At 40.5% G+C, this 71,623-nt stretch overlaps 4 protein-coding genes across 4 annotated transcripts; all 4 read left to right on the top strand.

The window, feature by feature from the left end:
- The first annotated feature begins 2,266 nt into the window (after positions 1 to 2,266).
- Positions 2,267 to 3,489, top strand: LOC114701717 (platelet basic protein-like). Its single transcript, XM_028881875.2, has 3 exons — positions 2,267 to 2,486; positions 2,823 to 2,952; positions 3,091 to 3,489. The coding sequence occupies exons 1-3, from the start codon at positions 2,366 to 2,368 to the stop codon at positions 3,179 to 3,181; spliced, it is 342 nt and encodes a 113-aa protein (XP_028737708.1). The 5' UTR covers positions 2,267 to 2,365; the 3' UTR covers positions 3,182 to 3,489.
- Positions 3,490 to 6,429: 2,940 nt separating this feature from the next.
- Positions 6,430 to 7,433, top strand: LOC114701718 (platelet factor 4-like). The gene is made up of 3 exons (XM_028881876.2): positions 6,430 to 6,709; positions 6,956 to 7,088; positions 7,211 to 7,433. Exons 1-3 carry the CDS (start codon positions 6,613 to 6,615, stop codon positions 7,296 to 7,298), a joined length of 318 nt encoding a protein of 105 aa, XP_028737709.1. The 5' UTR covers positions 6,430 to 6,612; the 3' UTR covers positions 7,299 to 7,433.
- A 13,078-nt stretch (positions 7,434 to 20,511) lies between these two features.
- Positions 20,512 to 22,662, top strand: LOC114701719 (C-X-C motif chemokine 3-like). The gene is made up of 4 exons (XM_028881877.2): positions 20,512 to 20,812; positions 20,899 to 21,022; positions 21,141 to 21,224; positions 21,956 to 22,662. The coding sequence occupies exons 1-4, from the start codon at positions 20,728 to 20,730 to the stop codon at positions 21,969 to 21,971; spliced, it is 309 nt and encodes a 102-aa protein (XP_028737710.1). The 5' UTR covers positions 20,512 to 20,727; the 3' UTR covers positions 21,972 to 22,662.
- A 6,597-nt stretch (positions 22,663 to 29,259) lies between these two features.
- Positions 29,260 to 36,504, top strand: LOC119088661 (C-X-C motif chemokine 15-like). Its single transcript, XM_037209146.1, has 4 exons — positions 29,260 to 29,553; positions 30,166 to 30,295; positions 33,040 to 33,123; positions 34,574 to 36,504. Exons 1-4 carry the CDS (start codon positions 29,496 to 29,498, stop codon positions 34,674 to 34,676), a joined length of 375 nt encoding a protein of 124 aa, XP_037065041.1. The 5' UTR covers positions 29,260 to 29,495; the 3' UTR covers positions 34,677 to 36,504.
- The last annotated feature ends 35,119 nt before the right edge of the window (positions 36,505 to 71,623 follow it).

A 71,623-nucleotide genomic window follows, 5' to 3' on the forward strand; every position in this document is an offset into this window, starting at 1 on the left:
GCGATTGCTTTTTTCTGTGATACTTAGAAGAGCTATCTGAGAGAGAGAACTTCCAAATGCTCTGTGTCGAGTGGAGCTAATATGTGTCTTAATTTTAATGAACAAATGATCTTCCAGTATTCGTAAAAAAAATAGATAACAGATAGGTTTTATTTTGGGTCACAGAAACTGGCTTGTTTCCTGAGTGATTGCTTTTATATGGTGGTTTAAGGGGAAAATAGATAAAATAACTTGCCACACATTTTAGAAAATGGGAGGGGTGATGAAAGGCTAATAAAAAAAAGGCTATTAAGTTATTTGAAAGCTAAGGGCCTCTGATATCTATTCATTTTCTAGTATTTATAAAAATTATAATGTTATATAACTAGGTGCTTCTAACTGAATGGATGTTATAAAATATTCTTTGCAAATTTTCACAGTGAATCACCATTATTTTCCATACTTTATTTTTACCATTGGAACAGAACAAATGATAGGCATAGCAATTCACAGTAATAGTCCTAGTGGTGAACACACAGCATTATTTAAAGTCCCAGTGCTTTGGGAAATATTTTAGGTCTTTTTTTTTTTTTTTTGAGATAGAAAAAGTGAAACAAATAAGTCAATCAAGAACTTTTTAATGTCAGGCATGTAATAGATGTTTAGTATTTCTTAAATATACAGAAGCTACCAGATAGAAGTTTTATCTCAAAACTGACTAATAAGGCTGGTAAGAGTTACCCAACAATTGACTTGTTGGTATTTCCTCCTGAACCTTGCTGGACAATGTCTTTTTTTGTGACAAGATACATTTATTGATTGCCTTAAAGCAGGTCATCATATTGTATGCCTGCAATCTTAGCATTTGGGAGGCTGAAGAAGGCTCATGAGTTCAAGGCTACCCTAGGCTATATAGCAGTATTCATTCTCAACCTTCCTAATGCTGAGACCTTTTAATGCAGCTCCTCATGTTATGGTAACCCCCACCCATAAAATTATTTCATAACTGTGATTTTGCTGCTGTTGTGAATTGTAATATAAATATCTGATATGCAGGATATCTGATACGTAACCCCCGTGAAAGGGTCATTTGACCCCCTAAAGGGCTGAGACTACAGTTTGAGAATCACTGCTGTATAGTGAGTTGGAGGCCAGGTTGGTCTAAATTGAGCAACTGTCCCTTACACCTAAGAAGATACTTCCCACAGTTTCCCTCAAAGAATTATAGAAATCTTACCAACTGAATGTGGAAAGAAGTTTGCCTAGTGCTAAATATGGATAAAAAGTCTACAATGAAGCCAATAAATATTGTCAGCCATACACAGGGTTGTTTGTGGTGGCCAGAAAAAAATGAAAGATTATGAATAATGTTAAAAATCCTTTATATTTCACTAAGAGTTTTGGAAGATGAGTAAATTATATAATGACCTATATAGAACCATTCATTCCTTTTGTGTGGAAAGATCCTTCTGTGCATATGTGTTTAATGTGTGTCTCCATAAACATAAACATATAAATGCAGATAGACTAGAAATACCAAATCTCTACTTGGCAATGGTAGCTACTGATGGCCACCATTGAAAAGCAGTTGTATGGAGTAACTATGAAGAGGAAAGAACATATTTAATTTTCATATATCTATAGTGTATTAATAATTCTTTAAAAATAAAAGAGACAACAGTTATCTTGGTATACACACACACTTATATAGTAGAAACAAGTAGTTTATTATATAAAGGATAATGTGTTTAGGATCATTTGATGAAATTGCAAAAGAGAATCTACTTAAGTGATAGGAAGAAGCACACAAAGTCATACCCAAAACAACCTTGGATAGTAAGTGACTCATATTTCCACCCCACATGCCAGACAAATTCTGACCCCTACCAAGAACCCGCGCAGGAACTTTCTTTGTCGTTTGGTAAGAGAAGGGCAGCTCCTTCTCAAGGAGCTGTGACTGAAAGTTGGTGTCTCTCAAGCCCCAAAACTGCATTGTAGGAAGGGTGTGTCTCATGACTCACCGCTCACACGGAGAAAATGCTTACCGTATGTTGGCTTAGGTCTTACCTCTAAGTCGGGGGCTTACACATCTGGAAGAGTCAGATGTTGAGAGTGGCACAAGGAATGTGAATGAAATGATGCACAGCTTGCGGCTAATTCTGCAGGATGTTTGACCTGTGTGGTCAATGTGGGTTGGGCACAACTTGACCATCCTTTTATGGTCGCATCACCACATACACTCACTTCCCCTTCCCCACCTCTTCAGTGGTATAAAAGGAGGTGTGGAGGCCTGTAAAGCCACGTAGCAGCAGGGTTCTAGGCAGCAGCTCATCCTTGCATTGAGTCTCCTGGCTCTGGAAACAGCTCTAGCTCAGTCTTCTCCACCATGGGCTTCAGACTCAGACATCCATCGTCCTGCACCAGGGCCAGCCCTCTTCCTAACCCACAGGTGTTGCCGCTTCTGGCTCTGCTCCTGACTGCACTGGTTCCCACTACAGCTGGACGACGTAAGAGAAACTTAGGGAAAGATGAAGGTGGAAAACTGCTTCCCTTCAGCTTGTGTCCAGGCGGCTTGTGGTGTGTGTGGGGGGGGGAGGTTGGAGGTGGGCATAAAGTGGCCATATTGGCACTTCTTGGTTTGGAGGGTGTAATGACTGAGAATTCTGAGATATACTTAAGGGCATTTCAAATGTGGAAGACAGTCTGTAAGCCTTGTTATTAAAAGTTTACGGATCATATTCACAATGTCTGTGTGACAGAGAGACAGTTACCTCCAATTCCCAAGTAAGGGAAGGAAGAAAAATAATTTATAGTCACTAATTAAGTCTTGTACTCTAATGTAGCTGGTGATGTGGACCCATATATTGAATTGCGCTGTAGATGTCCAAACATAATCTCTGGAGTCCCACTCAACAGTATTTCCCTTGTGAATGTGTTCAGGCCGGGAGTCCACTGTGCCAACGTGGAAGTGATGTAAGTCCCTAGTTCTTCGTTATTACTGTTATTAGGGAACCCTTCATTTTTACCTACACTCTCTCCTCTGTCCTCATGGATCTCTTCAGACAGAAAGGCTGAGTTACACACAGATAATAATCCTTTTCTCTGTTGCAGAGCCACACTGAAAAATGGGGATAAAAAATGCCTGGACCCAAATGCCCCTGCCATCAAGAAAATAGTCATGAAGATACTGGAAGGTTATTGACCAGCCATCTGTTGACTTTTTGCTGAACCATTTTACTGTGCAAGAAAGGCGGGGTTTTTAAATATGGATGTTCTACGATCATTTTCTATTTTAAAATCTGGATACACTTTCATTTTGTCTCAGAAATCATGTTGTATTCTGCGAAGGGGTGTTAAAGGATAGTTCAAAGAAGATGAAAATGAGCTAAGAGTTGTAACATGCAATTTATGGTTTATTTCTGCAATTCTTGTCTAAACATTGTGCAGTGTTTTGCATTTCTTTAGTTGAAATTTTCTTTCTAAACGCATTATGTCAAGTTTTTTTCTGAATTTTTTGAATTATTTCTTTTAGTTTTGAGTTTATAGTTACATCATTTCCCCTTCCCTTTCCTCCCTCCAAACCCTTCCATATTCCCTTCCTTGCTCTTTTTCATGTCCATGGCCTCTGTTTGCATTAATTGCTGTTACACACACACACACACACACATTGACAAATTTCACATTGGTCAATGATAATAGGAACTTCCTGGAGCCAAGCAGTAGATACATGTTCATTAGAGTTTTTCCATTTTCTAAGCCCTAGAATGCCTTGTTTCCAAGCAGCCTCAGCAATGTTTTCTATGTTTGTTTTAACCTTCAATTGAACATAATAAAGTCATAGAATGTAAGTTCTCTAAGCAGTGGTCATTTACTTCATAATGAATATGTTTAACACCAGTAGTACCAAAAGCATGTGATGAAAAGAAGATTAACACACCCTGTTTTTAAAAACTTCACTATTGTCTGAAACATGGAAATATGTTAGATAGGTCTTATCTGCTGTTAAATGTTTTACTGTATTCTCTCTCTCTCTCTTACACTGAATTTGGGGCATCATGTATGGTAGGCAAGTGTTCTGCTACTGGGAAACTTTCCCAGGCCTCTATTTAAAAGAAAATGTTTTCTATTTCACAATAGTTTCAGGCAAAGCCACTAAGTTGGTGATCTGTGCCATTTTTAATGTCTTACACTACAGGCTGGAGAGATGGCTCAGCCATTAAAGGGTAGGCTCACAACCAAAAATATAATGTCTTACACTAGCAAGAATTTATTGCTTTAAAAATGCTAGGCATATTAAGTGCTCTGTGCATATTAACTAAATAATCTTACTAGGTCCCTGTAGTCTGGTGACAAGTCCATCCTCTAGAACCAGAATAATTCCACTCAGTAGCTATTTCATTTTGGTCAGGTTGCTGATTTGCTCTGTGACTTAGTTTCTTTGTCTCTAAAATGGGAATGATTTCTTGCCTGTCTAAGAGAGCTGATGTGAGAATGAAAAGAAATGAACTCAAATGCTTTAAATACTGTGTGTCACATGATAACCCACTTACAAATGTTGGCAATTGACTATTAGCAGGACTGCTAGCATTCCCATGTTGCAGGGAGAGAGGGAACCTGAAGTGGAAGAAATCAGGAGACTTGCCTTGGGTCAGAAATGTAGGTCAGTGCTAGAGCACTTACCCAGGATGTGAGAGGCCCTGGGTTCAATTCCCAACGGGGTCCAAAGAAAACTGCTGTAGCACATAAAATGATCAGAAAGCATAGTTGAGACCCTGCTCTTTAACCACAGGAGTATGACGCTTTCATTGATGGGTCCTTCCCTAAGGAGCCTGCATTACATATCACACCATGTTATTGGCACACAAGATACTACTTGATATAGAACTCTCTTACTCTATATTGATCATGGAGAAAGAAAGTTTCATCTACTCCAATCTGTACATGGACTTCGGGGAACACGTATATACTGATTGTTATATATACTGAGCATGTATTTCACTTGAACTCTGAATGATTGGGGGGCTCCCTTTCCTGTTTCTTCACCAGTAGAGGCTGAGTGCCTTAGGATATTTTGCCTCTAAAATAAGCAGTTACTCAGTAATAATTACAGAATTGTCCATAAACATGTAATAAAGCAGTAAATGGAGACAATTTTCATTAGCTTTGCTCCAATAATTAAAAACAGTTGTGACATCTTGTGCCTATCCTAGGCAATCTCCCACTGAGGGTTAGCAAGACTGGTTCTTATTTTTAAATTAACATTTCTTTCATTTATTTTACACACTGATCACAGTTTCTCCCCACTCCTCTCCTCCAGTTCCCTCCCTCCACGTCCCATCTACCCACCTCCCCATCCACTGCTTTTCCGTCTCCATTCAGACGGGTTCTTAACATGGCCATGTTTATACTACGCTTACTCTTCTTGAGATGAAAGTATCTCTTGTTGTTGTCTACCTATACTGGACTGTTTTCTTTAAATGCAGAGAAAGGTTGCCTTGACTGGCATTATTGCTGGGATTCATTTACTCTGCAAACGCTGAAATCTGGGGCTAAGCTGCACAGAAGTATTTCCTTGTTGTCCATATTCAGACCCTCTTCTCCTCTCCTTTTGTTGCTTACCCAGCAGAGACCTTGAGTTTCAGTTCCCTAAATACATAGAAATTATGGCATGTTTTGCAGTAGCCATTGGAGTCAGTGCTGAGTGGTCATTGTAGTCAATGCTGAGTGTTCAGAAACGTATGTTCCAGGGAATTATGCCTGACAGTATCACTATGCAGGAGAGGCAGATAAATGGCCACACAATTATAACCGTATGTGGTGTAAAGTAATACAGAGATCTCCAACTGTCCCAGGAACTTCTTTTATCCGTCTTCTCCGGAGTAGAGCTGAATAGAGAAATACCTAGACTCAAAGATGTTATCAAAGCAATGCATTCAAATATAACTGGTGATTTTTCCAAAAAGAGCAATGAGGACACCAGACCTTGCTTCCTGCAGTACATTTTATGCTTCCACATGAGAATGAAATTCGGTAGTCATTGACCAGACACTAACTTTAACCTTTCTAGGGTCAGAAATAAACACATTTCAAACCACACATCTCTAACCACACAGTGATCAAACTCACTGTAATCAAGAGAAAGAGTGACTGGCAAGAAAGGCAGGAGAAACCAGGCAGTTTGGGGTAATGCGACTGACTGGCAGTTGAGAAGGCAACAAATTGGTTCTGAAGGTGAATGTTCTGTAAACTATACAGAGATAGCAGAAAGCTCTCTGTCACAGCATACCCTGTGCAAAATTAAAGTCCTACTCTTTCTGACTCTGTAATTGTTCATATAAAGTTCACATTGGAGAGATGGCTCCTGCTACCAGCTCCTAGTCAAGACAGCTGACCTCAGCTTTTCTTTTCACGCTGTTTTGTTCTAATCTTGGCTGGCCAGAGCCCAATTACTGCTCCCCCAAGGGTCATTGCTTCCGCAGGGCAGTTCCTCATCCTGTATCCCAGGTTTCCGGGCTGGGCTGGCAGAGGAGATAAAACGTGCCTGGAAAGTACCAGGAACCACTGGCCTGTGCTTAGAGCCCCAGGCCCCAATTACTCTGTGCTAGTCCTTGGATCCAGTGCCAGCTTCTTGATATGAGCGTCGCTGTGGTGTTTCGAGGCCCCCGGCCTAACCCTGGGCTGCTGCTTCTGGGCCTGTTGTTTCTGCCAGCCGTGATTGCCTTCACCAGCGGTGAGAGAGGGTGAAGGGATTCCACCCGCAGGGAGATGGTTCAGGAGCCTCAGGGGTGGGGAGGTGAACTCTAATGACGCCAGTCATACTGCATTGGCTTGCCAACTGCCCTTTACCACCCACCTGCCTTCTGAATGAGAGGTGGTGCTATAGATATGAGAGAGGAAAAGGTACAGAGGTCCAGAGGTATCACTGGCCGATGATACCTCCTCGACTCCCCATTCCCTTCTCTCCTTTTGCCCTCAGCTAGTCCTGAAGAAGATGCTAGAGATCTTAACTGTGTGTGTGCGAAGACCATCTCCTCTGGGATCCACCTTAAGCATATCACTACCCTGGAGGTGATCAAGGCAGGACGCCACTGTGAAGTTCCCCAGCTCATGTGAGTCCTGCCCACGTCCCCCCAGGCCCGTCCTCTCCTCCTTCTCTGCCCAGTCCTTTCCATCTCTTCCCTTCTTCCAAGCAAGGCCCTGAAGAGTGCATTCCTTCCCTTTCCCCTGGCAGAGCCACTCTGAAGAATGGGAGGAAAATTTGCCTGGACCGACAAGCACCCATTTTAAAGAAAGTAATGAAGAAACTCCTGGAGAGTTAGGTGCTAGCTGCCTAAATCTGCAATGTGTTATATGGGATACTGGAGTTTTGTCTACTTTCAATCTAACTGCAGTCTTCCAATGTTTATATTATCCTTTGAGACTTAAATAAATGCATTGAACCAAGTTGTCATAAAGTCGAACCATTTCTTTGTGCTGGAGGCAAAAACAGTGCTGGTAGATGACATGTGAGAAAACATCTCCAGAACTTTAAGTAAAAATATTTTGAAGGAAGGTTTGGTCTAAGAACTGAATTTGCTTGGCATTTTGGGTTTTATGCCAGATGATGAATATTTGCATATTTACTCCATTACATTTTGGTGTCGCTCTAATTATATTTTAGTTTTCTGTTATAATCAGCTTTGTCAATAAATAACTAGTGGGACTTAAGCATTACTAAGTTGCTTTTAAAAAGAAGTACATAAATCAAACTTTGACTCTTTCCTTAAGATTTATACTCTATTTTATCATTAAAATAACAAAAATAAATTGAGACTGAATATAATGCTAATGTGTTGATACTTCCAAGAAATTATATGAAACTATATTTCTATTTAAGAATGTTTCTATTTCAAAAAAATGAAATATTAAAAACAGCTCCTATTCTCACATTATTACCTGTGAGGGTTCTTCATCTGGCAAACTTACAGTTCTACTGTGACCTGGTAACATGCCATCACTGTTGCTGTAAGAATGTAGATGTCTTAGGTAGACTTTTTGCAGTATTCTTGGGCTCAGAAGAACCTTATTTGTAATTCAATTTTCTTTAATATCCCACAACATCAGAGATACTAATATGATATGCTAAGCAGTCATGGGAACCCAGGAGTTGCACCAGGTGTGTTTTTCTTGTTGTTCTTTGTCTTTCACATCATGCATCTTTATCCCATTATTTCACTGTTTCTTCATATCTGCCCCCTGCCCTTGCAACCCCTCCCCATGAAATCAAATATAATTTAAGAGAAAAGGAGGAGGAGAAGGAGAAGGAGGAGAAGAAGAAGAAAAGAGAAGTCAGTCTCATCACAGAAGCTGTACACGACTCAGTGAGTCACACAGTAAAACCTTTTATCCATATATCTTTACTTGCAAGTGTTCATTGCAAAGAGTCATTGGTCTGGTTTGAGGCCTGAGGCCTCTGGTTTCTGCTACACCATCTATACGGGGCCCTCACTGGGACTCCTATTGGTTGTCCTATTGTTGCCCTGTGTCACGGAGATTCTGCAGCTTTGAGTCTGCAGGACAGGTCCCTTCACATGCGCAAGCAGATCACAGATGGGGTGGATGTTGGGGTGAGTCAATTCATAACCAGGCCCTGGTTCTGGGCCTGGGTAGTTACAGGGTTGGTTAGCCAGCCAGCTTTCCCTTGTCTTCACCACCAGGGTGAGCTCTCCTGCACTGCCCTGGCTAGTTCACCCCTTACAGCAATGAGCAAGGGGTTGGGTCAGTTCTCTGGCGTTCACATCCTCAGGGTCAGTTCTTCCACACTTATACCTTCAGGGTCAGCTCTACTGTGTTGCCCAGGTGCTGCAGCTGATGGGGGCAGGGACAGTTCTTCTGCTCTTTTGACCTCAGGGCCAGCTCTCTCCTACCTGTCTCAGGCATTAATGGGGGGGGGAGGGCATCTCTTCCCCACCCATGCTGCCACATGACAGATGAATAATGGGACAGCTCTCCCATGCTCACAACTTTGGGGCTGGTTCATCTACACCTCTGCCAGCAGAGTTGGCTCTCTTGTGCTGCCCAGGCGAGGTACAGGGCCTGCTCTCCTGAATGTTGCAGTGGGTGGAGGACAGGAGCAGATCTTCTGCTCATATGCACGTACCAGGTGGCTTCATACACCTCAGAAGACCATTACCACACACTGGGGTGTGGAAGACACTGTGATATTTGTATATTAGTTAGGCATTGTGTATTCCCTTTTGCTTCTGGTCTCTTATAAAGACCTTTGTACATTCTTAGAACTCTATTGGTTATTCTAGAATAAACATTTTAGCTCAATAGATATCAGCTGTGAAGCTTTTGTGTCATGTGAAATAACATTCATAGAGTTTGGAAATCTTGGGGGTGAGAGTGTTGTTCAAGTGACCTTAATGGGCAGGAAGGCAGACTCTCATTGACCCAAGAAGAAGCTATAGATACTTGCTCATGAGTGAATACAACTTGAACCTTACATGACAGTGTATAGCAGTAGGCTCAAACTCCCAAGAGAAAATAGAGCATGTGCAAATGAGTCTTTTAAGGGAGAGGATAACTCTAGAGTGTTGAATAAATGAAAACAGTTATAATTTGTATAAGCTTCCAAGGTGTACAAGTGTCCGAGTGGGAAGTTAGGAAACAGTGATCACCACATTTAGTTCTTGGTGATCTTCACCTTCAATGACACTTTCAAGCACTATTTCCCAATTTATCATCCCCAAACACAATACAAGCATGGCACTTATCTGCACAAAATGTTAAAAGTCCTTAGCATGGCACCTAAGGCTTTGCCACAGTCACTTTTCCCTTGTGTGGGAGCCCACAGAGGCTTCCTAGTGAGAACTTACTCAGGGTCAGAGAATCTGAGTTTGCTTTCCCCAGCAGGGCTGCACAAGGAGATGATTTGGCCGTGGGCATATTTACCAGGTGTTTGGAAGGGTCTACACTTGACTGGACAGTGTGCTTTGATCTTGTAAAGGGGAGGTCTGTTGCCTCTCCCCTTGACATGTTATAAAAATCCCTTTTCAATAAAGGACAAGGCTGTTGGGTATTGACCCAGGCCCTCCAGAAGCTATCCTGTATTTCTGTCTTTCTTCTCTGTGGCTAGGTCTCTCTTTCTATCTATCATTTCTTAATTCCTCTCTCCTCTACCTAAGAACCCTTCAAAATGTGGGAACTGGACTCCTGCACCCTTGTGCCTTAATGTCCCCATATATGAAATGGGCAATTGAGTGGTATATGTAAAACACTTGCTGTGGTTCTTACACATAGTCTGTGCTTGAAAATGAATGAGGCCCAATTTTATTGGTATCAATATTCTTCTCAAAGTACCATTCCAGTTAGTTGAGAGTAGTAAGGTGTTTGCTAGGGTAGGTTTATTTATTTATTTATTTGTTTATTTTGGGTTTTGGTTTGTTTGTTTGTTTTTTTGAGACAGGGTTTCTCTGTGTAGCTTTGGAGCCTGTCCTGGAACTCATCTGTAGACCAGGCTGGCCACTGAACTCACGGAGATCCATCTGCCTCTGCCTCCCGAGTGCTGGGATTAAAGGCATGCACCAGCAACACCTGGCATGCTAGGGCAGGTTTGAGTGGGGAAAAAAAAAGAAGGTTTCAGTCACAGTAAGAGTTCTTCAGATCAAGTGAACTTTAAGAGAGAAGTCACTGGAAATGAGATGTGGGTGAAATGTCTGTTTTTGTTCATTTTCTCTTTTGCTTCCTGCCCCTTGCACCCTCAGTAGACAGGACTCAATGTGTCAAAGGGCCCAAACCAGTTTTTCAGAGTCAACTAGGGTTGGGTTGCTGGGGCCTCCTAAACCCTCACTTCAGAATCACCCTGGCCTAAGGATCTTGGGAACACTTTCAAGCAGTCCCTTTTACCAGCAAGGGCACTGGAAGAGGACTTTGTCACCTGGAAAATCCCAAGATACGCAGCCCATCCTGCTTTTTGGACATTTATGGAGCGGTAGAGCTAGATTGCACCTGAACTCCCATCTCCCTCCTTGTAACCCAGGTGGCAGTTGGAGGCAATCGGCCGAAAATGTCCACAAGCTCAGCCTTCACTGCACAGTCATGGCCCCTATCGGCCAAACAAAACCACACAAGTATGTGTTGCTCTCTACAGATCTTCATTTTCTATAATCTTTACTCTTCTTCCCCTCTTTTAAGGTTTCTGTGGTTAAAAACAACTTCCTTTGTAATGAATGATGCGTTGAGGGGTTAGTTGATTTTAAAGATAGGCATCTGTAGTATTCTTGTGTTCATTATAGATAATAGAAATTAGACAAGAGAGGGAAACATTTTAAACCTGCAATTTCAACATAAAGCCTGGTGCAGATAATTCCTTGGCCTGGGGGTGGGGGTGTCTAACATGATAGACACTGGTGGTGCTTTTCCCTCTTGGTAACGACCGACACACTCAAGTAACAAAGCCACAATGTTTTTCTACCATTTTATAAAATACACCGGAGGTGCCCGGTGATCATGAGTCTAAATTGTCTTTTCTAGTAAAAAAAAAAAAAGAAAGAAATAGAAGAAAGAAAAACATTAATTTTTAATGTAATAAGTTCAGGTCATCTTATGCTTCCATAACAAAATACCACAGAATCATAATTTATAATAACTGAAATGTTATTTGGCTTCTGATTCTGGAGGTTTTGGGATCCAAGACTGAGGGGCTGTATTTGTTGAGGATCTTCTTGCTGCCTCCTAGCCTCCTGGAAGGAAAAAGAAGGAGATGGGTGATGAGGGGGTCAAAGATGACAGTGAGGACAAGGAGAGGGAGAGGGGGAGGGGAGGGGAAGAAGGAAGGGAGGGAAACACTTTGACCTATCCCTCTCAAGGAACCCCCCACAGCTACCACCACCCTTTTGTGATGACAGCATTGATCCACTTGGGGGGCTCAGGCCCCACAGTGTACTCAGCTCTTAAAGCCCTGGTCTCTCAGCACGGTTGTGCAGGGGATGAAGTTTCCAGCCTGTGGACTAGGGTGGGGGAGACACGTTCAGACAACACTGAAATAATCTTCCTCCCCAAGGCAATACCACTCGGGGACCAGTCTATCAATATATGTGTGGTTATCCAGCATTTGTAGTCAAAGGAATACAGCACAGTCATCAGGCAGGGTCAGGGCCATCAGCGCCTTAGCAGCTGTGATGGAGAACCAGCATTCTTTCCCCGGGAATTCTAAAGAAACCTAAGGGTTGTTAAGAAAGGAGAGATGAGGCTGTGCATGTATTCCTTTACCCTCAGAATAGCTATTAACCAGCATTGTGATCCATTTCCACCTCGCATTAGTCCATGGGCATCTGGTCTCTTCCCCCTCTTTATTTTTGATACAGACGAATGCCTGACAGAGTATCAGTAAGTAAATATTCACCAAATAATAGCTACCAAGAGAGGAACCCTGGTGGTGGTGACTCAGTAAGGGCGAAACTGAGGGTCGAAGGCAAAGCACGTAGCACACAGAAAGTCAACCGAACACGATGACACTCCTGTTTACAATTGTTGACCTCGTTTTGTACAGAGAATGGACCGAGTTACCCGTGACATTGACCGCACCCTTCCCCCTGGCACCACCAGTGGCTTGTTCGGTGCTTCGGTTCATGCCACATTTGTTACTAAGGCATCTGCCAAGCACGCTCCCATTTGGCCCTCCGCATGCCAGTGCTATAACGTGAACTCAGCAAACGTTCTTGGAAGGCAGACATTTCCAACACATCTGAAAAAACAAAAACAAAGACAAAAAACAACAACAAAAACAACAACAACAACAAAACAAAAACAAAAACAAAACAAAAAAACAGAGCCAAGCTGTGGTTTCTCGCCTTCTAGGGTAGTTTCCACCACACGTAACTGTATCTATCTAAATCTTCTTCAGAAACCTCTATCCAAGAGCCAATTCAGTTGCAAATCAGCATGGTTCCGGGGCTCTGAAATCAGTATCAGTTATAGACCAAGTTTCAGAAATAGCCCGGAGGAGGATATGCCGCCACTGGAGTCCCTCCCTCTGTTTCTTCCTTTTTCGCTTTACCTTATTAAATATGCATTCATTAAGAGCCTGCCCGAGCCTCACGTTCCCTCTCTAGAGCCTAGAAGCAAGAAAGAAACAACAGGTATTTCTGACCAGAAGTTGGAAGATAAGGAACATCAAAAAATCCTGTAAAAATGTACTTAAAATCCAGTTTTTATTATGATCCATATGTTTTCTCTTTGGAAGTTAGACCTTCAAGCTATGCATGCAATTTTCATTTGAGGTTTAGCTATTCAACTTTCAAGCTCCTAGATTTTATTTATATGACATCACAGTCACAATAGTGTTGTTTTTAATTCCAAGAGAAATCTCTTATGTAATATTTTTCCAAGAGAAATTTTCTCATTTCTGTTGTAACTTTGGCAATCCTCTATTTCTTCTGTTTCTGCTATAAGATTACAATCTCATCTATGCAGTGACCACCAGTTCCAAGTTAGGAGACAAATGTAAAGACTGTTGTTTATATTGGTTTTCAGGCTGAGCAAAAGGCTAGCAGTGTTCAGTAGTCAGCTCTTGCAGAGCACATGCCTTAAGAAACATGTTTAAACATGAGAGTGGATTTGTTTATCATATTAGGCTACAGCATTTCTGTGTTTAAAATGTTTCCATTTTGATCTATGGAGATTTCATTGAGTCAAGTGGCCTGTTAATGAGAAGATGATGATGATGTAAACACTGCCTCTTTTTGGTTTTACTTCATTTAAAAAAACAAGTGACTTAGATTAACTTTTTCCTGAGAGTCAAGTCTATCTAATCTACAAGTGCTGGCCGATTCACTACATACTTCATTCTTCTGGCAACTCCTGTGAATGAACCAGACTCTGACTCTCCACTGAGAACTCGAATTTACGTCACTGTTGAGTTGGATTTGAAGACCATTACAGCAATTTTTTTTTTGTTTCCCTTGAGTTACAAGAAATACACAAAAGATTCAGACAGCATGATTAATGCCCAAAGCAAACTGTTTAATCCTATGAAGCACGATGAAGTGTCCCAACTAAGGCAGCAAATATTTTTGATTTTCATATTTGAATAAGTATGTACTCAAGGAAAATCCAATTTCCTCTCTTGAAGCGAGCTAGTAGAGCATGCATATGTCCTTAACTTCATTTGGGTACTGTTCTAAATTGATTTAGGAGCTTACAATTTTAAATTTATAAACTTTGCAAAACAGTACAGTGTCTGTTGTCCCACTGTGGATGTTATGCATTACTATGGGCTACTGGTCAAATTAAAGAAATCAACGTGGACACACAATTTTTAACTGAACTCTAGACTTTGCCAGTTATGTGATTAGTGTCTTCTTTCTCTTATCAGAAGCCAAGCTAAGGTATCATATTGCAGTTATTTATTACATCTCCAGCATTTCTCAGTTTTTCCAATTTTTTCATAATTTTGGCAGTTTTAAAGAACACTACTCAGATTTTTAATATTATTCTGATTGGATCTTGGGAGAGAGAGAGACAGAGAGACAGAGAGGAGATTAGATTTTACTACGAGCTTTTAGAATACCAAAGCTTGCCCTTCTCAGAAGTCATACCAGTGACTGTGGGGCACCTTCCTGATGGTGGCAAACTTCTCTAGCTGGTGAAGGCATGCATTTCCAAGCTTCTCTCTGGGAAAATTGCTACTCTTACAGACTTGGACAACTTGAGAAAACATAGCAAGCTGTGTCATTGCTGTAGGAAAACAGTTTGCAGTTACTGAAGCACAACTATGAACTGTACAACTATGAACAACCATTTGCTTGTTGCGTTTCCTTTTAGAATAAGTTTGTACCACTCTACAGAGTCTTTAAATCACTCTTCTACCGAAATTATTAATTACATATCTCACAGTTTTTTGTTTTTGTCTTTGATTTCCAGGCTCAATGACACATGTTGGGGAAGTAACTTCACCTCTTGGCTTTAGTTTCTTATTTAAACTTCCATAAAATAACAATAATATTTGCTTTACAAGTGTTGTTTCAAAGATTGACTATGCCAATATTTGTAAAGTTTTTAGAAGAGCATGAAACACATCCTGTGTGCCTTGGGATGGGTATAGGGGTTTACTAAGATGCTCTTGTGTGTGTGTGTGTGTGTGTGTATGTGTGTGTGTGTGTCTGTGTCTGTGTCTGTGTGTGAGTGTGTGTAGCAACCCAGTAAAAGAGACAGCATGCTTCATGTTTACCTAGGATCTGTTACAAGCTGTTACAAGCATTATGTTTATCAAAGGGTGGAAAAATTCCAGACCTGTTCATGTTTATTCCATACACAAAAGTTACAAGATCACATCCTTTGAATGACAATTGTCCTGTTGGCAAGATATGCTAGTGCAAAGGTGGCACAAAACTTGTGGGAGTGACCAACCAACATCTGATTTGACTTATGGGCTACTCTAGGTGATGGAGCCCAAACCCAACATTGCTTGGGTGACCAAGAAACTGGGAGACTAGATAGCTCAGGGACACAGAGTAAAATCATTTATTATTGTTCTTTAAAAAAAAAGTAACAATAAGTTATCTCTTATAAGGACATTTTTCTATATTCACAGACCAGTGCCTTGCTCAGGTGTCATCAGAGAAACTTCCTCTTTTCTGCAGCAGATGGGAACAAATACAGAGACCCACAGCCAGACATTGTGCAGAGAGGGACCTTGGAACACACAGCCCTGAACAGGCTGTCTCCAACACATCCTTCACCTTAGGGCTAAGGGAACCCTGAAGAAGAGCAGGCAGAAAGAGTGGAAGGGAGAGGGGAAGGCCCTCTCAATCAACATGATCAAAGCTCATATGAACTCACAGAGACCGAGGCAGCATGCACAGGGCCTGCACCGATGTGTACCAGATCATTTGGGCCAATAGTATGCTTTAGAGTTTTTATGGGATTCCTGAGTGTGTGAGCGAGTGGATTTCTGCTTCTTGTGAATTCTTTGGGGCTCTTTTCCTTCTGTTTATTTTTTTTAATTCCAATGTGTTAGGTTTTGTTTTACCTTTATTATACTATATTATATGATTATTCTTTAGAAGCCTGTTTGCTTTCTAATGAGATACAGAGAGAAAGTGGGTCCTGGTGTGGGGGAAAGTGGGGGAGGAGTATACAAAGGGAAAACTGTAATCAGAATGTAGTATATGAGGGGAAAATCTATTTTTAACAATAGGAAATAATTGTAAATTAAATCAGATAGAAAGAAAAAGACAAGCTCTTTCACTTAAAGTGGTTGTATTTAAACTTGATGATTGGAACTATTAGAGCTGCCTTGTGAAAACTGCCATCCAGCCTATGGTGTCAATGGCTTTCTGGGAAGTGGAACAGAAAGACGAAAGATCAGTTCTTCATCACTGAACAGCAGCTCCTATTCCTGTGGACTCCTGTTTGTGAGGCAACAAATGTGCTATTGTTGTAGCTATTGTCCTTGTTATTTGAGACATCATCTCTCTGTGTATCCCAGGCCAGCCTAGAACTCATGATGGAGCTCAGGCTGACCTTTAGCCATGTGTTCCCCCTCAGCGTCCAGAGTACTGGGATTACAGGCACCGCCACACCAGCCCTTTACTCTCCTTTAAGACATTTCAAGTATAGATGTCTTTCCTATGCTCCGGAAACTTTTCTAATCAGTGCACCATGGGTCTAGACTACTAAACAAATACTAACTAGAATTTCTATACATATATATAATTATATGTTTGATATGTATTATAATCACACATATTATATATGTGAAATATACATAGTATATGTACATTTTATATTTCACATATATTATATATGTGACATTTAAAAAGGCAACATAGATATTTAGAGGTGATATCGATTAGATATAGATATAGAAAGAAGAGATGGATAGTATAATGGAAAAACTAAAAAGAAACAATAAAAATAACTCAAAATGTAAGGAGCAACGAGTCTAAAGAACTTGAATCAAGTATGACATTACGTACACAATCTTAAACAAGGTACTTGACCTCCTTAAGTCTTAGTTTTCTTATCTAAAAATGAAACAGAATGACCCCAGAATTTTTTAAGGACTAATAATAATGCATTAAGTAAGTTAAATAATAAAAGAATAACCAATAGTTATATAAATGTATTAAATAAAATATTAATGTAAATTAGATAGAAATGTGAGAGTAAAAGTTAAGAGAGATTAGAAAAAAATCCTGCCTTTCTGACTTTATAAAAAATAAACCATACTGCAACTACAATTAGAAAATAATGTGCCATACTTTTCCAGTTTCAAAGAACTATTTCCATAGTTTTGGCAAATTTCCCATTGAACCTCAGAAAACAGTGGTAATAGGGAGGGAGCCAAGGACAAACATATGCTCTTATTCATCAGTCAGTCATCGATCTTACAACCCTCAGATGTTTTCTCACTTCCCTTTCTGGGATACAAATTTTCATCCTCCTTTAACCTTTCTAGTTATTCTTGAGGGGTCTATTGAAAGACATCTGGGGCAGGGATTGTTTAGGGAGGAGGGAATGGTATGGGTAAGACAGAGAGGAGAGAGGGTTGGGGGAGAGGCTAATCTGAATGCATTGATACACAGATTTTATCACCAAACAACCAAGTTGGTTAATAAAAAGATTGTTAATTTTGTACATCCTTCCCAATAAGTAAGATAGCTATTTATTTACACTTTCTTTTTATAGACAAACTGAATGTAGAATGATGAAATAATTCAATGATTTATCTCTCTCATCACACACACACACACACACACACACACACACACACACACACACACAATCCATCTACATGCACCTTCCAGTAAAGTATACATGGCCATTTCTTTCAGAAATCCCTAAGCCCAATTTATTTTACTTTTTAAGTAAACCTTTGACTGATTATTTTAATTTAGAACTTTTCAACATTTTTAAGTATGGTGGTCGCATGCCTGTAATACCAGCATTTGAAAGAGTGATTCAGGAAGTCTATCACAAGTTCAAGATCATCCTAGACTACATAGAAAGTGCCAACCAAGTTGCAAATAGAGTTCCTGCTTCAATCAATAAATCGATCAACCAAACCATCCATCCATCCATCCACCAATCAATCAACTATATTTTTTTAAGTCTGCCATACTCATCATGGCTAGAGAACCTTCATGTTTCTACCTCCATTAGCACTTGGCGCTGTTTTGGTATCCTTTCTTTGAAGGACTGGAGTGATAGGGGAGGGTGTGAAAGGAAAATGGTGAAGACTACAGGGGTAAACATACTCTCCTTAGTGTGCTGCACCACACCACTCTGCAGCACACCTTCCCAGTCCTGACCAAACTTTGTCTGGTGGTGTTTTCACTCTGAGTACTGGTTATAATCAGGAATTTCTAATACTGGTATTGTGGCCTTGATATGAAAGTTCTGCATTAGGGTCTGCCCTGACGTCTTAAAGGCTCACTGTTGCTCCATCCTTAGGATGCTCTGTGCAGTTACTGAGAATTAGGGGCAGTGAATAAACAGTGTGAAGAAAACTTGGTAATATAGCTTTCTGTTAGATTTTGTTCTTCTTTCACGGAAGGAATTACAACATGTTGGGTCTGTGTTTAGGCAATATTGGACAAACTTGTGTCCTTCTGTTTACTTAACAAACATCTGTGAAGCATCATGCTGACTCTTTACAAATGTAGACTCACACCTCAGTCTCTCATCCACACTGGGGTAGGCATGGAGAGGCCTGACAAATTGCAAATGATGTGAGGTGACCTAGTCCAGGCAGAGTTCCATGCTCCATGGTGGGCTGAGGGCTCTGGTTTGTCCTGATTGTTCTGGGCTGTGTGGAACACTGTCCTGGAGAGGCAAGCCTCTAACACAGGGAATTAATTTCTCATTTCCCCACTCCTGTTATGTCTCTGTGAGAGAGGTTTAAGCCAATGTGACTCTTAAAACCTCTGTACCCTGAGACTGAATCTAAGTTTTCTAAAACTTATGGCCAAAAGTGATGCAGGCATTAAGTTGAAAGATCATGAAATAGACATGTCAATATTTTTAGAGAAAGATGGGCCAAACACCCAAGATTTGAAGACTTCAAGAGACTTGAAACAAATGAAACAGGATTTTAGGTGTGATTTGTTTTCTATGTTACCTACACCAGGTTTTTCTGCTCCAAGGACAAAGGCACTACATACTGAGTACCTGCTAGGTGCTGTATGCTGAGTACCTACTGGGTGCTGCATGCTGAGTACCTGTTAGGTGCCACATTCTGAGTACCCACTCCCCACTGTCCATGAGTTCTGCTTTCCAAAGAGACAGAGCCCACCCCACTTGCCCCTGAGCTTGGGCAGTGGTCCTGAACACTTCAAAGACCAACTCTGAAGCCCTTGTATTAGGAAAAGCAGATCTCCAGGCACTTTCAATTTCAGAAGTTCTAAGACTGCAGAGGGAAGGAGGAAGCTATGCAGATACACACAGAAAAAGAGGTCTTGTTACAGCCACACACCCCGCCCCTGAAATGAACACGGATTCAACTGTGGATGCTGATCTGTTTCCACCAAGTTGAAAAGATGCTGTAAATGTATTTGAAAAGATGAAACAGTGGAGCAAGGCAAGTGTCCTCTGAGGTTTGCAATGCTGGCTGAATTTTTGATAGAACCAATTTCAGCTGTATATGAAGTATGCAAAATTAAAAAAATATGGAAAGGCAAGATACCACAGGATCTTGTGTCTCCATGCAAGCTGCAGTTAATTCACAATAGGCAAGATACCGCAACAGCTAGGTGCCTATCAACAAATGAGTAGATAAGGAAAACGTGGTGTGTGTACCTAGTGGGGTTTTAGTCTGACCTAAAGAATGAAATGATCATTTACTGGAAAGTGTATGGAACTGGAGAACACGCCAAGGGAAGGCAGCCAGTTTCAGAAAGACAAATATTGCGTGTTTTCTCCCATATGAGGACCTAGATTTCTGTATATATGCATATAAGACATAAAGAGGGGAAATAAGGGACCAGCTGGGAGCAAGGGTGGGGGGTAGTAATAGAGGAGGGCAGTGAGGGTGGTGAATATGAGGGAATACGAGTGTGTGTGTGTGTGTGTGTGTGTGTGTGTGTGTGTGTGGCTGTGTGTGTGTGTGTAAATGTCAAGATAAAACAAATCACTGGGTGTCCAACTAATATTTTGCCTTTGGAACCTCACCTAAAAAATAATTAAGGACAGAGACAGGAAGCATGTATACATAAGACGACCAGGTAGAAACCTCAGTTCTCCCAGCTCTTCCTGAACAGCAAATCCTTCAGCCCCAAACCCTCACAAAGCTGTTTTTCTCTTTTGGCCTCTCGCCACCCAGTGGCGGATTTATTTCTACCTTCAACCTCAGCTCTAAATTCTCTCTTGCTCCGATGCTTTGGAGTCCGTGTGCACAAAGGTCGCATCACAGGTGGTCCCTCCATTTCCGGGAACACTCGCTGTCGTTTGCAGGGTTTAGGGAGGGCTTGAGGCAGGACTCGAACATCCCAGGCTCCCCAGTGGGCAAGCAGGGCTGAAGGGAGAGGCTAGTAGCACGCGCGTGTCCCCAACACACTCATCCCTCGAGCATAGGGGTGTGGCTCTGTCTTTTTTTCTGACACCCAGACCTGAAGCTCCAGGAATTTCCCCAGCCCGGGGTTCGGGCTTTTCCAGCCACCATGAATAAAAGGGGCTCACAGGGGCCTCGAGCCCCATTCGCACCACAGAGTCTCCAGCCAACTCCTGCGCTCCAGACTCCAACCACACTCCTTTCTCAGCGCCATGGCCCCAGCCACCCGTCCACTCCTCTGCGCCGCCGCTCTGATGCTGCTGCTGCTGCTGCTGGCCACCAGCCGCCAGGCTACAGGTGGGACCCGCGGCTGCCATCCCTGGAGGAGCCTCAGGTGGGCGCAGCCGCCCACAGCCCCGCTGACCCAGTGTCTTTTCCCATAGGGACGGTTGTGGCCAGTGAGCTGCGCTGTCAGTGCCTGAGGACCCAAGAAAGGATCGATTTCCAGGACATCCAGAGCTTGAAGGTGACGCCCCCAGGACCCCACTGCACCCAGACGGAAGTCATGTGAGTGTCTCCCCAGGCAACCTCTGCCGCTGCCAAGGTCGCCCAGACCCTCCTGCTGCCCCCATGCTCACCCCAGTGAGACCTCAGGTCTTATAAGGGTCCTCCTTTCTCTCTGCAGAGCCATTCGTAAGGATGGTCAGGAAGTTTGCCTCAACCCTGAAGCCCCCTTGGTTCAGAGGATCATCCAAAAGATACTGAAGACGTGAGTGATGTTTTGTTTGCACTCTGTGAGCCCCATAGGAGTCCTGATGTCTGACTCCTGAACATTAACTACACCAGGGAAAGTCACAGAACTACAATCGTGCTTATTATTTTTACAATTAAAATAATCCTTCTGATAATTAGTCTTTTGTGGTGCCAGAAAGATTTTTCCAGGATCCTTGATCCCCGCCTGGAGCCTATCCCTGTTGTATAAGAGTAGATAGTACTGCTTTTTAAAAATCCTCATCTCCCCCAGGCTCGCACATCCAGTTTATTCTGAAAAGTGGGTCTGTGGTGTTCGGAAACAGGATTCTAATATTTAGTGAGGAAAAGCAGGAATTTTGCAGTGGCTCAGAAATATATATATATACATATATATGTATATATATACATATATATGTGTGTATATATATATATATATTTCCACCAAATCCTATTATCCATCTATTTCAGGAAAATTTAGCTTGAGACTTAATAAAAATGAAAAATAATAGTAGTTTGTGAGCTAACTGAGACCTGGTATGACAGACAAACAACAACTGTAGCTTTTTGAGACCCCAGATTCCCACTCCACCTCCATCCTGAAGGAGCGCATCTACTAGGGCTGAGGTGTCTGCTCTACAGCACAGCCCCACCACAGGCAGAGGCCACTGGGCTCAGGCTGTACTCAGAAAACCCAGGAGAAAGAAAAATTCTGTGCACCTACTAAGGATATCCGTTTTCTCATGACAGCGTCAGGTCCAGCTGAGCCAGGAAAGGAGGAAGCCCCTGATCCTGATGAAGGACCTGCCTTCTAAAGCAAAGAGGAAAAAATTGATCCTTCCAAAGACCGTCGGGATGAGACTTCTCCTGCTTGCTTTGAACAACTCCCGAGAGTCCATATTTATTTATTTTCCCCAAAGTGTATGTTGTTAATATTTTATATGTAAAATAACTAAGGGTATAATTGAACTTGCAAGATGCCATCATGTTTACTGTTTATTTAATATCAAATGTAGGTTTCATCAATCCTCATTCTTAACTTGAAGGTTAAAGGTTTTCAGATTCTCCCAGGGAATTATATTCATATTTCTGAGGCAAGCATCCCATGCTGACCATTGTGATGATAGCTGGGGCAGTCAACAGGCAAAGGAGATCATTTAATGTAGGGAGAATATATGTGCACATCTACTTTTGTACTGATAAAAGACTATTAGTTGCTATTTATTGAAATGGCTTTACAGTGTCAGGATGAATGATCAACTTTGTGTTGAAGCTCCAAGAATTGTCATGTTCTCTATATTCCTTAGATATTTTAAGTGATTTTTGTAAGTCTCAATGACTACTTAATGCTTCTATGACTTAGAACTCAGAGGTTCAAATATTTATTGGTATTTTTACAAAGAATTTGAAAATAAAATATTTAAAAATAATCCTTGTTTTATTTCCTTGGAAGGCTATTGCTAGAGGTTAACCCAGAAACATCATTGTTTCTCAAGTTTTCTTCCTGCTTCTCAGGCATTCAGTTGGCTACAACAATAAATCACTGTAACTCATGGCTCTGCTCACTTGCTGGTGGCACTCATTCCCCACCTAAGAATGTATTTTTCCAGTACTGACACCTGGAGACTCCCCACCTTCCCAATTCTAATTCCAAGGCATCTGATACCCTCTTCTGGCCACCAAGGGCACCAGGCACTCACATGGCACACATGCAGGTTAAACAGCCATACAAACAAAATACATCTTTTTTTTTTAGAGAAAAAAGAAGTTCCTTGCTATTTTGCCACCCAAGTTTGTCCCTTTATGTACATTCTTGTAGCCAACTAAACGACCTAATTCCATTGCTTTTACTAAGTAATTTTTCTTTCTATTTTTAACTTTCTTTTTAGAATTTAATTTTTTTATTTTACATCCCAATGTCAGCCTCCCCTCCTCCTTTCCTCCCACTACCTTCCCACTCCCCTCCACTCCCCTCATCCACCCCTCCTCTGTTCAGAAAGGGGCAGGCCTCTCATGGGCATCAGCAAAGCATGGCATATCAAGTTGCCATAAGACTTCCCCCTGTATTCAGGCTGGGCAAGACAATCCAGCATGCGGAACAGGTTCCCAAAAGCCAGCCAACGCACTAGGGACAGCCCCTGCTCCCATTGCCAGGAGTGCCAAAAATAGACCAAGCTACACAACTGTCATATTTATACAGAGGGCCTAGGTCAGTCACATGCAGGCTCCCTAGTTGTTGGTTCAGACTCTGTGAGTTCCCATGAGCCACGCTAGCCATTTCTATGGGTTTTCCTGCCTCTGCCCCCCTCCTAGCTCCTACAACCCCTCTTCTCTCTCCTCAAGTTTTCAACATCCTTGCCAGAAGAACTTCCCAAGCTCAGCCCAATGTTTGGCCATGGGTCTTTGAATCTGCCTCCATCAGTCACTGGATGAAGGCTCTCCAGTGACAACCGGGGTAGTCAGCAATCTGATCACAGGGGATGGCCAGATAAATCTATGTATCTACTACTGCCGGGAGTGCAAAGTGATTTTTCTAACAACTGTTGACAATTTAATGGAATTGACAGTGAAATGGTGGCAAATTTGGTAATTTTTCCTTTGAGCTCAATTGTCTTACCAGAAGCAGAAAAAGTAAGTAGTCGAGTACTTTACTTTACAGAAGGGTCCGAGATTTGGGTTCAGCACTCTACCTTATTATGTGTGAAATGACTACCCATTTCAATGCTCTAATTCTTCATATCAATATATAGATTACTGATATATAGATACATTTGGTTTGACTATATTGGTACTCACCCCTCTTGGTGACATTTTTATAGACCTTGAAAGAAGGCCTTTGAGTGGCTTGTATACATCAATTCCCAGGATGGAAGCTGCACTCCAGTTTCTAAGGACAAAATTGTATGAAAAAGAAAACATCTCAGTAGTCTAAAGCTAAACTCCAAATTTGGAAATGGGAATCTTTTGTGTGTGCACCTGTGGAGTACATGCTTATTTCCTATTTAGGAACTTAGCAATCATTAGGAAATCCTGAATTTGGGTAAATGTCTCCCACAGAGGCAAGACGGCAGCACTGGCAGCCTGAGTATCTGAGAGCTTTCAACTTGTTCCAACCTGAATATATAAAGCCATGGGTAGCAAGAAACAAACTCTGTGGGCTTCCTCTCCAGACCTAAGGGTTGAAAGTTATAATAATCTATCTCCTACATTATTGATTACAAATAATTCAGGAAAGAAGAAGTTTGTAAAGCACACAAAATTAAAATGCACTGAAACCTGTCTAAAAGCTCCATAATGCTGGCATTCCCTCCCTAACTCCAAGTGAGTGGGCTCTGGAAAACATTGAGAAGAGGGAACCCAAGGGTTCAGTAAAGCCATAATTCATGCCTAAGACCCTCCAGCATTGGACCTTGCTCTGTAGGCTTCCATGTCCTTGTCAGTAGTAAACATAGGATGCAAGAAGGACAGAGGTCATCCTTAGGGTGGTTCAAACCAGGTTTCAAAGTGTCAGGTTGGCTTTGGAGTCAATTACAATCCTATCATAATCTTAGGCAACTTTCTTGATTTCAGTCAGCTTAATTTCCCTTTCTAAATAGTTCAGAAAGAACAAGAATGTGTCTTCTGAAATAAGAAGGAGGATAAATGTCAGTGTTCAAAAACTATGATTATTTGCTATTACTCCTCAGCCCAATTCCAAAGATATGTCTCAGTTTCCAATGGAATAGATATGAAAAATGTAGCTTCCCCATCCAATTTCCCCGAGACTTAGAAACTGCCATACTCTCCCTTCAAGAATGCTGAATGATTAAGAACTAGCACACAGGACATGTGAGGTGGTAGTCACTGGTTGAAGGTAACAGGAAATGAAAATGATGTAACAGCACAATTTCATGAGTCTGGCTACTGGAAACATCAATGGTGACATGGTTGGGGCTCCTGAGTAAGGCCTCCAAGAGAGAGAGAGAGAAAAATAAAGATGGCTGACACTATCCTGTCCTTAGGAGCTCTGCTTTGTGAATGCTCCAGAGGCACCGTCCTGGGACTCCCAGAAGTAACCAAAGAACCACGAGGGATGAGAGAGGTGGACAATCACAACCATACAATATGGCAACCCAGGAAAAGAAATGATGCCATTTCTCTGCCCATACAAAGAGTAAGACAAAGAGCCTGTCTACTAATCATCATCAATGTTCCCAAACTCAACAACTTTTCAACTTCATGTCTCTGCCCTCCTGGCTGAGGCTCCCTCATCTGAAGGAAGAGCAGACACGGTGCTGAACTCACAGACAGGAAAATCTGGGATGCAAGGCCCTCAAAAACATCCTTCAACCCCGCCCCTCCCAGGGTGAATGGCAGTTAGTAGATGAAGCCTGCATTCATTCTAGCCTTATGGTGTGTATATTTTGCTAAAGGCTGTTTACCTTTACTCCCGAATGACTTAAATGGAGGTACAATTGTGGGAAATGTTCTACAAGTTTTCCTGGTATAAAGACAAGAAGCATAGCTGCTCACCTTGCTACCTCATCATTGTGCTGTTTACTGTCTTTCTCTCTTCTCTCCCTCGACTTCTGCTTTCTCTCACTGGTTCTTCTTCTTGGGATAGAAATCTTTGTATCAGATTCTGCTTTCAAAGGAAACCATATTTGGATACTTGGGCTTCCCAGAAATTAGACTTCAAGGTAAAGACTTACGTATTGTTATTTTATTAATGAGTAGACTACCCTAGAACTGGGGGTTGGGGTTGGAGAGAGAATGTGATGTGAGTCAGGAAATCGGAAATCTGGCAGGAGATACACATTATAGTATGGCCAACATCACCAGGGTGGAACAGCACTCCATGGCCGGTTTCAGCTGAGCCATATAGGTCTCTTGGGGAGCCATTTGGAGTGTTGTATTCTTATTCTGCTGAAACTATAAAACCAATTTAAAACAAGATATTATTTACATTAATCTCATAAGTTGCCTAAGGAGCCAGATATTAGTCTTTGGCTTCCTTTTCCCTCCCTCTCTCCCTCCCTCCCTCTCTCCCTCCCTCCCTCTCTCCCTCCCTCCCTCTCTCCCTCCCTCCCTCCCTCCTTTCCTCCTTTCCTTCCTTCCTTCTTTCTTCCTTTTCTTTGTTTCTTTTCTCCTTTCTTATTGTTTTGGCTGCATTTAAAGCTGAAACCTGGACCAGGACACTTAGTCCCTAAAAGAAAGAAAGCAGGTTTACCAAGGCCATAGCCAGACTCAATTTCCCCAATAGGTTGGCATGTTACCAACATTTATCTTCCACTTCAAAACTCTTCAACATTTGCCTTTGAAAGTGAGAGATAGAGCCGGGCGGTGGTGGCGCACGCCTTTAATCCCAGCACTCGGGAGGCAGAGCCAGGCGGATCTCTGTGAGTTCGAGGCCAGCCTGGGCTACCAAGTGAGTTCCAGGAAAAGGCACAAAGCTACACAGAGAAACCCTGTCTCGAAAAACCAAAAAAAAAAAAAAAAAAAAAAAAAAAAGAAAGTGAGAGATAGTTAAAATCACTTCCATTGTCTTCAGTCATCATTAGAAAAAGAAATCAGACAGCTTAGAGAAGAGAAATAAATCAAATAAAACCCCAATATTTTGGCAGCCAGGTAGGAGTTTGGGTTCAATAATATAAAATTATCACGTGAACTCACTTCCTAAACTTTCCACTATTGCTTATAGTGCCAAGTTAGGGATGAAGCCTTTAATATATGGGCCTTTGAGGGAAATTCCAGATTTGAATCATAATAAACACAGATCCCCGTGGGTATAACATATTTTTTGTCTCTCTCGCTAAAGCAGGCTATGACATAATGACATTGAAATTAACTCAATTTTAATTCTCTTTCAAGACATAGTGTCTGCAAAAGTTCCTGATACATAATGAATGCTCAATGAGAATGAGCAAGAAAACTTTTTTATTATTTAAGCGAAGTTTGTCTTTGGACTATATCAGCCTTGTAGTGATCACATATTCTTTAGTTAAATGCTATAATATGTTATATCAAATGCAGAGGTCCTAAGCCCTAATACTTCAGAATGTGAACTTATTTGGATATTCAGTCTTTCAACAGGCAACCGATGAGACTGAGTGCTGTATATTGTAATGGAGAGACAGAGGGAAAATTAGAATAGGAGGATTAAATAGGGAGGGGTGTGGACAAGGAAGGTGAAGGGGAATACGGGGAGGGACAACTAACAGCAGCCATTTGAAAAACAACATAGAGACTTACTACTGTAGACACCACCTGCCTGCAAGGTGGACTGGTGAAATGGTGGCACAAATGTTGTGGGAATAACCAACCACTTTTTGGTTAGGTCTAAGGCCCACTCCACGAGCTAGAACCCAAGCACGGCACTACCCAAAGGGCCAAGAACCTGCGACTAGATAAATCATGAGCCCAGGAGAAAACCTACTACTATTCTTCTGCTAAAGGAGCAAAGCAATAAAACAATTCCTAATGACATATGCTATAGTCATATAGTGCCTTGCTTAATCCTCATTAGAGAAGCCTCTTCCTGAAGCAGATGGGAACTAACATAGAGACCCACAACTGGACAATGGGCAGAGAGTAGAAACGTTGGAGAACTCCATCCTTAATAAGACATTTTTTGTGAAAGCCCTCCTCTCAAAGCTCAGGGATCTATGTGGAAGAAGAGGCAAAGATTATAGAAGCCAGAGGTGATGAATGACTCCAAGGAAACAGTGTCTTCCAAACACAATAGGACAGATGCACATATGAGCCCACAGAGAATGTAGTAGCACACATAGGGCCTCCAGAGGTTCAAGCCAGATGAGGATCCCAGCTCTGAGAGGAGATGCAGCTTCCACCCCTAGCTGAGAGGCTTTCTATAGTTGATACATATCACTTTTCTCTAATGGAGTCTTAGTGGGCACATTAACCGTACTTTAGGGTAGGCCCCGTGCCCAGGAGCAGTTGGCCAACACAAAACTCAGTGGTATTTTTGCAGAGTTTTTGTCTCATTTTGTTTTTGGGCAGTTTTTTGTCTTATTAGTCTTTTGCTTATTTACTTTGATTTCTGTTTGTGTGGGGATCTGTGTTTGTGTACGTGTGTGTATGAGTGTGTGTGTGTGTGTGTGTGTGTGTGTGTGTGTGTGCACGCATGTATGGTTTCTTGGTTTTGCTTGTTTGCTTCTAAAGGGAAAAAGAAAAAAGAACATAAAGTTGGTTTGGTAGAGAGATGGGTAGGATCTATGAGGAACTGGGAGAGCATAAAAAGATGCTCAAAAATATTGTATGAATTTTTTCATTAAAAAAGAAGCAATTGAGTTAAAGTAGGTTAATAGGATGATCTCTAATCCAGCATATTAGCGTCCTTTAACGAAGGAGAACTTGGAGATAGACATTCATATAGAGAGAACACTGTTATTGTAAACAGGACAGCAACCACCAGCACACCAAGTAAAGATGCCTGGCATATATCCCTTCCTTATAGTACCAAAAAAGGACCAACCCAGTCCATACCTTAAGCTCAAACTTTCAGTCTCCAGGATTGTAAGGCAAAACATTGCTGCCATTTAGGCCACCTATTCTCTGGCTGTGGTAGCTCATGTTAGCGCGGATGTGTTACTGTTTGATTTGTATACACCAAAACAAGGAGCAGTCCGTTTTAGATCATTAAGATCAATTATAAAACTGCTTAAGGGGGAGGGGAGTAAAACTCATAGTCCTTTGCTACTTAAATGATCTCCAAGCCCAAGGAAACTTGTGCATTCAAAGTCCCAAATAACTGCAGTTTGCTATTCTTGATAGGATAAAATTTATTAGGTTATTTTAGTCTGGACTCCATTTGTAATTGATGGTGTAAATATGATTTCACCATGGTAAATTCTATTAAAACCTCAAATAGGACCATGCAAATATATACAAGAGCCAAAGGCAAATATTTGCTATGGGAAAGTATCTTAGTTCCCTTCTTTGTACAAAGGTGGATTTTGTAAAACAAAATTATTTACATTCTCATAACTCCATTCACTGACTACAATGACATCAATCTCCTTACATTTGCACAGTTTCGGCTCTAAAACATGAGAGGTTTGTATCTGTATGCATCAAGTTCACCTCAACCTGCTCCCAACCTCTCAACTGAACAAAGTGTGAAAACTAAGCCCAGCTTCAGTACTGGCTTGTGAAACGGGTAGCGTGTGCTACTTTTCCTTCTTCAGTGGGGAGAGTAGAAGAGGAGAGAGAGCTCCCAGGGCTGCAGACAGCATACAAAAGGCACCGTACTGATTTTACCATCCAGACCAGAGTCAAGCCACAGACAGACATGGCTGCTGAGGGCTGGCTGGCGTTCCTGCTCGTTGTCCTCAACCTAGGCAACCTTGGTAAGCTAAGGAGGCATTTTTATTTTCCATTTAGCTACTGGGGGAAAGTCTGAAGACATTTCAAATATAATGAAGTGGTTTGGGCTGATAAACAGATTGTAGAAATGGTCAAATGAAACCCTAAGAAGGTCTGCATTTAGATTGTGAAGTTCACAGAATTTCATGTAGTCATATTAAGTTAGGTGAAAGCATGCATTTGACTTGCTAGAAATAGCTGGCCCCAAGAACTGATGCTTTTCTTTTTCAGAGTTGATAACAGAAGAATTACTACAAAAAGATTTAGGATATTTACTTTAATTATTTCATGCTGATAGAATTTGCCACTCTTCAATTGGTAACATTTACACATAATCATTAAGGTTTGAGTTGCTTTACCATGGATACTGACTGTATTTACCTTTAAGCAATCTACTAGTCACCTAGTTTATTTGCAATTTTTTCAAACATAGTAGGTGCTTAACAAGTGTTTCCTTGCCGTAATAAGATCATAGGTCAGCCTCATGTATTTGCCTTGTGTGCTTTGCTGTCTTGGCTCCTAATTCAAAGTAAAGACTTGAACACTACAGACTCATTTGTTCTTGCTGAGAAGTTAACTACTCTTTTCCCCCACAGCTCATCCCTGTGACACTCAAGAGTTACGATGTCAGTGTATTCAGATGAGTTCTAATATCAATCTTCTTAAATTAATTAAAAATATCCAGGTGATACCTGAGAATATCTACTGTAGCCGAAAAGAAGTCATGTAAGTAGTAAAGATGGGAAGGAGGGTGGAAGCTCCTTCATGGAAGTTTTCTAACTGTCATCTCCTAACAGGATTGCTTAGTGGTTCTCAACATGTGGGTCATGACCTTTTGGGGGATCAAATGATCCTATCACAGAGTTCACTTAAGACCATTGGAAATCACTGATACTTACATTACAATTCATAACAGTAGCAAAATTTCAGTTATGAAGTAGCAACAAAAATAATTTTATGGCTGTGGGGGTCCCCACAACATGTGGAAGTGTATTAAAGGGCCCCAGCATTAGCAAGGTTGAGAAACACTGTGCTAGATAAAAAGACTGAAGACTATGGCTCTGGACAATATTATTCCCACACAGAATGGGAAAAGCATTTTTTACCCAATATTTACACTCTCATTTCTAAAAATGACATGTACTCTTTCCAGAAAAAAATAAACCAAACCGAACAACCAAACCACAAAACCAGAAGGCAGCTCTTAAATGGAGATGATAGTTAATTTCATAAACTCTGCTGAGTAGAATTAACTTTGAAGTCAATGAGTACTTAAAAACGAAGATACATAGTCATGGGCAAGGATGTAAGGATAGAGAACATCAGGAAATCTCTGCATTATACACTTGGATGTACCAGCACATATAATATGGCCTCATGACTCTAGTGAGAACTATTCTGGGGCATCAACCTTGTAGACTGTAGGAAATTCCTTCATTCTTTAGTCATAACTTTTGTTATATCTATCTATCTATCTATCTATCTATCTATCTATCTATCTATCTATCTATCTATCTATTTATCTATCATCTGTCTATCCATCATCTATCAATCAATCATCTATTTATCTATATCTATCTGTCATCTATCTATATCTATCTATCATCTGTCTATCTATCTAAATGTGTCTGCCTTAGTTGTTTATTGCTAGATAACATTATCATAATAGAGTGTGAAATAAATATGGTTATTATTTCACATTTTATAGTTCAGCATGCTGTGTGGCTGAGGTGGCTTCTCTGCTCACTGAGAAGAGTGAGTGGAAGAAAAGGAGAGAGAATCCACAGGGCTTTAGGAAGCCCATAAGAAGGCATTATAGCAGTACTGATCTTACCATTCAAACCAGAGTCAAGGCACAGACACACATGACTGCTTGCTGGTTTGTGAAGGATGGCAGCTAGTCAGAAGTTTCACCTGGAGGTTCTCTGAAGGGCTCTGCTTTCAACTCAGGCTGCTGGGAGAATTTAGCTCTTTGCTGATGCCCCCACATCCCTCCAGGCTGGTGATTCTCAACCTTCCTAATACAGAAAGCCTTTAATACAGTTCTTCATGTTGTGGTAACCCCAAACCATAAAATTGTTTTTGTTGCTACTTTATAACTGTAATTTTGGGACTGTTGTGAATCAGAATGTAAATATCTGATATGCAGGGTATCTGATATGTGACCCCCGTGAGTCATTTGGCCCCCAGGTTGAGAACCACAGTTCTAGACTGTTGGCCTGTGGTGATTTTTAATTCCTGGAGGCTATTTCCAGGTTGTTCCACTGAGTTCTTTGGATGTGCGATGGGAAAATCAGCCTCACACCAAATCAGTCTCCCTCTCCCAATCACATGTTCTCTTCCGCTATCAGTCAGAGAAAACTGCTCTGGCTGCCACACGAGATTCCTCCTCTTATTTTACGTTTTGAGGCAGGGGCTCTCTCTGTCTCTGTGTGCTTATTTTAAATGACCATGAGAGAGATAATGGTCTTGAACTCACCCTCCTGATTCATGGGGTTACAGGTGTGCACTACCACGCTTGATATAATACTTCAATGTTCTTAAACGCCTATCATTTACTTCAGCTTGCTTTAAATCTCAGAAACTCTCCCCAGTCACTATACACAATCTGATGCTGTTATAAAGGCTATGACAATAAAGTTTCACATTCCAGTTTTTGCTGCTTAGACTTAGCTTTTGTTTTGCATTTGTTGATTTCACCCTTTCACTTGGCCACCACGCTGTCTGGGAATAAAGGCAGTTTCATTTCCTCCTTTGAGAACCTTATAACGTTTACTTGTCTTTCAAGCTTTGTTGAGATAGCTGTCATGGGAGCAGGCTTTCTTGGCTTGCTTCTGTGTTTAAAGGGAATTATTTTCAAGTTTGTACCATTATGCATAATGCTTTGTGGCTGATTTTTTCTTATGCTGGTTAATTGTAAGAATTATATTGTTTTTCATTATTATAGAATTTTAAATTGTGTTATCTTTTAAACCCCTGAGATGTACATTTTGGCCCCGAATGCAGTAAAATGATCCAGCCTTATATGAGTAACTACCAAATGATCCTTAATACATTGGTAGAGCATTGCAGCTCTGTGAGCAGAACTAGCAGAATTCAAGCTCTCTCTGATCAATAATAAGAGAGCGTTAATTGGGGCCCAAAAATCTAACAAAATGGTGAACACGCTCAATAAAAGATATATAAATACGTGACTGACAAGCTTGTTAATCTGAGTTTGATCCCAGGAGCCCACACGGTGGCACATTCATGATATGCACAGGTAACTAAACTACAACTTTAAAAATTAGCTAGGCATACTGATAAGATTAAAAGTTCCATTCCACCAATATGATTAATACAGTTTGAAAAATCCGTGTGTTGATTTTAAGTATATGCATTCCATGTTGCAGATTATTATTGTGAGTGTACTTAACATACTATTAAATAAGCACAGTTGCTATTTTACCAAAAATGTTTTAATTTTATAGAGCCCTGCTGAAAAATGAGAAATTAATTTGTTTGGATCCTAAGGCTGAATGGGTGATGGCTCTTATCGAAAAGATTACACACAGGTAAAATTAAGGCCAAGAATCTTCATATTCATGTTCTCTCATTTTTATTTTAATGATGGATATATTTAGAAATATACACAGGTACATTGTAGATGACAACAAATCCACAATGAGATCAGAATATATGTAATCTAGACTCCCCTAAAGCAGCCCCAGACCAGCATCTCTGGTCTCCCCTCAGCCCTACTGAATCAGAAATGATGAGGTAGACCCCACCCGAAGATGATTTTAGCATCTCCGCATGACTCTATGGCACTCCCAAGGTTGAGAGTCACTAGTCTACACCTTCTATTGAAGGTGTCAGCAACTTGGCCTGTGTTATGAATAGCCTGATTGAATGTAAAGGTGATACAAAATTGTTATCATGTGCCTCATGCCAACTAAATAAGTAGACTATTGACCCATCTGCTGAAAGAAATTTTAAGAGGAAAGAATTGTGGGAGGAAAATATAACCATTTCTTTAATTTAAATTTAAGTTAATTTAAATTAAGCTTCAAATAGAATTTTTGAATCAATGACTTAAGATGGAATGATGATCAGTGAAGCAGGCAGCATGAAGATATTTGAATTAACTTCTGAAAAACAAAATAAAAGCAGGATTTTAAAGCTACAGTATGGTAAGTGGGGAGAGATGGTCACTCAGAACTAGTTTTATTTCCCAATCAAAAAAAAAAGAGCTTATGACCCACTCAGGGGCTACAGTCCTGGTTATGGCTCTGTTACTATGATAAAATACTGACCAAGTCAATCTGGGGGAGGAAGGGGTTTCTGGCTTACAGGTTATGTTCCATCATTGAGGGAAGCCAAGGCCAGAACTCAAGACAAGCGCCTGGAGACAGGAGCTGAAGCAGAGGCTGTGGAGGAAAGCTGTTACCAGCTTGCTCTGCATGGCTTGCACAGCCGTCTTTCTTATATAAGTCAGGACCACTTGCCCAGGAGTAGCACAGCTCCCAGGGAATCGGGTCCTCCCACATAAATTATTAATCAGGAGAACATCCTTGCAGACATGCCCACAGGCCAGTCTGATGGAAGCAATTCCTCAACTGAGGGTTTCTCTTCCTAGGTGACTCTAGTTTAAGTCAAGTTGAAAAAAACTAACCACCATGGTCACCTTGCTAGCCACAAGCCTGCTTGGGGACGACCAGATTCAGTGGTGAAAGTGTGGTTTGGTGTTCTAGATTTACCAGCTGTCACGGATGGTGTCATTCTGGACAATGCACGTAGCATCAGAGATTCATGCGCTTTAATTTTTTTCTAAGTTGATCTATCAGGGGAGCATAGATATGCATGCAAAATGGTTAGTTATGGCTGTTGTCAACTTTCCACTGATCAACCAAATGGACTTTATTTTATTTCTTAGCTTTTACATGTTTTTAGCGTGTGTTTTCTAAGGGGGAATAGATAATGCTGTGTATCTGTGTAGTTATATGTGCTTTGCTTGTATTTTAGGCCCCTTAATGAAGTACTACACCAGAAACTGCACATCCAATTCAATGAGGAACAAGAGCCCTCTGCATTTTCTTGGTTTGCACGTCCTCTAGATCTTTCTTGAAACACATCGGTGTGGTTTGAGGACTGAAATGAACTCCTCTTTCAACTCATTCTGGGGGCCTCTAGCTGCTTTTCTGACTTGCTTATGACAAGAGTGATTGGTATTGAGTTGATGAAACCATTATTGTGTAGGAAAATAAATCTTAAGTTTCACATCGTAGGTGGGGCATTTCTCCCTTGGGCTCAGTGCCTTTCTGGACTCTGCCTCTTCCACTGCTGGCCACTCTCTCTTTTAGTTTACTTGACTTTCTGGTGGATGCTCTCAGTTGACTACTTTCCTTCCCTCTCTATATTTTGATGTTACATTTAATGGCATCATGTGTCTTTTGCTGACAAACTATCCACATACTGCTTAATGTTTTGTGCTTCAAAGCCTTATTCCACTCTAGTATGGGATGTCACAGGGCAGCATCCCAGAGTAAAGCATGGCTCTTCATCTCCAGTGCCCCAGACTCAAACACTTCTTTCAAAGATTTTCATTCACCAGAAAAATCTGAAATAAAAATATATGTTAATCTAGGCTTGGTGGCACATGTACACAATATCAGCACTTGGGAAGTTAAGGCAAGAAGATCATGAATTCAAGGCTATCCTGGCTCACACAGTCAGTTACAGACTAACAGGCTATAGGGAATCTCTCTCTCTCTCTCTCTCTCTCTCTCTCTCTCTCTCTCTCTCTCTCTCTCTCTCTCTCTCTCACACACACACACACACACAGACACACACATACACATACACAGGTGAGTGGGTAACAAAGCAGCATTAATTGTATAATATAGTTAGTTTAAATTTTAAAAATTTACTTGTATGGTTTTAGTTTTTCTGTATGTCTGTTTGTTGGTGTGAACATGGGTGTGCAAAACCACAGGTGTCAGTCCTGGATTTCCACCTTGTTTGAAGCAAGGTCCCTCTGTTGTTTTCCACAGTGAATGCCAAGCTAGCTGGCCCATGACGCCCCAGGCACCGTCGTAGCACTGGGGCTACAGATGCTTGGCATCATGTGGGTTCTGGTAACTCTAGCTCAGGTCTTTGGACTTGAACAACAAACTCTATTGCTCACTGAGTCATCTGTCCAGATCAATAATTTGTTTTTAACTGAAGCGAACCTTCTAGCTAACATTGTTGAAGGCTATGGGCAGACTAAGTTAGAGCACTGTGGATGGGAACAATAGTAGGAAATGTAAGGCTTTCCACACTTACGATGACAACAAGGATGTCACTGCAGACAAGCGAGGCGCTGGGAAACACAGCTACAGCCATGACCATTTCACTTCTTCCTGCTAGAAATTTCTCATATTTAACACTAATAAATATTAAACAAACAAATATCCATTTTCTGGTTGACATTTCTGATGAAGGAGTGTGTTAACGGATGAATGATACTATCTTGGAGCCAAAACAAGAACTCTCGGTCAAGAGAGGACTATCTGTAGGCTCTGAAGCCTCTGGCTTTCTCTTGCCAACTCTTGTATGTTTGCCCTTGTCTGCTAACCTGAGACCTCTCATTTCCCCCACAGTCTTTCTGTTTTTCTGTTCTGCATGGAAAGTCACGCAGGTAACTCACTTGCTCTCCCTACAGTATAATTTTTAATTCCTAGAAAAGATATTATTGACCACGTCGGTTAATTTGTATGCATTGGTCCAACTACCTGTGGCTCAGTGCCTGTGGTGCCACGGTTCAAATGAGGCCATTTGTGGTCTCTCACTGCAGAACAAAGAAATAGTTCCCAGAGTCTAATGCTATATTGGGTATTTTCACTATGATCTGTATATCTGAGGGAAAAAATCAAAGACAGATACTAATAAAAAATATACTTCCTCAGAAGAAACTTTATTGTATGTTTTTAATGTAAGCATATACATGTGTTCATTTGTGTGTATGTGTTTGGATGCAGGTACATATTACGTATGGAGGTTGGGGGACAATCTTGTTTCTTAATCAGCACTTTTTTTTGAGACAGTGTCTTTCTTTGGAACTCACCAAGCAGTGGCTAGATTGGTTGGCTCAGGAAACTCAGAGGTTGATCTACCTGATTTCCCTGTGTCGAAGCTGTACCTATGAAAGCTCCTTTTTTGTGTGGTTTCTGAGGGGTCTTTATGGGTCTTTATGCTTGGAAAATGAGAACTTTTCTGACTGCATTATCTGTCCATCCCCAGAAGAAAATTTAGAGAGCTGTATTCAGAGAGATGAGATACATATATTGAAAAAGTACTAGATAAAAAGTGCAGGCTTGGATTCTGTGCTCCTTTATAGTTAGATGAAATTCTTTATACTCAGTTGTAAATGTGGAACATGGCAAAAAAAATTCCTGTCCCTTATGTAGTTTCTGAGATTAGATACTGAAGTTGCTTTGAAAGTAAACATAAAAAGTAAAACAAGGCCAGGTGGTGGTGACACAAGCCTATAATCCCAGGAGAGGAAGAGGAAGGTGGATCTCTGTGAGTTTGAGGCAAGCCTGGTCTACAGAGTAAGTTCCAGCAGAGCTAGGACTGTTTCACAGAGAAATCTTGTGTCAAAAAAACCAAAAAAATTTAAACAAGTATTTATTACTACTACTACTACTACTATTATTATTATTAAATATATAGTGACTTCCTGATTGGTGCTTGGTGAAGCTGTTGTTACAGTATCTATTCAGATTATTGTATCCACAACTGTATGCACAGATCAAACCACTAATTATCCAAAGAAGTAGGAAATATTATTCTTTATACCATAGCAAAAATGATAAGCACACAAGTAAGCTATATACTAACAACTATTGAGACTGAGCCAAATAAAAGAACCAAAACTAGAGGACTTAGATTATTTTAGTGTGTGAAGCTCCATATTTTATAAAGAAGTCATTGGTTGACATGGTTTGAGCGATGAACCCATTCACAGTTCAGCCTCCCGTGGACAAAAGAATAGGAACTTGGCTACCAGGAACCTGCAGGGTAAGACAGGCAGTTCTCCACATAGCTGTCAGTCAGCTGTGTGGGGCCCCCTAGAACATCAAGAGAACCACTTTTAAAGCCAAAGGAAGGTGAGTGTGGTACTTTGGCTCTAGGAAATATGGGCATGTTTACAATAAAGCCATTGTACTACACATCATCTGGAAATACTAAATATGAAATTTTTCTTTTAAATAAACAGCTTAATTTTTTGGAATGTTGAAGAAAATACTCAGTGCCTTCTCTCATCCCTTCAAAAAAAAAAGGAGGAATTAGACATCAGGAGTGGACATTTCATAGACTAATGTTGCGCATAGTCAGCTGAGGCTGGAAGGTAGCTGATATGTAGATCTTGACATTTAAACCTCGTGTTAAGACAGATGGCATGGTTGTTTATCCTAGTAAGATGAAAGGTTGTACCAAAGATCCTTGTTTAAATGTCAGAACCTTCCAGACATGTCTACTAAAACATACAGGTAAATGGGACAAGCCTGCCTCAACACAGGCAATGGATGGGGGAGTAAGACAGCTTTCGCTTTAGTGTCTTCTCTTAGATAGCTTTGAGACTCCATAATAGCACCTGTGTGGTCTTGGAACACCTTAGAACTAAAAAGAGGCCTCAGAAAAATGCTTGACAAAAATGAATTAAAGCTGAAGGCATGCCTTCACCATGAAACTCACTTGATTGTCCCAAATAATACAGGAGTTCATAGTCCAAGTTCATTAACATCTGGAAGCACCGTCTACTCTAACTGGGAGCCAAACCCACAAGAGAAATAATTTCTAAAACATAAAAATCAAAAGTGTTAAAGTCAATCAAAGAGCCTATTAGATGTGTTTCAAATCAGTAGACATCAAAGTAGAGCTAGAAACATAGGAAACTGACAAGACAGAAAGAGACCCAGCAGCATTCAGGAGCAGAAGCCCAACCAAGCAAGTAAAAGAAAAGAAACAGCAAATGTGGAAGGGGGGGGTGCGGCTGCTGCCCATGGGAAACATCTAGGAATAAGAGCACAATTAAACAATGTGAAATCTCATGTGATGGCTTCAGCAGTAGATTTGCCTAAGCTAGAGAGACTATTGTTTTAAGAGATCTGAAGACATCTCCTAGGACACAGCAGAAAGATAAATATAGAGAAAATACAAGACTAGAAGAGAATTCAAGCATAGCATGGGAGTATCTCACTTATTTCTAAAAAGGATTCTACAAAGTGAGGAGAGAGAGAATGAGTTAAAAAAACACACACTTGAAAGGATCATGACTGATAATTGTCTAGGACAGACAAATCCCTGTAAGCAGGAAGTTGAATAGATTTGAAACAATATAAAAATTGAATTCATACCCTGCCATAAGGTCATGAACTGGAAGGCTCCAACCACCAGGGAAAAGGTAGAAGGATTAAGCAAAGTCTGCCATGGTGTCTGTGCTCTAGAAAGGTGATGCAAGGAGATGTCAAATCTCTACAGAAAGAAATATTTCCCTAAGACATAACTGCTCCATGTTACTTGTCTAAGACAGCCACATTGCTCAGTTTTCTTTTGAGGCAGAGCTCTGAGGTTAAGGTCATCAAAACTGTCTTGTATTAGTCAAGCCTACATGTGAGGTGGTTACAGATAAGCAACAGAGTTCAGTGACATATCAAAATTAATAAATTTTGCTAGAATTTACTTTGTTGCACACACACACACACACACACACACACACACACACACACACACACAGAGGAAGTCATGCATGCCTTCGTGAAGGCCACAGCTCACTTTTGGACATTTCCATCTATTGTTCTACACCATACTCTGTGAGACAGAGTCTCTCACTCAACCTGAATCTTGCCAGTTCACCCAGATTAGGGCCAGCAAGCTTTGGGGGTCTGGCTCCCTTCCCTCCCAGCACTGTGGTTATAGACAAGTGCCACTGCACCCAGTTTTTCACATTGGTGATGGAGATCAAACTTATACACTCAAAGCAATTTCCTCACTGAGCAGCTGTCCCAGCCCCTATGCCTTCAGTGTGGAGCATTGTTATTAGTTATAATGTGTTATTGGTTGTTTTATTACTCTTTTGGGGCGGCCCGCTACCCAGCTCCCAAATAAATCACACATGGAGGCTTATTCTTACTTATGAATGCCTGGCCTTAGCTTGGCTTAGTTTCTAGCGAGGTTTTCTTAACTTATCTTATCCCATCTCTGGGTTTTCCCCATTCTCTTACTTCTGTAAATCTTACTCTTACTCCGTGGCTTGGTGTGTAGCTGGGTGGCTCGCCACTGAAGTCCTCCTCCTTCTCTGGCTCCTTGCTCCTTTCCTCCCAGATTTCTCCTTCTATATGTTCTCTCTGCCTGTCAGCCACACCTATCCTTTCTCCTGCCTTGCTATTGGCCATTCAGTTCTTTATTAGACCATCAGGTGTTTTAGACAGGCAAAGTAGCACAGCTTCACAGAGTTAAACAAATGCAACATAAACAAAAGCAACACACTTTAAAATAATATTCTGTAACACCTATGTACAAAATGACATATTCTACATGACTTTTTTTCCCTCAAGATTCAGACTCTTTTTTTCAAAATGTAACCTGCTGAGCATATTGAGGGAAACCTATCTTTCTTACTATTTTAACCATCAAACTGATCTTGATGTGTTAATGGGAAGAAGTGGTAAAATAATAGTAATTAATTAAAATGGTTAGAAGAAGATAAGTTCTTGTCCTATTATTTTTAAAGTAATTTCAGGCGGGTCACTTCCAAATCCCAGACTTCTGTAAAATGTCAGTATTAAAATCTACTTTATTGAAGGTTACTGAAAATATTACAGAAGCAAATGTTCACCAATTTGTTCTCTAGAAATCCTCAATTTTCCTAGTCTTTCTAAAAGCTTTCTCTCTATTCCACATTGTAACCTCCACTCAGATCAGTTCCCCAAGCCCCGAGTCTTTACCCTTCCCCTGACCACATTTAATGACTCTTGAGTTTGTGAATCATCAACTCCAGAATGCTCTCCCATTCCCCTCAAGCCTAAGGTATCTGCACTTCATTTACAAAAACTGTGAAGTCCAGTTGCTTCATATTTAACCTCATTTTGTAAAGAAAAGCTTTTATATCAACAAAGTCTAAATATCTTGCCAAAGATTATAAACCCAGAAGCTAGTACAGAACCAAGGCACAAGGCCAGGAATTCTGATTTTATCTGTGAGTACCTCTCTATTTCCCTTTCAGTGAACAAGCCTGATCCTGGTTACACCCACCCTCTGTGAGACACTAAGACATAACACCTGCAGAAAGAGGCCCTCTGTGTGTCTGAGTGGTGTAGGTATATTTCTTCTGGGTTACACGGTCATTAATCACCCTGTTGACTGAGACATCCTGCCTGTTCCTCTTTACCAGTCTCCTGAAGAAGAATGCTGGGTAATATAATTTCAGTTAGACTGATACCTGTCCTTCTAGTGCCAATGAAAAAAACGCATTATTACTTTAATGCAGCCAAATCTCCTTCCAGAGCTTATGTCTGGGTTTTTCTCTTCCCTTGTAAAAATAAGTAATAACAATAATAAAGATCATGAATTTGAGAGGGAGTGGGGGATGGCACATGAGAGGAGTTGTAGAAAGAGGGGGAGGAAATGATGAAATTCATCAAAAAATTTAAATTAAGAAGAAAATTTGTTCCAACAAATAGGTGCATTCTCACATCAATTGGGAGAAACATGTTTATAGTAAAAAATTCAAGTAGTACAGGGGCCATGGAGTCTGTGTTAGTTGCTTTTGCATTTTTGTGATGAAAACACTTGGAAGAAACACCTTGTGGGAGTAACGATGTCTTCCGCCTCTGTTTCAGCTGATTTCTGTACATCATGGAGGGAAGGCAGGGCAGAGTGCTCAGCCTGTGGAGACAGGAGCACGTGGCAAAGATATTCTCATTGTTGCGGACCATAAGAGAAGGGCTTGTCCAAAACCAGGATCCAAGCCATAGCCTCCAAAGCCCACCCCTGGTGATCTGCTTTCCTAGCAAGTCCTCATTTCTTGAAGGCTCCAAGCCTTCCCTAATCATGCCATCAGTCAGGTGACACGCATTCAAAACATGAGTGTGTTTTAGATTCAAACCATTAACATCGTTAAAAAAAATAAAACAAAAGATAAAATAAAATGTATCCTCTCCATAAGCCCTCAGTTGTTGGGTTTCCATCCCTAGGAATGACTTCTGTCAATTTTTTTTTTTTTTTTTTTTTTGGTTTTCTGAGACAGGGTTTCTCTGTGTAGCTTTGCGCCTTTCCTGGAGCTCACTTGGTAGCCCAGGCTGGCCTTGAACTCACAGAGATCCGCCTGGCTCTGCCTCCCGAGTGCTGGGATTAAAGGCGTGCGCCGCCCGGCTAAACTTCAGTCTTTTAAGCCTGAAACGGCGCTGTGGCTGCTGGCTCCGCCCACTTCAGCTTCCCAACATGGCAGTGGTACCTTTTCCGCCAGCTCTGGGAGCCTTCCTGGGTCTATGCTTTTATCCAAGCAGCTTGTAGCCCAGAAACCTCTTTTTTTTGTTTTGTACTAGTAAAGGCTAAATCCACCACGCAGCTTAATGTGCCACTTGCAGAGGCCTCATTCCCGCCATACTGCAGGTTGAGCGAGCACACTAGGAACCCACAAGTAACTCAAACCGGCTGCTGCTGCTCATTTGAGAGAGACAATTAGGAAGCTGTTTTTAGCTCCATTTTAGAATCTTTTTTCTCAGGTTTTAGGTACAAACTCTTGCCCCACGTTGGGCGCCATTTGTAGCTAGAGTTTTCCTGCCTTGCCCACAGTCAGGACAAATCTTTGTCACCCGCCAGTCCCACAGCCTCTCAGACCCAACCAAGTAAACACAGAGACTTATATTGCATACAAACTGTATGGCCGTGGCAGGCTTCTTGCTAACTGTTCTTATAGCTTAAATTAATCCATTTCCATAAATCTATACCTTGCCACGTGGCTGGTGGCTTACTGGCGTCTTCACATGCTGCTGGTCATGGCTGTGGCTAGCAGTGTCTCGACTTCTGTCAATTTTATTGTATATATATCTTCCCAGATATGGATTTTGCATGTACAAGTAAATCCTATAACACGTAGAGCTCTTTCCAGGTTTTAATATACTTACTTTTTCATTCATTTTCTCAGCACAGGACATAGAGACATAGTATTTTACTACAGGCATTTTGTGCCTTAGCTACCTTGCTATCATAGACATGTGGTTTGTTCCAGACTCTGGTGAATATTCATGCCCTAATTTATTTGTACACATGTGCAACTGCATCTATAGACTAACTTCACAAATAGGTTTTTCCAGTCAGAGCATCCACATATGTTTTAGATTTTAGTAAAGATTTCCCAACCATTTCCAAAGAGTCCAGTCTAGCTCAACCTCCCTCTACTGACCTATAAAACTACCTGTTTTCCCAGCACCCTTGTGATGAATCTGTACATCTAACCTGAAGGTCTTCTGTGCTGCTAATTGACATTTGTGAACTCATTGCTTGAGTCTGAATTCTTTCTGAGAAATGTCGGGTTTCTTTCCATGTGTTTGCAGTCATCGTTTCCTTGGAAATTTTTCTATTGGTTATTGGAAATGTCTCTGTAATAGATATTTATATTAATAAGAACAAACATATCCCTAAGTAATGTACTTCAAGTAGTCCACTATGTACTTGCCAGTTTTATTTAATTTTGCTTATAACAAAGAAAACCTTGTGTTTAGAGTAATTAATTCATTGGGCTTTAATCCCTCCCTGTCTTGCTCACATAGCATTTTCTAATTCCAAAACTCACTTCCTAAGTTTCAATATCTGATCCATTTGCAGTGTCCTTTGTTACAAGGAGGAAGTTTGGCTTCACCTTTGCTGGAACTTTCTACCACTTTGCCCAGGCTTCATTTATTCCCCCTCACTTCCTTCCCCCTACTTTGGTTTTCAACATTCTCTTCGGTGTGGATTTCCTTTCTGTGAGAATTTAGTTCCTAGATTTGTTTCTCCCAGATGATGCCCACTTCTTCAACAGCCACCATCGGAATTTAAAAAGCTCATGCCTTTACATGCTTTGGCATCTGGGTGTGGTGATACTTCTGTTGTAACTTCCTTTCAAATCTTTATGTCACTTCTCAAATGTTCATGTTGCCACGCGGCCTCTAGAATCAACTTGTCTACATCCAAAGAGAGCAAACTCATTCGTATCTTTCCGCATTCTATTTTTATGGATTAATATAGGCAGAGTTGATATCTGCAATATCAAGTCTAGGGATCAGGAATACATTTTCCTTAGTTCAGAGGTGAGTGTGTGTGTGTGTGTGTGTGTGCGCGCGTGTGGTCAAATGTATTTCAATAGGATTTTACAGTTTTCCCATTCTATCCTCCAATTCTTGTGTAGTTTACTCTTAGTTTTCGCTATGGGTGGAACTGCTAGGAGTCAAAGTGGCATTCCCTTCTCTGTTACATTTCTAGTATGCAGTTGGCCTCCTGCAGGAACACTCTTGGTATATGCATATTAATTCAAAACTCGCCAACTGATGGAATGGTTACATTGTGTCAGATTGAAATCAACTTGACGGTTTTGTTTTGTCTGGTTATGTAACAGTGGCATCTGTAACTCATAAGCACTCTTGTTTCTTCCCTGTGTTTTTATTGCCCAGTTACTTCTTCCCTCCCCAAGATGAAGCTGGTAGTTCTCCAGAGCACTGTCACTTGATATTGGTGATTGTAAGAACGCTTAATCTCCTTCATTCTTTAATAGATCTCTCTGTGTTTTGCCATGAGGCATGATTTTGACTTTGGCTGAAGCAAAACTTTCAAAACAAGATTAAAATTAAGGTCTAGTAGAAAAACATCTCAATTTACATGTGTGTCCAGCCTTTCAACCTTGCCACATGACCTTGTCATCCACAAAGTTTGTGTTCAAGATCCCACAATGAACCTACATTTAAAAAAAAAATCACAAAAACTTACAGTTTTGAGTAAGTTTATGGTTTTGGGTTGGGCTACATACATAGTTTTCCTGGACTCACGTAGGCCTGGGATTAGACATGTGTAATAGAGGAAATACTGGCCTGTATTCTGCTCAGAGGGCTTATTTCATGACGAGAAGTCAGGATTGCCTGACAGAGTTAGTTGTTTCTCCTTAGGAGCCAGCTGATGACAGAGAGAAGGAACTCTTGCTGATGCTCAAACTCTTAGCTGATAATCCCTCCCAGCTCTTCCACTTCAAGTGAACTCCATCCGCCAGCACTACTGAAGGCTTCCTAGGTCTGTTATCCAGCTGTGGCTTTGGATTCACAGAATCATTGATTTTTCTCATCATGTTTTATCTTCCATGTGTCCCTGAGGAATAATAAATATGTATTGTTCATATTCCTTTGCTTTGAGTGTCTTCCTACATTTCAGGATAATTTACTAGATGTCTAAGAAATTGGTATCCCCAAATTGTAATTGCTAGTTTGTCCCTTCTCTCACCCTCTTTCACACTACACCGTTACACTGAGGCTTTGCTCATAGCCGAGGTGGTTATTTGCATGTGTTCTTTAGGAATATGCCCACTTGGGTGCTTCGGTCATTTTTCAATTGCCTCGTTTGTTTCTTTGCTATCAGCACGCATGCATCTCATATTATTTTGGATATAAACTGCTTACAGGACACAGGCTTGCAAATACTTTCTCTCACTCTGAGCTTGCCTTTTCATTCTGTTGATTGTCCTTTTGCTACACAGAGGCTTTTTAATCAGATTCATAACAGCTTATATAATTGGCTCTTGTTGTTTCTGGTGCCATATTCAAAAGATAACTACTCCTCTGGCTAATGCTTACCATCGTTCCCTAGGTTTCCTTCTAGAAGTTTTGTTATTTCTTGTTTTATATTGATTCTTTAATTTTGTATATGGCATAAGACTTTGCATATGGTCTGATTGCATTTGTTACATGTGAATATCTAGTTTTTCACAGTACAGTTTATGAAAACCTCTAATCCTTCCTCAGCCATTTGCATTCCTTTCCTCATTTTTTTCTGCAACTTTCTCCACCACTGCTGATAGCTACTCTATCATTCTAATTTGTCGGGCCAACAACCTTGAAGTTTTCATGAATTACAAGGGAAGGTTCCAAGACCCAATCCTGCAGTTCCAACCTCAGAAACAAACAGCGCCTGACAGAGTACTTACTGAGTACATTTGAATGAAAACATGAAGGATAACACTGCTGTATCCTAAACGCAAAAGCGACATATTCTCTTTACATCACTATGTAACAAGGACTGTATGTTCCCAGATTAGCTTAGGTGATATTTGTGCAAATCCTTTTAACTATCTGGGCTTTTATTTTTGTTATGTTAAAGTTTTTCAATATGTCTAGTGAGAACTGAAATTACAACCTGGAATCACATTAAAATATATATCCTCAGAGGAATGATACTGACCAAAGCAGAGGCAAATAACAAATGGTTTGTGGATGATGGAAGAATCTTACCCAGTACATGATTTGTGACCTCCCAAAGGGTCACAACCCATGGACAGATATATGGCATATTTGTAGTTTTGAAATTTCAGATATGTAAAAAAAAGAAAAGAAAAAAAAAACACTCCTTCATGGAGATCTGTGTTAAAGAAAGAAATTTTAAAACGTTAGCAATAGTGCTTTAAAGCATGAAGAAGCAATATCAAATTCAACTCCCTGACAGCTGATAAATGTTTTATAAATTCCAATGTTGCACAGCTGTGGAGCACCAAGCATCATGGAGCACCAGAACTGTTCCAACAGAAAGAGCACAAATTGATCTCACCTTTGTGAGACTGGTCTTTCCTTACGAAATATATTAAAGGCAAAAGAACAGGGACTCTGGAAAACATCTATTGCAATTCTGTTGCCACGAAGACAAATGCAGAATCTGGGTGAGGGGTGAGATGGATACAGCACAGAGATCTGCTTTTAATTTACAGAAGGGCCAACAACAAATATGAGTCTGACTTATAAACAGTTTTCATTTTGCATTGTTCTGATTCCAATATGCAAATATCACGCACAGACATCAGTTAGGCTAGTTAACGAATGGCAATGCCCCAACGTGGCTCAAATTTAGTTGTTGTGATATGTAAGCAATGGGAAACTACGTGAATATCAACTTGGCCACTGACGTCAGTTTACAGTCACTGTGTATGTCACAAATGAGCACCGTGTTAAGTGACTAATCATAGCACTTCTTACAGATCATGCCTGTAATTGGTAAGAACATTGAACATTGGTTGTTTCATACACACACACACACACACACACACACACACACACACACACACACACTTCAGTGCATGGGTTTGTGGTACCTCCCTATGTGCCTAGTGATAGGACCATTTTAGAGAAGGATATCATCAGGTATAATAATTTGTCATTCACGAAGGAAATGCAGACAATACATAAAAAATGACAAAAAGGCATGGAAACTCCATCAAATGTTAACACAGTTGCAGATGAAGGAGCTGAGCCTTGGAATGCAGACACAGCCACCGTGGGCAGACTAGGGTGTAGCCAGGGTGGCTTAGAGGAGGTAAGATTCCCAACATCGATGAGGAAAGCAGCTGTGACAGAAAGGATGACAATGACCCACAGGAGGGAGGTGCAAGACAACGCTGCACACAAAGTGACTTCAGAGGTATCTCATGGCCCTGAAAGAACAGAAGAAGTCCTGTCAGGTGCTGGTCCACATTCAGAAGCATCTCTATCAGCTGCACCACAGAGAAGGCACTGGGTTCCAAGGAATGCAAAAGGAGGGCAAACACCATTCTCTCTGTTGTGTTTCCTACCAAAACTGAGATACTTCCATTCTGAGTGTTCATGTTTAAAACTACAGTGTACAAAGTAGGTTTTAGTTTCGCTTCACTTCTTAGTCATTTATCTTGAGCAAAAAATATTTTAATATTTGTGGGAAAAAAACAAAAATGTCATGGAAAAAAAAACCCACACTTTACCCCCTGGAATCATTAAGCCCTATTTGCATGAATGCGGCTTGCACAGTCTTTTTGTGGTCCCACACATTTGTGCCAAATAAAGGCAACACAACCTGTACCAGGAAAATTATTGTAAGAAACAATGAACATTGTTATATGCCAGAAATTAAAAAACGAGAGTAACTAATTTATAATAAAAAATATGGAAGTTCAAAATTGAAAACGCAAGTATCTTTCCAAGAAGTTTTGAAATAGTGACTTGCTCAATTTTGCAGCAAACTCTAAGATAGATGCAATTATTAGCCTCATGCAACTATGCCATGATAGGATGTAAAGAACCGATATGCAGAATTAACAAAGAAATACTCATTGAAACTGAACAGGTTTCTAAGGTCAGGTTCTAAGATCAAGTCTAGATTTAATCTTGCCTCTTTCTAGAAATAACGAAAGGTTTGATCTCAGGAAACCTATAGTGAGGAGACATATAATAGTAAACAAATACACCATACAGCACCAGATTATACTATGATACATGCTGATATTTAATTCAGAAAAATGGAGGGGGGGGAGAGAGAGACAAATAGGTACTCAACAAAAGCATCAGAATATTCCAGAGAGAATCGTTTATAAAGCAAGGGATGTTTAAGCAGGAGCCTGGATACAGCCAGGGAGCCAGCCACACACTTGTTTGGCCTGTGCACACTCTAGGCAACAGGAGGACGAAGATCAAAGCTCCAGTGAGTAGCATGTTCTGGAAAGGCTGAAGAGAAGGCTGGAAGCGATGTAACTGCAACAGATACGTGGAGACTTAGGACCATTGAGGGAAACGTTCCACCACACAATGTCCAAGTTGCTTTCTGTATAGCAAGCATGTTCTCAGAGGCTGCAGCTATAAGCTCAGTGCATTTTGAAGGCAACAGTACTTTGGACAAGGTCAGCATTTAGCATACTCAAATAAATTATTCTGAAGTAGAAAAATACTGAGCATGTACGTAACATTTTGAACCAGAAAATTCTTCAGCTTAAATAGTCAATCAGTCTCTTAACTTTAGTAAACTACAAGCTCAGGTAGGTTCTTTGTCCTTAAAGACTTTTGATTTTAAAAAAGAGGAACTCACTCTGAGTAACCATCAGTTTATAGTGCTGCCACAACAAACACACACACACACACACACACACACACACACACACACACATATCCTTAAACATTCCCGGTTTCTAAGAGGTGCCTTATTGTTTTATTAATGTTTTTAATTGAAATAGAATAATATCACCTCTCCCCTTTCTTCCTCCAATCCCTCCATGCTACCCTCCCTTGAGTCCCTCCCATGCCTCTGCACTCTCAAGTTGATAGGCTCATTTTTTTATTGTTGTTACCCATCCCCCACCCCACACACATATGTGGGTATATATCACTGCCTGGGGACCAGCCTCCAGCAGTGCAGGGCTCAAAGTGAATCCATGGAGTTGGTAGGTACTAGACATTTTTATCTGAGGGGTTAGGGAAAAGACACTCACACTCTCTCTTGATGATCTCCTTCAGACCTTTTCTTTATTCTTCTTTTGCAGTCTCTATTCTTTATTTTCCTGGTGATTTCCTTCTCTCAATCTTGGTGTTGTCCTTCTAACTCTGTCTTTGTTCTTCCATATTATCTCATTCTTGATATTTTCCAAGTCTTTCATTCTTGATGTTTTTCTTCTAACTCATTTTAACACTATCTTTATTCTTTTTCTTACAGCTTATACATCCCAGGAAAATCTTTCAGGCATATAAAAATTACAATGTGGTTATATTCTGTTCTTCACGTGAATGATTACAATGAATACAAGTAGAAAACAGCATGTTTTCCATATCCCTTACATGATTAAACATTTTGTGTATTATAGGTAAAAAACAAATTATTCCAAGAACCCATGTACATTCATACCAAAGCAATACATATTACATTTATTACAATTGTTACATATTAACAGTGTAAGTAAGCAATTCTTTTACTGGCAGGCTGCATTTTGCAGTTATAAAGAAAAGACCAATCATCTTATTACTTATCTTGAAAGGTAATCTTATAAGAGGTCTTAAAGAAATCATATATCTAATTTTTTAAATATGAAAAAGAATCAGTCAGCTCTACTTTAAACCTTTAGGGTGCATACCCACTCAGCAATAGTTTTTTATATCAGGAGATTGAAGACAGAAATGGTATAAGGAATTAGTCATCACCCTTGGTCATCAACCAATCCTAGCAAGAAAAGTATGTCAGCTAATGATAATCAGGCTGCATTGTTCTTGTTCCCTGACCTTAATGAGTTCTTCATTCAACTATGTGCCTTTCTAAAACTTTTGATTGTCTTCTTGGGGTTTTCACCTCGAAGTTGTTTGACAAAAACATCTTAGTCTAACTTAAAATTTTTTTCAAAGCTTTGTTTCAGCTGTGATGCACTATGAAACCTCTGAACACATCTCTTGACATTAAAGTTAAAAGAATTCAAGCTAGCTGGTCTACTAGAACTCAATTGTTTTTCTTGTTCATTAACCTAAGCCACAGTCTATATGGCTCCTCAATAGAAACTCATGTGTTCCAGCTGTGTGACACTTCCTTGTTTTATTTTATCATCAAAACTCTATTTAAACTAACATTATTGTTATCAATTAGACAGTACAGCTTAAGAAGAAATCATCTTAATAATCCACAGGTAAAAATGCCCAGTAGGTTGGGATGTTTCCATGAGATAAACACACTACATTACAGGCAGTAGGGATCTCCCCACACCCAGTCACACCATGCCAGATTCCAGAGAAAGATAGCAGCAGCAAACGTGTAAAGACACAGCAGAAGCAAAAAGACATTCCAGGGTCTGTGGTCTTGGGGCCTTGACTATTCGATATTCACCCATTAGGGAGTTGCCCCTTGGTGGGATGACACTTTGAACTTCACTTGCCACCAGCTGCTCCTCTGACATGGCCACTGACATGTATATATACATGTATATGTATATATACATATAACATGCTGAGTCCAATTCTGTTGTTGGTATGTACATGGTGTCAAGGCTGACCCCTCTGCCTTGGGCTAGAAATAGTTGCACAAACAAGATCAGAACAATGGAAATATTAATGGATATGTTAATATGAAAGGGGAAATTTTCTGAGCAGTTGCACCCCTAGACAAAGAACTACAGGCAGCTAATGCCTACTAGGAGAAGGAGAAATAGCATTTCCCAGGGACGACCCTCATCATTGGATATCTTATTCTTAGTGGCCACAGAGAATGATATTGAACTTGAAAATAGATGTTTGTAAGCTGCTTATTGATTTTCTCCAAGTTAATTTGTATTTCAAGTGTTACAAATATAAAAGTGGGGTGAATCTCCAAGGTTTAGGTTAACCTTAGCTAGGCTATAAATTATGAAATATGACTTAAGGCTACTCATGCATGGCTCTTATTTATTCTGTTTTTTCAGCTTCCTATATACCTTTAATAAGTTGTGAGCTTATTGAAGGCAATCTTCTATTAGACTCTCCATTATACATGAATGACAAAGATTAAAAATCAAGCTTTGTGGAATTAGGACATGTCCTTTGGGATAGAGCAGTCTTTTTACTCCGTATTTTAAATTCTGAGTTTCTGATTTTCTTAAAAATGTTTATTCAATGCTTTTCTTTGTTCTTTGTTGGGTTTTGACTATTTAACTTCTAAAAGATCTTCACAAGTATAGCATCTACCTTTTAAAATTGCTTTATATATAAGTGTAACTCAAATTAGCTAGAGATATGAATTATAAGGACCCAGAGATTTCAATCCTGTTTCTAATTGAAAAAAATAATCCCAAGTTTTCAAACCTTTGTTCTTGCTTCCATAAAGCCTTTCATGATTGCTGTGCCTGTGTAATTCCATCCTTCTTCCTCTCTCTCTCTCTCTCTCTCTCTCTCTCTCTCTCTCTCTCTCACACACACACACACACACACACACACACACACACACACATCTTCTTTGACTCTCGTGTGCATTCAGTAATGCGCTTTTCTTTCACATGGGACTCCCAATAGCAAGTAGCACATCTTATTCTTTGAAGTATCTAATTTATACTTGACACAAAATAGGCACTTAAGATTTATTGAGCTTAAAATACTCCCAAAAGGCATTGCTTGAATAAAACAACTATTAAGCAAAAATATCCCTTTAGTTATTTCCCACATTTCTCAATTTCAACAAGGCGTAGTCTTGGGTAATAAGAAAAAGTTCCCAAGCCTTTTCCCCACACAGCCACTTGCAGTGTTTACATTAGGAAATGTGAGTGGCCCCAGCTTGTTTTTCTCACAAGGTCCAGCTGCTGAAACAGTCACTCCACACTGGTCCAACTTGTGATAATAAACGTATTTCATCAGCCCACTTCACAGAAGTCATTTAAATGTCCTCAGTTCATGAGGGGGAAAAAGCAACTGGTTCCTAAGGAGCATAATTCTGCACAGATGTGGTTAAGTGGGACAAATCCCTAATTGCATACCAATATACGAAATGTTGATGAGAAAAGAGGAAAATAATTTCCCTAGAACAGAAAACATCATCTTAATTACTTTGATATTGTAGGTAAACATTATTATAGAGAAAATAATAACAAAGTTTGGCATCATACAACACAGATGAAAAATTGTAGACTAGTATTACTTAGCTACTTACTGCATCTAAAATGTCACAGAATAGAAGAAGCCATCATTATTTTATGTACTGCAAAAGACAGGGTAAAAAAAATCAGCCAAATATCTCATGTTACCTAACAATGTTAAGCCTATCACAATAGACAGATGTTAAAATGTAATAAAGTATCTTTCTTAGAATCCCTGAAATATGGCATGTGTCTTAACATCACTGAAGCTCTCTTTCTAGATCCAGTAAACACTTATTACAAAATAATGTCTTTATAAATGTTAGTTTCTTGGTCATTCTTCCATTACCAATCTCAGTATTTATCCAGATGAGCCAAAAATCTGTTGTAAGAGAATGGGTGGATGTGGGGAGGTCAAGGGCATGGTACCAAAAGTATCCACTAAGAACAGACTGCAGAGTGGTTGTTTAGGCTGAACTGTAGACTGGAGGGCTCAGGAAAAGCAGAGAACATACCTATAACTCATTTCTATCCCTTCATGACATATTCATCCACAGAGAAGGATGGGCATTGTTAAGCTAGTTCATCTATTTTACTTTTGCTAAAGGTTGGAGTATTTAGATTGATAAGTGTATAATAACCAGCTGGATTTGCATAGCATATCTGCCTCTTACATTTCTCATACAACCACCTGCCCATTGTGGAAATACTCTGCTCTGCTCTCTGCCAAGAGTGAAAGGAGGTAGGCCCACAGATACTAAGTTACATTGTCCAAACTACCATGTGACTTGAGTAGGTAAATCTGTCTAAATCTAAGGTATATTCACGTGCTCAGTAGATACAAACTACAGTCTCAGCTTTACTTTATTATATCAGCTTTATTTTCATTAATGATGGTGTTTCCATCTTTATTCTAAGTTACTTTCTTCTTATCTCAATAAGATCAAAACTCAAAGAATAACTCTTACTTTTTAAATGCCTCAGGCAATCCTCTGTATGAGGACACACAACAATGATACACAACAATCTCTTCTAAATAGCATCAGAGGTTGAGTTCATCATATAACCATCCCACTCTCGGTGTGTTTAAGACAGTCATAATTACAAACCCAGTCTGTTTCTGTGTATATTTTATCTACAAGGGGCATCTCCTTTCTTTTCTGTTTTTATACTCATCTGACTCGTCATCTCTGTGTCCATTCAGAATACTATCCAAAGATTTAACTACAAACTAGTATAGACTTAATTCTTTCACTTTCCTTTAGCCATAGGAACAAGCACTTCAGGCACTGATCCAAAGCTGGCAGAATATGCCGTTGTGGTCTATTATGACAGTGGTATCACCTAAAGACCCCAAAGAACTATCAGATTGGAAGCATAAGGGGCAATGAAAGCACCATCTACTTTGCTTGGCTACAATGTCAAAAGCCAACAAACTCAAACCAAAGCCAGCTGTGTATCGATGTTAAGAAGTGTATGTGAGGACAGCCAGAGGAGAAACTGGACTGGAAGAATTCTGCCTAACTCTATGCTTATCCTTTTTCTTCAGAACAATTTCCCCAGAATGTTCATTCTCACTTTCTTCACCAATTCTGACTTCATTTTCATCCCTAAACAGTCCATAGCCTTGAATTACTTAGCATCATTTGTAATCATTTGATTTTTGGGAGACCTGTCCCTTTTATACCCTCTAGGAAGCCAATGGGAGACAGTTGACCAAATTCACACTACTGTGGATATCAAGAATGGTGATTGCCAGAGAAGTCCTCCCCATTACAACCCTTAAGGTATATGATCCCAAAGTACACCCACACTGAACATTACACTGCCTCTACGCTTAGAAAGCATTAGGAGTTCTACTCACAAAAACCAAAAGAACCATGGAACATGAACCTCCTTAAGAAGATACAACGTCATTAGGACTACTGAAATTTGAAAGCAGAGGGAAGTCAAACTTTATGGGTGTAGCTTCTGACATTCCTAGGAGACACATTTGCACAGTAAGCTGATCCTCTGGCTCTTACAATCTTTCTGCTCCCTCTTCATCAGTGATTCTTGAGCCTTAAGTGTGGGAGTTTTTAATGTAGATGTATGTATTAGGGCAGGGTTCCACAGTTCTGCATTTTAAAATTGAAACTAGATTTTTTTTCATACAGTATGTTCTGATTATGGTTCCCCTCCCCCAATGTCTCCCATATTCTCCCCACCTCTCCTCCCACCCAAATCCACAGCCCCCTTCTTCTCTCTCTCTCTCTCTCTCTCTCTCTCTCTCTCTCTCTCTCTCTCATTAGAAAACAGACATTTAGAAAATGATAATAAAATAAGATAAAAGAGAAACAAACAAAACAGAATAGGACAAAACAAACAAACAAAAACCATACAGAAGAAAACGAGCCAAAGAAAAAGCATATAGATGCAGAGATACACATTTGCACACACAGAAATCCCATAAAAACACAAAACTGGAACAATTATACATATGCAAAAGACCTGCATGTTAAAAAGTAAAACACAATAAAAATAGCAGTAGCTGATACATTTTTGAAATATACATAAATGATTATACAAATAGTATGTTAAGAAAAAAAGTAAGCAAAGCGGGAAGCTCAGTTTTATCCAATGATTGTTTCTTGAAGGAAAATTGTATCGACTATCGACAGAGAAAGTATTCACTATGAAAACTCAGAATTCAGTGTGGCATTGTGCATTGTTTTCATGCTTTTAGGGACATGTTATACAAGGCTGTAAGAACAGAACCTTAAGTCAGCTGTTGTGGAATATCTTCATTGTGTCTTTGTCAGTTTTGGGAACCTCCATGGTTTTGGTATGCACCATCTATTTCACATACTAGTCCTTTTAGAGTTGGTTTCTAGCATGCTGACTCCATGGTAACACAAACACCGTTGATAGGGTACTACATGTAAATATCAGGTTGTTCTCTGAGGCCTGGATGTATTTTCCATACTAGTTTAGTAAAACCTACTGAGGCCACACAACAATCATTAAGCTGCAGTGCGTTCCTCAGAACTCACTGGGCTTTATTTCCAGCAGAAGTGTTTGCTGAGTGGACCTTCCCTTTCATTTCTTTTCAGAAGAGTCTGGCTTGGATAAATAACAAGGTTGTTTCATTTTACTTTGTCAAACTCTAAAACTCTTGCAGAATCTTTGACCAAAACAAGTACCACATGTATTTAGAAGTAAATGGGAGCTGGGGAAGTACTAAGGACAGAGCATAGTCTGGATAAGGTTCTCAGAATGAGGACTGGAATCCCAGGAGATGCCAAGATGTCAGAACATCTCTGAGACCAAAATATTCTTATAGCTCAATGATGCTGGTTCCCTGACTCATGACAAGAGTTTTCCAGAGGTTCAGTGTGTGAGGATGCTAGTGTCTTGACAGCTAATAGAATGGTTGTTGAGATTTTAAATTTTCTCAGTTTTAATTTGCAATACAGGAAATATAAGTGCAGATAGCTCATGTTTTGAAAGGTGGTCTGTTTTAGTTAGGGTTTCTATTGCTGTGAAGAGACACCACAATCACTGCAACTCTTATAAAGGAAAACATTTAATTGGGAGTGACTTACACTTTCAGAGGTTTAGTCCATTATTTTCATGGTGGTGTGCTGACGGACATGGTGCTGGAGAAGGAGCTGAGGGTTCTACATCTTGATCTGCAGACAACAGGAAGTGAACTGTGTGCCATGCTGAGCATAGCTTGAGCATAGGAGACCTCAGAGCCCACCCCCACACTGACACACTTCCTCCAACAAGGCCACACCTACTCCAACAAAGACACACCTCCTAGTAGTGCTGCTCCCTTTGGAGAGCATTTCCCTTCAAACTACCAGAGGAACTCTAGGGGTCCTTGATTATTTTTAAAAGTTTAAAGTTACTTTGAGTTAAAAGAAAGAAAAAAAAAGCTTGAGAGTGGCTGCTATTGCCAAGTTGTCCAATCAAGTTAAATGCAGTGACAGATGAGCTCAACACATCCCCACTCTCAGACAGCAGCCATGGGACACTTCACTGCTGAGTCCCTAAGGTGTGACAAGTACAGCTCAAGAACAGAGAGGCTTCTATTGTTGATTGATTTAAATACGAGGATGAAGAGCCGCTGTGGGTTGTGTGGGTCACGCTGGCCAACGCAGAGCAGAAGTGTGAGTGCTCACTCATGTCTGTGAGTTCTCCTCTATTTTCACCAGCTTCTTCCCTGGCACATGGAGGCTTTTTCTTGGAACTGTTAAACTCTTGGCTGAGTTTTTGTGGTGTATGAGGGAGAGGTTTCACCACAAACATGCAGTGAGATAATTATGCGTATTTCTGAAATAAGACTGTGTTCTAGCTCAAATTCTTGGCTCAAAAAAAAAAAAAAGGAAAAACAGAAAGAAATAATAAAGCTTGTGTTTGCTACCCTGGGAATTAAAGAATTCAAAAGGCTTGTTCTTCATGTTTAATTGACACAGACATTTAGAAATTGTTTTAAAATTATAAGCAGTGGCGTCGGCTTTGTCTCTGCAGCTCTTATTCAGAGGCAGTTATATTAGATGTGCTTTCCTTAAATTGGTCTGCCTGTCTGTTGACACCTGGGTCTCAGTAGAAATTTTGGATTTCTTCGTGAGTTGAACTGTATGGATATAATGACCTGCTTTTTGCTAACTATATACATTAGTTTGTTTCTCTCTGTTGATGTGTTAAAACAGTAACCCAAAGCAGCTTGGGTGGGGAGAGGGTTTTATTTAGCTAACACTTACACATCACAGTCCATCATTAAGGGGAAGCAGGGCAGGAACTCAAAGAAAGGAGTTGGAGGCAGGAACTGAAGCGCAACCAGAGAAACACTTCTCACAGTTTTGTTCTCTGTGGCTTGTTCAGCTTTCTTGTACAATTCAGGCCCCCTTGGCCAGGAGTGGTACCACCCACAGTGAGCTGGGCCCTCCTACATCAATTATTAATCAAGAAAATGCTCCTACAAACATGCTCACAGGCCAATTTGATGGAGGCAATTTCTTTTCTTTCTTTTTTTTTCTTATAAAAGAAAGCATTTAATTGGGGCTTCCTTACAGCTTCAGAGGTTTAGTTCATTGTCATCATGGTGGGGATCATGGTGACATGCAGGCAGACATGGTCATGGAGAAATAGCTGAGAACTCTACACCCAGATCCACAGGCAGCAGGAAGAAGAGAGAGACATTGGGTCTAGCTTGGGCTTCTCAAATGTCAAAGCCCCACCTCCAGTGACACACTTCCTCCAAGAAGGCCGCATATCCTAATCCTTTCAAATAGCACCACTCTCTGATATCCAAGCATTCAAATCTCTGAGCCTATGGCAAAGGGGGCATCCTTATTCAAACCACCACAAGCATTATATGTAGATTAAACATTTGAGAAAAAAAAAAAACATTTTTAGAGCAAATGATCTTATTATAGCCTTAGATAAAATCCTTTGTTGCACTTGGTTATAATAAAGAAAATTAAATCATGACTTTATTCTCAACCAAACAGAAATTGTATCCTTCCACATATACTGTTTTTTTTGTATTTATTTTACAATACTATTCAGTTCTACATAATAGCCACAGATTCCCTTGTTCTCTCCCTTCCTGACCCCCTCCCCTTCCCTCCAGGCCACCTCCCATTCCCACCTCCTCCAGATCAAGGTCTCCCCTGAGGACTGGGATCGACCTGATAGACTCAGTCCAGGCAGGTCCAGTCCCCTCCTCCCAGACTGAGCCAAGCGTCCCTGCATAAGTCCCAGGTTTCAAACAGCCAACTCATGCAATGAGCACAGGACCCGGTACCACTGCCTAGATGCCGATGGAGGCAATTTCTTAACTGAGGTTTTCTTTTCCCAATTAATTGAGGTTCTCTTGTCTTTTTTGACTTGAGTTTATGTCAAATTGATAAAAACTTAGCCAGAAGAGACAGTGGAGTCTTGACTTGAAACTTTAAGCTTTCATTTTTTTGACCCTCTTGAGTTACTGCGCTTCTCTGAATTTTTGTTTCCCCAGTAAAATTGTCTAACGACAGTGACTCCACTACATATTGATGATGTGATGTGCGTTCTCTCTTGGAATAGCTTCGTGTCACAGATTTAACTCAATCCTGGCATTTCAGCTTCCCACGGTCTCCACTGCATGTCAGGCAGTGGCCACCCAGAGCTTCATTTTAGAGCATCTGGCCTACTGAACATCACCTGGACTCATCACCTTTTTTCGTGAACCTTGGAACTTCCATTCAAGTCTCCATGACCCTCTGCATGTTTACACAAACAGCACTGAGTTCTACTGCTGTGCTGGTGAGATGTAGCTCACCGCCTTGGGCCACTGCTGACAGTTGCAGTGACCCCTGGATATGCTTACAGCTGAACCAAGGTTAACATTTCCCTAGGTGGCTGGAATCTGTAGGACCTATCTCTTCTGCCAATCACCTTTCAAACAAATGCTTATTAAATGTTTTTTTCAGTTTTGCATCCTGTAACTTCCAGTGAGTGAGAATAGTAGGTGCCTTTCCTATTGTCTGGGTGGTAAGGGGGAAGTGTAAGGAATTCTGTACAACAGTGCCAATCTCTTCTAGCTTTAAGTTCACTCGTGTTCCTTTCCTTACAGAACTGCACAGGTTTTTTTTTTTTAACCTTTCTGTTCCACTTCTTACCATCTTTTGCTGGATAGCTAGCTAAAGGCAGTGAGCAACACCCATACCATGGCCAAACTGCCCTACAATTTCCTCCACAAAGTTTGTCCATTAGTTTTTAATTCAGTTTTATCCAGATGTTTGGAAAATGGCTGAAAATAGCCAGACTGTTTTCTAAAACATAAAATTAATGGTCCAATGTCCAGTTCCAGAGAGTCCTTGTTCCCTGCTTGAACCTCATGAGCCAAACTTTTACTGTTGGTATTTTCATTAGCCTTTTGGTCTTCTGGACTCCTACCACATTTGAAGGCTTCATCTAACCTTCAACTCCAAACTTTTAGACATCCTTTTTATAAACCAATTGAAAATCCCAATGAACTTCATGGCAGTGAACATCCCAATGAACTTAACATAGTTCTATTGTAAGAACAACCCCACTCCTGGTAGTAATAGGCTGTGTTACTTCTTTTGTTGCTATAACTAAATATCTAATAAAGAATGATTAATTTGGGTTCACAGTTTAAAGGAGTGGAATCCATCATGGAGGAAGGTGTGGTAGCTAGAATCAGCTTTGGCCATAGTAGTAGGCCCTGGTGGCAGAACCTTATTGCACATTTTCCTAGCATTTCTGGAGATCATGGTGTAAACAGAAGCAGGGCCAATCTGAAATCCTCATGGCCTCCCTTCCACCAAGCTACCTCTTCCAGGTGGGACTCAACTCCTAAAGTTTCCACAACTTCTCAAAGTAGCACAATCTTCTAGAGACCAAGTTTCCAAACACACGAGTCTGTGGGAGACACTTTCCACAAAAACCCCAACAGCTGTTAAAAATCAGAGAAGAATCTTCTGTGTGAAAGGTCCTGAAGCATTGGGCATGATTGGCTCATTTCAGGCCAGCCAACTGTCTGAACGATGAAGTCAATAGGAAAAGTGAAAACAGATGTTAAAAGAGACACATTAAAGAGAATCTATAATTCATGAAGGAAGGTATCTTTGAATTTTCTCCATAAAAAATGGGAAATTACTGAAGGTCCTTGAGAGAGGTGTGCACACAGCTGGCTCTGAATTTTATGGCAACTTCTGGTACTTGCATGGGTGGCAAGAGGTAGCTGGATTCAGGGAGTTTCCATGCACAACCTCTGAAGAGATTCCTTTGACTTGGACAGCATTGTGCCAATGAGCAAATGGCTTACCACCCTTATTCTTTCATGGATAACATAACATGATAGTGAAAAGTATTTCAGAAGTTGACTTGCTGGTGGAATATCATCTAAGCTAAGGATTTAGAACAATAGATAATATTTTTCAAGTATAGATAAGCAGTTACACAAAAACATATTCTGGGAAAGAAATGTAAGCAAAGTGGGAAATAAGCGCTTATTTTGAACTGGGAATAATGACATGTGTCTGTCATACCAGGAAAATCATAAATATGACACCAGCTTTGCTTTGTAGTAAGAGCCTCCCTTTTTAAAGAAGAGAGAAAGATGCAGTTTTTGGTAGGCTTTTTGGTAGGTTCAGAGAGGGGTTTAAGAAGACTCTGTGGTGTGTAGCCCCAGTACCAGCTTTAGGGACTTATTAATGAATCTCTTTAGGCTTCTTTTTCCTTCTCAGTAAATTAGAAGCAACAACAATCCCTATTTCTTGGAGTATCACATATGGCATGCTCATCCAAGAGTCCGACATCTAGTGACCACTTACAAAAGGTAGTCTTCACTATTAAAAATGATTCCTTCAAGGGGTTTGTAATTTCATAGCTCTTTACCTCAATAATTTCTGGCCTTTAAAGTACAGCTCACAATATGCAAAGAGCAAAAGCTTTGCAATCAAGTAAAACTGAAATCAATCTCTAAAAAAAAATGTAAATTTTGTATTTTTTTTTTCAGATTAGCCCGCTTCATTCTGAGACAATGCTTTCATTTCAAAGGGTAGATTTGATGATCCCATGCAATAGTTTATATGAAGTGATGCACAGTAAGAATATGGAAGCTGTATTCAGTAATTCCTTTTTTTTTTTCAACTTTCCTCTCACACCCTACTCTGATATATGAAAAGCCATACAAGATAGGCTGGGTATGTGCGGCCTAACCAAGATTGATGAGGCTCCCATGTTCTCGAAAATAGAAGGATAAGCAGTCCTTTAAATAGGGAGTTGTAAGTTCAGACTGAAAAAAAATTCACAAAAGTCAATGGACACCTTCAGTTTCTGAACCTCTTGTTATCCGAAGCACATTGATGGCCACAGACTATTAGGGGATGTACAAGCCATTGTGAAACATTTTTAACTCCTTAAAACATGGAAAGGTAAAATGAGAGGAGAGGACCAAGGACTCAGGGACACATAGATGTTGAAAACACAGGGGTGATTTTAGTTTGAGCAGAGGACAGTATGTATACATCAGTTAACTTTTATACCAGAAAACAAAATTAAGTTATCCAAGTGAATACGCTTTTATCAAATTTTGGATTATTTAGGGTAGGTAGATAGAGGTTAGGAACTCTGATTTAAGCAAAGTGGTTGTTGACTTAAAACCCTGGCTCTACTATTGTGAGCTCCATAGCCTTAGGTAAGTTGTTCGAAATGTATGAATCACCATTTCCTCAACAGTTACTAAGTTATTACATTAATGAAATGATTAAATGCCTTTACCATTCATGCAAGGCAAATAAAATAGATTCCTGATAGATAGGAAGCATGAAATTTACTAGCTATTGTAACTGTGGTTTATGCTTTTAGCTGAATCAACACAACTCAAAATAAGGAAAGCAAAGGGTGGCTGGCTGGCTGTCAAGGTGAGGCAGATCGCCTACCTGTCAGCATGTAAGGTTTACTTCCTCATAGTTACCAGGCTATTAATCGTCTGGTGTTAACTTTCCCAGGGGCAACTTTTCGATGAGATCTCTTCTGGTATTTTTTTTTCCAGTTTCTTAAATTTTGACTTTCCTCAATTCCATAGACACACACACACACACACACACACACACACACACACACCTCCTTTTCCTTGGGAAACTGCTCTTATGAACTCTTACTCTCAAGTACCTGCAGGCATGGTATTGCTCATAGATCTTTCATCATTTCTACTCTTCAGCGCGCTTTCTTCTTCCTACACCAATAGAGATAGTAACCATGGGAAGGGCAAGTCCATTTTCTTCTAGCTCTGTGCTCTTTTGTTCTCCTGCACTTGGCATTCTCCAGGAATTTATTTTGGGCCCCTTGCTGTGCTAGGTACTATGAGTCTATGGTTGTAAAATATGTGACACAGTAAAAACAAACAACAAACAAAAACAGTTTTAAATTTATCAAAAAAACAAGTCCTATAAAACTCTATATGAACACAAATAGTTTGCTTAGCAGACTTTAGTATGGTTTCTGAACCAATCCTTACATGTTCTTAAAAAAAATCTAATGTTAGCAAAATTAAAAATAACACAATAAAACAACACATTAAGTCAGCTTAGCATAAAGCTCCTCATTCTCTTTCGGGACACGTGACATCTAGCCAGGTTCTTCAGGCCTTTAGATTCCCATGTGATGTTTGATTTCCCTGGCTTCATCAAGAGTCCAGTTAGGTCAGCTGGACCAGTGTCCTCCTTCTCTTAGATGCTTCTGTGGTGATTTTCTAGCCACTGATGATCAACTTGCTCACACTTGTACATGCTGCATTTGGAGCTGAGCCCAGGTACTCTCCCCAAATATGAAATCCTACTGCCACAGTCCTTTTAAGGTATTTTATTTATTGTTTGAGAAGTTCATATCTGTATAAAATGTGTTTGGGTCATATCCACCCTCCATTCCCCACTTCCAACCCCTCCTGGATATTTCTAATATCCACCTCCAACCTCATCTCTTCCTTCTTTCTCTCCTCCTTCTCTTCTAAATAACATACTGAATCTGGTGAGTATTAATGGAGTAAGACCTTTGAGGTGAGGGTAACACCAGGATCCCAAACCTTGAAGAAAAATAACTCTTCCTCCCCTAGAAGCTATCAACTCCAGTAGCTCCCCAAATAGGGGTAAGGCTTTACAAGGCCTTTCCCCATCTGTGCTGGAATATTAACTGCCTTGATCTTGTGCAGACAGCCTCAGCTACCCTGAGTTCATGACTGCAACAGCTCTGTCATGGCCTGTTTCACAGCAGTCTTCCCAAACTCTGACTTTTGTACTCCTTTTATCCTCTCTTCCTCAATGTTACCTGGGCGTTGAGGTGCAGGGTGATGAATAGTGGTGATCATGAATATTATTAACCCTGAAGTATTTAATACATACCACTGGATATTTTTTCTTTAACAGTATACATGAAACAAATGACGAACATCCCAGGAAATTATAAGAAGGAAAACATTGGGTTAAAATACAGCATATGGCTCTTTTAAAAGAATCAGAATAGACATGTTTTGCCTTCTGGGAAACAGCAGTCACTGAATCTGGGAAAGTGGGGGAGGTAGTTAAGAAATGTTTCTGTTGGCCTGATGAGTGGGCTGGCAGCACTGGAGTTGAGGCATTGCTTCTTGATCTATTGCAATCCTTTCTTGCTGCACAGTGCATCTTTCTTTTACAAAGACAAGATAAATTGCACTTTCATTTATGCAAATGTTTGCAAAACATTCATAGACGAACTGAAGTCCAGAGTGCTAGAATACAATAAGTAAATAGTTTATAGCATCCCTCAGGAAGAAAGGACACTTGCCTACATTGTTCAATGCTGACATTCTTTTTAAGGTGGATGTTATCTTCATTTTAAAGTGTGTACAGTAAAATTAGTGGAAATTAAGAAACTTTTCTGGCTCCATTAATTAAGCTGATAACTAGTAGTAAGTAGTACTACTACCATGTTTTAGCGCCTAAGCTAGTGTTGCAGTGTGTGTGTGTGAGAGAGAGAGAGGGGGGGGAGGAAAGGAGGGAGAGGGAGAGGGAGGGAGAGGGAGGGAGGGAGGGAGGGAGAGAGAGAGAGAGAGAGAGAGAGAGAGAGAGAGAGAGAGAGAGAGAGAGAGATCAAGCGTTAGGACACTGGTTTCTTTATGAAAGAATTTTCATAAATATATAGTTTCACAATAATAGTTTTATTGAGAAAGAATGGCCTAGATAGTAACAACAACTAATTTAGGAAAAAACTTTTAGAATGTACTGTTATAAGTTGCACAAAGTTGATGCCATAACATAGCAAGCATGGATCTACCATCTATTATTTTACCATATTATTTCCATGCCATGTAAAAAGGATGGGTTTCCTCTTCAGTCTGTTTTTCCATGCCCTGATCTAATAGTTCTTCACAATCTGTTAAGGTAGATCTATTTTCCCCCTTGACAAAAGAATCAAATTATTATTGTAGGCATTTAAGACTTGTTTCTGTCAGTGACAACATGTAAGTGGGTCCTGAAGTGGAGGCAGGTAGGGTAGAGGAACTACATGGAAGCTGCCACCCTCACGCACATCTTGCTGCTCACCAATTGTGTAGCACAAATTGTTAGAAGGTCTTGTCAATAAAAACAAACTGGAGCCAGTTATTAGGGTGATTGCTGGAAGATCAGAGATGCAGAACAAGCCACAGTCACCTCACCTCGCCAATACCTCAGCTGATCCTGTTTCCTCAGACTGGAAGCCTCTGAGTCCTCATCCAGAATGAATCTCAGCTGAACTGCTGTTAAAAGCCTAAAAGCTTAACCAGGCTCTAGTTCCTGGTTTTCATGCCTTATATACCTTTCTGCTTCCTGCGATCACTTCCTGGGATTAAAGGCATGAGTCACCATGCCTGGCTGTTTCCAGTGTGGCTTTGAACTCACAGAGATCTGGATGGATCTCTGCCTCCAGAATGCTAGGATTAAAGGTGTGTGTGCCACCATTTTCTGGCCTTTATGTCTATCTCGTGGATGTTCTGTTCTCTGATCCCAGATAAGTTTATTGGGGTGCACAATATATTGGGGGACACAATATATCACCACACAATTGCATGTCAAAAATCACTCTAGTGAGACTGGTGAGCGAAGCTGGGACAGGTTCTCCTTCAACAACAAGGAAGTTGACTCCAAGAGAGAGACCAATTGTGAACAACAACAACAAAAAAGTTTGCTTTGTGAAAAAGAAAAAAAAATACTCCCTTTAGGCAATGGATTGAAGATGGTTTTGATTTATAAATGAGAAGATGGGTGGGGTAGTGTTTCAGACATCTTACGGTGTGTATATAATGAAGAAGAGTAGACCTTGTGGCATGGCTGCCTCCTATGAGGAGGAGGTCGTCATGACGGGAACAAAGTGGTGGAGGAAAGTTCTCCACAAAGAGAACAGATATTTATCTCTGGATTTTTATAGGCCTAAACAAAAATTATCAAAAATAAAAACCAATAATAACATGTTACTTTGGGTAAGCTTTACAAGGCATTAAATTCTGAAGAACTTTCTGCTACAGTGTGCTCATACATTGCTCCATTTTGCATTACTGTCTTTCTTACCTAAGCTTTGCTTATCAAGTTTTTGGTTCTAGACCATCAGGCCACATTTGTCTAGTCTAAGCTCACATGTTCTAAACTCTTGGCTGGCGGTTCCTTAAATACCCCAGTTGCTTCTCTGTTGCATTTCCTGGCTATTTTGTGCTCTAGCCAGGATTCCTTTGTGCTAATTAATTTCACTAATTACTAAAAACAAAATTTAGAAGTGTTTCACAGAAGATTATATTCAGTTTCCTGTGATTCCAAAAATCTGTCAACATGTGCTTAACAGAATGAGTTTGTATTCTTCTTTTCATGAGAAACAAATAATCAAAGCAATAATATGTCATCTGTTGATACTTTCATAGGGTTTTGGCCTCAGTTAAGGCCTCCACTAGACAGCCAACATCTTAAAATTATTTTGGATGTTACGTGCTAGTATGTAGCAATTCTTCTTGTGCTTAAAAAACATTTTGTGAACACTAACACTGAAGCACACAACTGAAAAACAGTATGAGACGGAAGCTGAATGGGGGCTTTCATTCCTCCCCTGCAAATAGACCTTGACCTGGATGGATTCATTTATAACTTACATACTTTCCTTGTAGCACTTGCTATTGAGAATTAGAAGTTAGAGTGATATATGTGTGTATAATATAATATTGTTATTATATATATGTATATATGATTCTTATATATTAGATTCTTGTCCATTTGTCCTGACCTGATTGTACTGCCCCAGGTTCTTACTTCCGTAGGGCCAATGCTCATGTTCCCCTAGACAGTACACTGTCATGGGCAGCGTGGCTGGCATTCGCTGGACTTCTGAAGACTCCCCTAGCATCTTTGCAAACTCCTGAGCTTTTTCTAGTCTTTGTTGAAAAGTCAACACTTATTTGTCAGGCAATTAACTTTTGTGGATTTATCTTTAGTTTTCAAAATGGATGTAGCAACCAAATCTGCAACTGAAAAGTGCATGTTTTTTCTTCATTATGAGCTTAGTAAGTAAGTGCTGAGAGCTACAACCAGTGGTAAGATGAGAAGAATTCCAATCTCCTTTATCTCCAGGATGTTATCTCTAAGAATTCTTCTCAGGTCATGCCTTTAGGGCAATTTTGCTGCCCGGATTTCCCTTCTTCCTCCTGCCTAGATACACATTACATAACAATTCAAAGAAAAAGCCTACAAAAAGAGCCCATGTCCTTGGGGAAGCAGGGACCTGGGAATTAAAGACACAGGAGAATATGAAACTCAACTCAAATGTGGGATCTGTTTGGCTCAAGAAAGACACCACATACATTGATCACAGAACATGGAGAAATCAAAACAGGTACTTGAAGTGTGGTCCTAATTAGTCTTATTAAATAGAAACCGAGAGTCAGATATTAGGGTGAAAGCTGAAAGCTCAGAAAAGCAGAGGAGCAACCACCAATGACTTATTATCTCTCCATATCCTCAGATCAAAAGGGGCGCCCAGATCCTGTCTCTGCCTGCCTTCTATTCCTGTCTCCACCTCCCTAATGCTGGGATTGAAAGTGTGCACCACCACCACCCAGCTCTGTTTCTCTTTTAGACTGGTTCAATTTCATGTAGCCCAGGGTGGCCTTGAACTCCTGATCTTCCTGTTTCCTCCTCCCAAGTGCTGGGATTAAAGATGTGTGCCACCACTGCCTGTCCTCTATAGTTAACTAGCAGTTAGCTCCACCCTCTGATCTCCAGGCAAGCTTTATTTGTCAGAACACAAGCAAAATATCATACAACAGGTACTGATCAGGAAGCTTACTCCCTGCTGGCTAGCTCTTATAATATTAGAAGTTGGTATGCAAGCTTCTGGGAACAAAAAAGTATTCAATAGTGTTATACAGCCAAGAGCTCTGTCAACTACAATAATGACCACTATGGCAAGATATGCTTATGAGGACAACAGTGGCATGAACATTATAGGACTAACTACCTGCTTTCTCATTAAACTTTCAAGTCTGTGCCATAGGAAGAAACACATGCCTGGTGCTGTAAATCTTGCCCCATACCCAGGGTTTGGGAGCCCATAGGTCTGAGGGATAATCCTGTGCCTACTATGATTCAAATTTCCCTCCAAATTCATATTCCTATACCCATAAATTTTAGTGTACTCATACTTCATCAAAGAAGTTTCTTTGTGCAGTCGGTGATGGTAAGTATAGAAACTCACAATTGGTCAAAGTACAGAGATAAAGTGTCAGTGAAGTATCTAGTCACAAATTGGCATCTATATCGTACATACTTCCAGACTCAGGGACCATTGTGGAAGAAGGATCAGAAAGTAGATAAAAACCAGAGGTCTGAGGTGTGTGCAAAACAGTTTTTTTTTTTTTCTGGATATGACAGGACTTCTGCATTTGTAAACTCAGAGCCACTCTGGTTGTGGTTGTGTGGTTTCCTGTACAAGATCTTCACAGGATCAAGCCAGTCAACATTCTGGCATGGAGGGAGAAGGAGCTCATGAGCCCCACTCTAACTGAGGAGCTGTGGATAGTTGATGACTTCCGGGGGAGGGAGAGTCAGTTTTCTTTAAGAGTGTGTGATCCTTTGTAAGTCAACCATACACCAGTGGATGATCCCAGACACACGAGTATCTGGACAGCACAGATTTGATTATACCTTTTCTTTTATGACATGATGCGCCAGATAAGGAGGTTGGGACTGATCTGGAAGAAGTTAGGTAGAGAAGTGAGGGGTGAATATGATCAAATTACATATGAAATTCTCAAAGAATTAATCAAGTATTCTTTTTAAAAAGAGAAAGAAAAGGATAGGAGGCTAGTCAGCAACAGGAGGAACTGTGCAAACAAAGGATGGAATTGGAACCAGGAGGAAAAAAGCCATTTTATAATAAGAGGTCCAGGAGAAATCAAGAGCCCAGAAGAGTGACTAGAAGCATTAAAGAACATCACAATTGTCCGGCCAGGGTAAGCGCTGTTTGGACAAATACAGCTGCACCAGAATGTGCTAAAGGACACAATGCCTGGGGTGAAGAGTGAAACAGTTGTCTCTGGGGAAAACATTGCAAAACACACAAGTGATGCATCAGCTCATTAAGCCAATGCCCATTGGCCTCTGTCTGGAAGGCCACCTACTCTGCTGGGCCTGCCAAGCCTGCAGGCTGCCAGACAGCTATGGATGCATCCTGATGCATGTGTCCATGAGAACTGGCACTGCACATTGCAAACAGACTTTTTTCTGGGAGTAAAAATCATTTGGGAAGAATAGGTAAGGCATCATTAGAAAGAGAAACTATAAAGCCTCACAGATGTTCTACATACGTTTTTTATGCAATAATGTTTCAGTTTGAAAATAAATCCTATCTTTGGCCTGAAAATTACACTTCTTGGAATATATCCTAGAGGATAAGCTTAAACAACTGCATGAAAGACTTTACACACAAAGACATCTGGTGTCTTAGTCACTGTCCTATTGACGTGAAGAGACACCATGACCAAGGCAACTCTTATAAAGATAGCATTTAATTGAGGGCTTGCTTACAGTTTTAGAGTTTTTTAGTCCATTACCATCATGGCAGGGAGCATGGTGGTATGCAGGCAGGTTCTGGAGCAGTAGCTGAGAGCTACATCATGGTCCATTGAGAAACTGGGCTTCATATGGACTTTTAAAACTTCAAAGTCCACCCCCCAGTGATGTACTTCCTCCAACAAGGCCACACCTCCAAACACTTTCCAATGTCACTCCCTCATGACCAAGTACTCAAATACATGAGCCTATGTGGGCCATTTCATCAAACTACCACACCTGGTATAGTATTTTTCTCATTTAAAAAAAAACAAGTAATTTAAAATTCTTAACAACCACCAAATAATTAAAGATGACATTATAGCAAAGTCATAATAATTGACAAACAATTTTAATTTTATTGTATTTTAAATTGTGTATGAAACACCAAGTGATAAACATGAACACTGGAGCTGTATAATACCCTTTGTGTGAATACACCCTGGAAGTATAGAAAACAGTTACCTTGTAGCAATACCATTCACAGTGGCATTTACTCTCTCAATTGTTTTCCAGAGTTTCTAAAGAGTAAGGAAGCACTGTAGGACAATACTCTAAAAGTCAAAACTTGTATTTGGTTGGTCTCTTATTTGTGCTAACTTTGTTAGTGGGGCTATTTTACTTAAATTCTTTGGGCTTCAGTTTCCTGATCTGAGACTATGAGATGCTAACAATGCCTCTCCCACAGGGCTGTTCTGACAATCAGATGGAATGCTATACAGGGCTTGCAAGAGTTCTTGCAATAGATTAACCATTTGATACATTTTAGCTTTTTTATTGCTTATGTTTAAAACAAATACATCACTGTACCAAGTCTTTCTCTGTGCCACCAGCTCCCAAATAATGACACGGAGACTTATTATTAATTATGAAAGCTCGGCCTACACTATAACTCTATTTTGATGTCTTTCTTTAATCCAGTTCTCTCTAGGAGAGAATGCTGCATTAAAATAGCCAGTCCTTCAGAGAATAAAGCTAGAAAAACAAGCAGTTTAATCCTAGTTTTCCATAGTGGTCTATATCCATGGTGCTGTATGGTTTAGGAGAAAAGGATAGCTTAAATTTGTAGACTTACCTGGGCGGTGGTGGCACATGACTTTAATCTCAGCACTCAGAAGGCAGAGCTAGGTGGATCTCTGTGAGTTGGAGGCCAGCCTGGTCTACAGAGCAAGATCCAGGACAGGTACCAAAACTACACAGAGAAACCCTTTCTCAAAACAACAACAACAACAAAAATTTTGAAGACTTAAAATTGGACAAATAATTTCATTTCTGAAAGTTAAGTTTCCTGTCTGTAAATCCAGATGAGCAGTAATTATCTTCAGAAAGTTAGTGGATAGGTTAAATGAAATACCACTTGGGGGAAGTATGTGAGATAAATCAGGTATAGCCACTAAGTGACAGCTATTGGTGTAGGGGACAAGGGAACAAAGAAAGAATGAAGTTTCCATAAAGATATTAAGAGCTAATACATATCAGCAGATAACATATGCCCCTTACTTTGCATATAGCAATCCTCACAGCAGCCTTAAGAGTTGAGATTTGAGTGACCTGTGCTGTCACCAGGGGCCATGGTGTCATCCGGACCCAAGCTGCTGCCAAGAGTCATGTTTGGGTCCATGGCCCTACAGCAGCCAGGGTCTGAGTTGATGTCTGTGGCTCCTGTTGCAACCAAGGGCCATGTGGGTGCCAGGGGTCTGATCACCCACCTAGGACCACGTTGGTACCCAAGGGCCATGCTGCATCCTGTTGCAGAACATTCCTTTACCCTGTGTGAAGATACGTCACTGTGATTGATTTAATAAAGAGCTGAATGGCCAATAGCTAGACAGGAAGAGATTAGGCAGGATTTCTGGGGACAGAGAGGACTTAGAGAGGAAGAAAGGCAGAGACAACAGCCAGACTCGGAGGAAGCAGGATGGGTTGTACAGAGTAGAGGTAACTGAACCATGTAAAGGAATGTCGATTAAAAAACATGGGCTAATTCAAGTTATAAGAACTAGTTAGGAGCAAATCTAAGCTAAGGCTGAGCTTTCATAATTAATAAGTCTCTGTGTCATTTTACGTGAGCTGGTGGCCCAATGAAAAATCCGTCTATAGCATCCAGGGCCACAGAGAGCTAAGTGGCGATACTGCAATCTGGTGCCATGGTGTCAACCAGGCCCAGGCTGCTGCTGAGAGCCATGTCCGGGTCCAAGGTCCGGCTGCAGCTAGGGGTCTGTGTCGATGTCTGTGGCCCGTGTCACCTTAGGGTGACATAGGAACCACATACATGATGAAATTAGAGGGCTGAACTGGCGCTGCCCTTTGCTGGCCCTGGGATAACTGGTCCTGCTGAATTGGCCAATGAGAGAAACCATATATCTCTGTTCCCTTTTATCGGATTTATGTTGTTGTTATAAATGTGCAATACATGCATTTAAAAGAGAAACTATTTGCCTAAGTAGATGTGGAAATCAATATTGCACCAAAGAGAAATTCATCTCATTCAAGCTGCCCTTGGCCACAAGGAAATGAATTGATTTCACATTAGCAATATATATTTTTCACAGTTAACACTGAGACTTCAATAGCAAGTGTCAAAGTCTCTATCAGCTTCGCACTGAGTTGGAACTCAATACAGATTATCTGCTGGTAGATGAAGGATTGTTTTGTCACTCTGGTGTCTCTGCTCCTGGTGAGTGTTCTCATCACTTTCTACCACATCCCTGTGCCCACCCTAGCAACACCACCACAGTCCATTCATCAACCTCCCCCATGTCCACACAACAAATCAAGTCAGATTCCTATAACTTTGAGTCAGCTATCAGACAATGGAAATAATCAGAAACTAACCACCATCCGAGGAATGTGGCTAAGAGGTCAAACACATGGCCTGAG

Source organism: Peromyscus leucopus, chromosome 10, assembly GCF_004664715.2.
Source record: "Peromyscus leucopus breed LL Stock chromosome 10, UCI_PerLeu_2.1, whole genome shotgun sequence".
NCBI classification, from domain to species: Eukaryota; Metazoa; Chordata; class Mammalia; order Rodentia; family Cricetidae; genus Peromyscus; species Peromyscus leucopus.

Bases quoted from the DNA above. Each gene is read 5' to 3' on its own strand.
- LOC114701718 (XM_028881876.2), top strand. From the start codon at position 6,613: ATGAGCGTCGCTGTGGTGTTTCGAGGCCCCCGGCCTAACCCTGGGCTG. The intron at 6,710-6,955 runs GTGAGAGAGGGT...TTTTGCCCTCAG, and splicing joins CGTGATTGCCTTCACCAGCG to CTAGTCCTGAAGAAGATGCT. The intron at 7,089-7,210 runs GTGAGTCCTGCC...TTCCCCTGGCAG, and splicing joins TGTGAAGTTCCCCAGCTCAT to AGCCACTCTGAAGAATGGGA.
- LOC119088661 (XM_037209146.1), top strand. From the start codon at position 29,496: ATGGCTGCTGAGGGCTGGCTGGCGTTCCTGCTCGTTGTCCTCAACCTA. The intron at 29,554-30,165 runs GTAAGCTAAGGA...TTTCCCCCACAG, and splicing joins CCTCAACCTAGGCAACCTTG to CTCATCCCTGTGACACTCAA. The intron at 30,296-33,039 runs GTAAGTAGTAAA...TTAATTTTATAG, and splicing joins TGTAGCCGAAAAGAAGTCAT to AGCCCTGCTGAAAAATGAGA.
- LOC114701717 (XM_028881875.2), top strand. From the start codon at position 2,366: ATGGGCTTCAGACTCAGACATCCATCGTCCTGCACCAGGGCCAGCCCT. The intron at 2,487-2,822 runs GTAAGAGAAACT...ACTCTAATGTAG, and splicing joins TCCCACTACAGCTGGACGAC to CTGGTGATGTGGACCCATAT. The intron at 2,953-3,090 runs GTAAGTCCCTAG...TCTCTGTTGCAG, and splicing joins TGTGCCAACGTGGAAGTGAT to AGCCACACTGAAAAATGGGG.
- LOC114701719 (XM_028881877.2), top strand. From the start codon at position 20,728: ATGGCCCCAGCCACCCGTCCACTCCTCTGCGCCGCCGCTCTGATGCTG. The intron at 20,813-20,898 runs GTGGGACCCGCG...CTTTTCCCATAG, and splicing joins CACCAGCCGCCAGGCTACAG to GGACGGTTGTGGCCAGTGAG. The intron at 21,023-21,140 runs GTGAGTGTCTCC...TTCTCTCTGCAG, and splicing joins TGCACCCAGACGGAAGTCAT to AGCCATTCGTAAGGATGGTC.